Source organism: Terrapene carolina, unplaced genomic scaffold, assembly GCF_002925995.2.
Source record: "Terrapene carolina triunguis isolate 2854851 unplaced genomic scaffold, T_m_triunguis-2.0 Scaffold132, whole genome shotgun sequence".
NCBI classification, from domain to species: domain Eukaryota; kingdom Metazoa; phylum Chordata; order Testudines; family Emydidae; genus Terrapene; species Terrapene triunguis.
Window position 1 is genome coordinate 23,067,221 of NW_020664483.1, and position 71,791 is coordinate 23,139,011.

Below are 71,791 nucleotides of genomic sequence, written 5' to 3' on the forward strand. Positions count from 1 at the left end.
AGTATTGTTTACTACTTCTCATAACACAAGAACTAGGGGTCACCATATGAAATTAATAGGCAGCAGGTTTAAAACAAATAAAAGGAAGCATTTCTTCACATAATGCATAGTCAACCTGTGGAACTCCTTGCCAGAGGATGTTGTGAAGGCCAAGACCATAACAGGGTTCAAAAAAGAACTAGATAAATTCTAGAGGATAGGTCCATCAATGGCTATTAGCCAGGGTTGGCAGGAATGGTGTCCCTATTCTCTGTTTGCCAGAAGCTGGGAATGAGCGACAGGAGATGGATCACTTGAGGATTACCTGTTCTGTTCATTCACTCTGGGGCATCTGCCACTGGTCACTGTTGGAAGACAGGATACTGGGCTAGATGGACCTTTGGTCTGACCCAGTAGGGCCATTCTTATGTTCTTATGTTCATATTTAGCCAATGATAACTTTTGTACTGATACCTTCCATGGCATATCTTGTAAGATTCATTGCAGTTTTGCAATATTGGTTTCAATAATATCATAAATGATCACCCGTATTCCATACAGCCTCATATGTTGATCTGTTATTACAGCAGAGTTTCTCATGAAAGTGTTGCATGAGTGTGAGTTGGATGAAGTTGGGGTATGTATTGCTTTTCAGTGGCTGTTGGTGTGACACTACACTCCATATGTTTTATGGAAATATGCTTATGAGTGGGAATATGATGTAACTGGAATATGCTTTATGCAAAAGGTCTCTTGTAAGGTATCATAACAAAGGTTATAACCTACTGAATATATTCCTCCTATTTGTATGCATGTATAATTCTTGTTTCTGAAGCTAGAAATATGAAGTATAACTCTGAGGTCCTATTGTAATTATGCAAAGTGTGGGCCATTAATGGTGGTTTAGAATCTTGATGGCTCCCATTGACTAGGACAATTGGTTGCAAATGGTTTATTTACCTGCAAACCTTCCTGTGTATGTGTGGGCTAAGCCAGGAAGAATGGAGACTAGGGGTCTTACAGTGACATGTGACCATGTCACATGATACTGGAATCCATCTTAATCCTTGTACTTTTCCATTGATGAGGCGGGGGTGGGGACAAGCACAGACAAAAAATTCCCACCTTGTTCCAAAGCTATAGAAGGGAGTGGAGCATGACAAAAGGAGCTGCCAGTCATGAGAAAACCCCTGCTTACCACCCAAGATGTCTGCTGGAACTAACAAGGACTGTACCAGGGGAAAGGATGGGGCCCAGATTAGGAAAGAATCGAGTCTGCGAAAGAAGCTTATTGGAACATCTTTGAGGATGATATATTACCTGTAATCAGTTTCTTAATGTATTAGGCTTAGACTTGCGTGTTTTGTTTTATTTTGCTTTGTGACTTACTTTGTTCTGGCTGTTATTACTTGAAACCACTTAAATCCTGCTTTTTATACTTAATAAAATCACTTTTGTTTATTAATAAACACAGAGTAAGTGATTAATACCTGGTGGAGCACACAGCTGTGCACATCTATCAGTGATATAGAGGGAGAACAATTTACGAATTTACCCTGTGTAAGCTTTATACAAATTAAAACAGATTTATTTGGGGTTTGGATCCCACTGGGAGCTGGGTGTCTGGGTGCTGGAGACAGGTAACCTGCTGAGCTGTTTTTAGTTAAAATCTGCAGCTTTGAGGGCATGGCCCAGACCCTGGGTCTGTGTTGCAGCAGGCTAGTGTGTCTGGCTCCAGGGCTGGCTTTAGGCCGATTCCCCCGAATTGGGCCCTGCATAGGGTGACCAGATCACCCAGGTCAAATATCGGGACACGGGGGGGGGAGGAGCGGCGGGGCAGAGGGGAAAAAAATGGCGGCAGAGCAAAAAACAAACAAACAACCCCCCCGCCCCCCCACACCATTCCTCCTCCGTCCGCAAGCGCTGGAGGGAGGCCCGGGAGACGCAGGGGAGCGCGGGGCCGGGGGGAGTGTGAGTCCGGCCTGGCTCCGAGCAGGCAGGACTCGGGGGCGGTACCTGGAGGGAGAGTAAGGGGGCGGCCCGCAGGGCCAGGCGGCGGCTGTTCTCCCCACCTGGGCAGCGGGACTTGGGAGCAGCCGCTGCTGCAGCTCCCACTGCCACAGGGGGAGGAAGCGGCCGCTGCCAAGCACGTGGCGCTCGGCGGCTGCGGCTCTGGCGCCTGTGAACCCCGCGAGTCCGGGCCTGCTGCGGGGACCCAGCGTGCACGCTGCGCCTAGCCCCTGGCCAGTTGCGTCTGTGCTGGCTGCCCAGCTGGTGCAATCCCACGGGCGGCCCCAGAGTGGGAGCAGCAGGCCCCAGCCCCCCATCCCACTCGGGTCCCGCAGGGGAACGAACGGGGCTGCCGATGCCTCCGCCCCGGGGCCGCCCGCCAGAGCCGGCCCTGCTTTGAAGACCCACAATTTAGCCCCTCTTAAGGATTTCATAAACCCACCCATAGCAGCTGCAAACTGTGGGGAGGGAGAAACAACCACATGACTTGGCTTCTTCTAAATGCAATCACTGTAAAATATTGTTGTAACAGTGTTCAGCTTTAGACAATCTGTTTATAATAGAATCGCCTGCAATGGACTAATGGCTGCTTATTTTAGCAGAGGCTAACAGAGGGAGTTTGCCTGGGAGCTGTCCGAGAGCAGGTACGCTAAGTGCTGCATTAGGGGGGCTGTGTTGGTGAGTATCTGAGTGTCTGTTGCTGGGACAGTTTGTCAGTTTGACCGTGTGCTTGATTGCTTGCTTGTTTGTTTGAAAAGTGTGAATTGGGAGTGCTTTGTTCCAGGTAGGCCTTGAGTGGGCCTGACTGGTATATAAGGGCAGTCAGCAGTGAACCAGCTGAGCGGCGAACAGCAGAGGCTAACAGAGGGAGTTCGCCTGGGGAGAGATCACTGAGGCTTTCATATGCAGGTTTCTCTGAGTAGTTCCTGCAACAGCTGAGGAAGCTCTTAAGAGGAAGGTGATATGGAAGGTGAGCGATCAGCTGTTGTAACCTGCACAGGTTGTGCCATGTTTGTCTTTCTTCCACAGGACAGAAGCGACTTTGTCTGTACAAAGTGCAAGCTGGTCTCCATATTGGAAGAGAAGGTTCGAGGTCTGGAGAAACGAGTATCGACTCTGCGTTGCATAAGGGAAAATGAAGATTTCCTGGACAGACGTCAGGAGATGCTTCTACGGCCACAATGTTCTCAAGATTCAGAGCAGGCGCAGCAGGGACAGGATGGTGAAGAAGTTTGGCAGCATGTGACCTCCAGAAGGAGAAAGAGGAGCGTCCATGAGGGACGATCGATGAGTTATCTTAAGTGCCTATACATAAATGCAAGAAGCCTGGGAAACAAGCAGGGAGAACTGGAAGTCCTGGCACAGTCAGGGAACTATGATGCGATTGGAATAACAGAGACTTGGTGGGATAACTCACATGACTGGAGTACTGTCATGGACGGATATAAACTGTTCAGGAAGGACAGCTATAAGGGTATAAGCTATACCATTATACGCACTTTTAGATTGGTAAAATTGCATTCACGCTAGGAGGTTGTACTGCTTGAACTACACTAGAACCTCAGAGTTACGAACATCAGAGTTACAAACTGACCAGTCAATCACACACCTCATTTGGAACTGGAAGTACGCAATCAGGCAGCAGCAGAGACAAGACCAAAAAAAAAAAAGCAAATACAGTACAGTACTGTGTCAAATGTAAACTACTAAAAAAATAAAGGGAAAGCAGCATTTTTCTTCTGCATAGTAAAGTTTCAAAGCCGTATTAAATCAATGTAAACTTTTGAAAGAACTTTTGAAAGAATAATGTTTTGTTCAGAGTTACAAACATTTCAGAGTTACGAACAACCTCCATTCCCGAGGTGTTCATAACTCTGAGGTTCTACTGTATATTGGTTTCTAAATCAGACAAATTACAGCTATAACTGGCTCTGTGGATGAGGGGAAAGCCGTGGATGTGTTATTCCTTGACTTTTGATACGGTCTCCCACAGTATTCTTGCCGCCAAGTTAAAGAAGTATGGGCTGAATAAATGGACTGTAAGGTGGATAGAAAGCTGGCTAGATCGTCGGGCTCAACGGGTAGTGATCAATGGCTCCATGTCTAGTGGGCAGCCAGTTTCAAGCAGAGTGCCCCAAGGGTCGGTCCTGGGGCCAGTTTTGTTTAATATCTTTCTTAATGATCTGGAGGATGGTGTGGACTGCACTCTTAGCAAGTTTGCAGATGACACTAAACTGGGAGGCGTGGTAGATACACTGGAGGGTAGGGATCGGATACAGAGGGACCTAGACAAATTGGAGGATTGGGCCAAAAAAAACTTGATGAGGTTCAACAAGGACAAGTGCAGAGTCCTGCACTTAGGACGGAAGAATCCTATGCACTGCTACAGACTAGGGACCGAATGGCTAGGTAGCAGTTCTGCAGAAAAGGACCTAGGGGTCACAGTGGACGAGAAGCTGGATATGAGTCAACAGTGTGCTCTTGTTGCCAAGAAGGCTAACGGCATTTTGGGCTGTATAAGTAGGGGCATTGCCAGCAGATCGAGGAACGTGATTGTTCCCCTTTATTCGACATTGGTGAGGCCTCATCTGGAGTACTGTGTCCAGTTTTGGGCCCCGCACTACAAGAAGGATGTGGAAAAATTGGAAAGAGTCCAGCGGAGGGCAACCAAAATGATTAGGGGTCTGGAGCACATGACTTATGAGGAGAGGCTGAGGGAACTGGGATTGTTTAGTCTCCAGAAGAGAAGAATGAGGGGGGATTTGATAGCTGCTTTCAACTACCTGGGGGCGGGTTCCAAAGAGGATGGAGCTCGGCTGTTCTCAGAGGTGGCAGATGACAGAACAAGGAGCAACGGTCTCAAGTTGCAGTGGGGGAGGTCTAGGTTGGATATTAGGAAACACTATTTCACTAGGAGGGTGGTGAAGCACTGGAATGCTTTACCTAGGGAGGTGGTGGAATCTCCTTCCTTGGAGGTTTTTAAGGCCCGGCTTGACAAAGCCCTGGCTGGGATGATTTAGTTGGGAATTGGTCCTGCTTTGAGCAGGGGGTTGGACTAGATGACCTCCTGAGGTCCCTTCCAACCCTGATATTCTATGATTCTATGATTCTATGTTGTTTAATTAGCTGGTGGCAACAGCTGATTTCCTTTGTTTCTTTCTCAACTCTTCTCGGAGGGGGGGAGAGAGAAAGGACTTGAGGGTACCCCACAGGGAGGAATTCCCAAGTGCGCCTTCCTGGGTCAAAAGGGGGTTTTTGCACTTGGGTGGTGGCAGCATCTACCCATCCAAGGTCAGAGAGAAGCTATAACCTTGGGAGTTTAATACCAGCCTGGAGTGGCCAGTACAGTAACTCCTCACTTAAAGTCGTCCCACTTAATGTTGTTTCATTGTTATGTTGCTAACCAATTAGGGAGCATACTCATTTAAAGTTTGGCTGCCTGCTTCCTCCACAGCTGGCAGCCTCCCTACAGCCCCCTCCCCCATAGCACCTCCCGCCCGCCGGCAGACTCTGCGGATCAGTGCCTTCCCTCTCCTCCCCCCGCCTCCTGCCCACGGCAATCAGCTGGCTTGTGGCATTTTGGAGGCAGGAAGGAGGGGGAAGGAGCGAGGACTCGGCATGCAGGCTCCCCCTCCCTCCTGCTGGTGGCAATCAGCTGGCTTGCCGCATTCGGGAGGCAGGGGAGGGAGGGGGAGCCTGCGCGCCGAGTCCTCGCTCCCCCCCCCCTCCCTCCTGCCTCCAAAATGCTGCAAGCCAGCTAACTGCCGCCGGCAGGAGGCAGGGGAGGGAGTGGAGGTGCGCTGAGTCCTCGCTCCTCCCTCCTGCCCAGAGCAATCAGCTGGCTTGTGGCGTTTTGGAAGCAGGAGGGAGGGGGAAGGAGCAAGGACTCGGCACGCAGGCTCCCCCTGCCTCCCAAACGCGGCAAGCCAGCTGACTGCCCCGGGCAGGAGGGAGGGGGGAGGAGCGAGGACTCAGCGCACCTCCACTCCCTCCTGCCGGCGGCAATCAGCTGGCTTGCCACATTTTGGAGGCAGGAGGGAAGGGGGAGGAGCGAGGACTCGGCGCGCAGGCTTCCCCTCCCCTGCAGGGGTGAAACTAATTTACAGGACTTGCCGGTACTGCCGGAGTCCTGGGGGGCGTGGCCTCATCAGGAAAAGGCGTGGCCTCAAACGGAAGAGGCGGGGCCTCTGAGGATTTAAAGGCCTTGGGGCACCGACTGTGGCTGGGAGCCCCAGGGCCTTTAAATCAACCTGGGGCTCCCAGCTGCAGAGGTGGCTGGGAGCCCCCAGGGCTCAAGGGCAAATTAAAGGGCCTGGGCTCTGGCCATCTCGGAGCTCCGGGCCCTTTAAATCCCCACCGCAGCTCCAGCTGGGATTTAAAGGGCTCGGGGCTCCTGCGGCTGCGGGGAGCCCTGAGCCTTGCCGGGCTGGGGCCAGGATTTAAAGGGCCTGGAGCTCCCGTGGCTGTGGGGAGCCCCAAGCCCTTTAAATCCCGGCCTCTGCCCGGCCGCCGAAGCTGCGGGCAGGATTTAAAGGGCTCTGGGTTCCCCCCAGCAGCGGGGAGCTTCGACCCTTTAAATCCCGGCCCCAGCCCGGCCGCCGGAGCTGCGGGTGGGATTCAAAGGGCTCTGGGCTCTCCGCAGCGGCGGGGAGCTCCGAGCCCTTTAAATCCCGGCCTCAGCCCTGCCGCCGGAGCTGCAGGCGGGATTTAAAGGGCTCGGAGCTTCCAACCACTGCAGGGAGCCCAGAGCCCTTTTAATCCCAGCCTCGGAAACCGGTGCGGTCCGGCATGGCATACTGGCTCTTGCTGGTACGCCGTACCGTAGTGGCTTACTTTCACCTCTGCTCCCCTGCCTCCCGAACACAGCAAGCCAGCTGATTGCCCCAGGCAGAAGGGAGGGGAGAGGAGCGAGGACTCGGTGCGCCTCCCCCTTCCCTCCCCTACGCCAGGGCTGGCTTTAGGAAGTGCGGGGCCCGATTCGAAGAGTTTCGACGGGGCCCCGACAGGGATGACTAAAAAAAAACCATGTAAAAAAAACACGTGGGGCTTGTACTCACCGGGCCGCGCTCCTAGTCTTTGGTGGCGGGTCCTTCACTCGCTCCGGGTCTGAAGGACCTGCCACCAAAGTGTTGCCAAAAACCCACAGCGCCGCCGGGTGAGTAAAAATTAAAAAGGTGTCTCTAGCCAGGGAAGGGATTCTCTGCCACTTGCCCCCCACTCTGGGCAGCCCTGCCACTGGGTGCGGGGCCCTCTTAGGCGCGGGGCCCGATTCGGGGGAATTGGTGGAATTGGCCTAAAGCCGGCCCTGCCCTACGCGGCAATCAGCTGGCTTGCGGCGTTTAGAAGGGAGGGGAGGGAAGGGGGAGGAGCCAGGACGCAGCGAGCGAAGTAAAGGGGGAGAAGGTGGGGGGAGAAGAGGTGGGTCAAGGGTGGGGGCTTGGGGGAAGGAGTGGAGTTGGCGGGCTGAAGGTTGAAGCCCCCGCCTCTGGTGCTCGCAGAGTAGGGGAAGCTGCCCTGGAACCTAACCCCCCCATTTACATTAATTCTTATGGGGAAATTGGATTCGCTTAACATCGTTTCACTTAAAGTCGCATTTTTCAGGAACATAACTACAACGTTAAGTGAGGCGTTATTGTATTAATTTTTAGAATCCTTGCTGGCACCCACCTTCTGCACTCGAAGTGCCAGAGTGGGGAATCAGCCTTGACACTTAAAAATCCTGTAACACTTCAGGATGATTAGACAGGAAGGAAAAAGCCTCTTTCACCCCAAATGCTAAATCAGGGAAATAACCTCATTAGTAATAAGTCCCATGTACATATAATTCATCTCACTCCAGTATACCTTTAAAAGAACAGTGAAAGTTAACAGTAGTCTCTATACTGAATGGAGGTGGATGGGTGATTTTTCTGCGGGGTGTCTGTGTTTTGGGCATATAGGGGATTTTCCAGAGGGGTCAGCTCCCTCCCAGAGCCTGCACCCCACAACCCCTCCAGCACCCCTGCCCCAGCCCGGAGCCCCATCCTGCATCCCAAACTCCCTTCTGGAGCTTGCACCCCCAGCCCTGAGCCACTTCCCACACCCCAATCCCCTCATCCCTAGTCCCACCCTGGAGTCCACACTCTCAGCCCAGAGCCCGTACCCCCTCCCACACCCTCACTCCCTGCCCCAGCTCGGAGCCCCCTCCCATACTCCAAATCCCTTGGCTCCACCTCCCAGCTCGGAGCCCCCTCCTGCACCCTCTGCCTCAGGCCAGTGAAAATGAGCAAGTGAGAGTGTTGCCTGCCTAAAAAGGCCTCGAGATGGCAAACGGGTCCATCGCCCGGTGTGCTTAGCACCAATAAAGACACCGAGGGGAGAAAGCAAGCCAAGTTTATTTTAGAGCTCTGAAATGGCACTAGGAGACTAGCATGTCTCAAATCCAGTGCAACAAATACAAACAACTTTTACCTTTTATACTTCAAGCAGTTTCTGTGTAAGCCTTTGTCTGCTAACTCCCTCTTACACCTCCCCACCCCTCCCTTCTCTAGCCGTTACAATTAGAAAAGTTCTCATTCGTCTGCTTATCTTTTGGCCTTGCAAGGCCTGTTTACAGCAGTCTGAGCAAAACAGCAGCTGTATGCTAGAAACGCTGACCAATACATTTCTGCCTCAGCCTGCTACAGAGCCTGTAAGCAGTGAGCCTAGAAGTAGGTGAGAGTTCACAAGATGGAGTTTGAGGGTTCCAGATAGGCCCAGAGCAAAAGAGCTTCATCGACACTTTGGCCTTCCACTCTCCCGAGTTACCTGGTAGCTATGCCTAGTGGCCCCCAACAAGAGTGAGTGGGGTAGAGCGAGTGAGGGAAAATGCAAGATGGAAGGAAGGGGATGGAGTGAACGGAGACCAGGTGGGACAAGGATGTTCAGTTTTTTGTAATTAGAAAGTTGGCAACCCTGACTGGGGAAAGTCAGTGGGGGTCTGTGGTGGGAGGTCAGTGTTTGGCAGTGGGTGTGCGCATAGTACCAGGGATCAGTGACACGCTACGCGATGCCAACAGCCCAGGCCCCAGGTCCGGAGGGGACTGTGGTTGCTGAGCCCGCCCTCAAGGTTGTGTCCCTCGCTGGCCGCCATAGCAAGGTGCTGCCACCAGGGGGCCCTGGAGCCCGGGATTAGCTCAGAGAGCGGACTCGAAGCTCAACCGACTGCGGCTGGCGGCCCCGCGCTCATGGGAGCCAATGGAGCTCGGCTTTGTTCAGAGAGAGCTCAGCCTCTGAGCCAATCGGCTAGGGTTTTGTAGCGCGGCTGCCAGGCTGTGACCCTGGTGTCATGGCCGCCTGCACGGGATGCCAGGCTTGCTGCCGCGCTGGGCTTAGGGAGCTGGCCGCGGCCGGCAGTTTCCGCCCGCTGCCCGGCAGCATGAGGCGTTGGTTGGAGCCGGCCGCTCGGCTGGTGCAGCTGGCCCAGACCCGAGGCTTGCAGGGCGGCGCCGGGGCCTACAAGGCGGCGTCGGTGGACATGGGGAGCAGGTAACGAGGGGGCCGCCGGGAGAAAGCAGCGTCCGCCCGGGGGGACTCAGTTCCCCCCCCCCCTCCACCGGACCGGGGAACGTCTCCCTTCTCCCTGTACCCCATGGCTTGTGTCTGGTCCCCGCGCCTGCCACGTCTTCCCGCTGCCCCAGAGCCCTCTGCTCCCTCCCAGAGCAGCTCCCCTTGCTGCGCTGCGGCCTCCCATCCCGAGCCCCCAGCCCCTTCTCAGAACAGCCCTCCTCGCTGCCTTGTGTCTTCCGCCCTCCCTCCGAAAATTCCTCCTCGCTGCCCTGCGCGCCCCTCCCCCTGTCCTCTTCCAGAACATCTCCCCTTCACTGCCCTCTCCCAGAGCAATTTCTCCTGCCGGTGTTCTCCCCTCAACATTTCTTCCTCTCCCACCCCCCCACCATGGTTTGTTACTTTCGTCTTCCTCTGACCCCAGGGTCGTTTCCCATCTGAGTATGTCTCCTTGATCTCTGCTCCCCACTGCCCATTCATGTCCAGTATCTGCTGAGAAGTGTGTGTTGGGGGGGGGGGGGAGAGTCTGTGTAGCTTTGCTTCAGCCATCCCTTTTCCAATCCACAATCTCCCAATATGTTGCTAGTGGAGCCAGAGCTGGACAATAATTGCTATACACATTGTTTAAAATCCACTGGCCTCCTTTTCTTTTTATGCCTGGTCTTATTGCATACAGTTGATGCACTGCTTTTCAGTAGCCCTTGCAATACCTTGTCATGGTGATAAAGTGATTTGAAATTAAAATCCTCCCATCAGGATGACTAAGGTGGTTTATGTCATGGTGGTATTGGTGCTGAGTTGTGCTGATAGGTTTATAAAGTAGAAAAGTATTAATACACAAGCCATTTAAGGTTAAAGTATCCCAGAAATAACCATCCAGATGTGGACTCTTCCTGCATTTTAAGATCTAGTGGCTGCCTCCCTTTTTGATGGTTTTTATTGATAAATTTCATCAGAGGAGCTGTTTGAAAGTTTTAGAAATAATTAGGGGCCTGATCTAAAGTCCATGGAAGTCAGTGGACAAGCTCCAGTTGACTTCACTGGGTGTTAGATCAGGCCCTAAATCAGTTGAAGTAAATAAGAAAACTGAATGTCATTTGAACTTTTTTTCCACTACACTCTGACATACGTAGCAGCCAAATAATGGGCATAGTCTTGCCTCTAAATGTAAAAGTGTGTGCATCAGATCTTCCACTGCACTTTTTCCATTAAAGTACTATCTACTGTCACTGAGAAAAAGTGTTTGTGTGGGATGTAAATGGTGGTACTTTTTGCCTTGTGTATATACACCATCTCATTTTGTGTTGATTTTTTTAAAACATTTAATACATACACCATTGAGAATAATAGCCATTAATAGGACTTAAAACTCTGAAGTGTAGGGGAGACTTGCTGGTTTCCAAAAGAATATAGAGCCTTTCACCTCTAGGTAACTGGTTCAAATCTAGCCAAATTCTGTACTGATAAAGATGTTACTGTCCGGCTCTTACTTTGCAGATATGAAAACTGGGTGCTGATCTGTCTTGTTCCACATGACTTACTAACTGTTGCAGATGGCAGTCACAGCAGAGAAGTATGGGATGGAATTAGTTTGGAGATTAAGGATTTGTCTACACTCCCCTGTAGTTTGGAGGAGGGTGGGGAGAAAGAAGTGCAGCCCAAAATGTTGTGCTGTAAGTCCCCCATGTGGGTATGTGGCGTGAACTAAAAGGTTCCTAGTTCGTGTTAATGTAGCTTACTTCAAACAGGATTACATTAATGCAGGCTAGGAACCTCTTAGTTCATGCCCACAGCATCGACACAGGACAGTTACAGCACAGCACTTCGGTGCACACTGCTATTCACACCCCACCCCACTGTCCAAACTACAGGACAGTGTAGATGTAGCTTCAATTTTCCTTTCATCTTAGAAGGCGGTCACTTTGGAATTGAGGCAAAATTGCTGAACAGTAGGGAAGCTTGTACTCTTGTTTCCTATTCTGTGAATAGATCTAGGGCTTCAGCATCCAGACTTGTCAAAGCCAGTTTCTATCATGAATAGTAAATATAATCAATGTTTTCTAAAAATATGAAACATAAAATATAAATGTATAGTAGTTGAATAGAGAGGTGTTGATAAACTGATCCTCAGTTGTCACTAATGGCAGATACCCTCTTTTTTTTAAACAGAAAGTTGGAAATTTCCTCAGGGAAACTGGCCAGATTTGCTGATGGATGTGCTGTAGTGCAGGTAAAAAATCTATGCAAACTCAAAATGTGTAAGTCAACTTCAATAAATGTACTGGTTTTTGTTGAGATGTCTCAACCATATATGGTAATTGGACTCCCGATTGGATCCACAGCTAGTTACAGCATAGAAAAAAAACTTTATAAGGTTTCCAGAAGCCTCACCAGTACACTGTGGATTCATGTGTTTTCTCTTCACTTGGAAAATTCTCTACTGAGAAATGAAACTAAATGATACATTTATGAAAATGTATTTTCTAAAAGTAATTTCACTGTTTTTAAATCAAGTTAGGTGATACATCAGTGATGGTCACAGCAGTCAGTAAAACAAAGCCTTCTCCATCTCAGTTCATGCCATTGGTGGTGAGTACTAATTGTAATTACACAAACTGCCCAAATTGATAACACTAAATAATAGTAGAGACGTAGAACTTGAGTCCTCAGACATTTCAGTTGTTTTTTAATATAAATTGTTTTGTCTCTGTGGCTACAGCAAATAGAATATTTAGCTATTAAATTCCGATATATTGTCATCTCTTACCTTTTTTTATAGGTATATTTAAGAAAGAGCAGTAGTTACAGTTTTGTTTACAAATCCCTGTTTTGTTATATAAGGTTGACTATCGCCAGAAAGCTGCTGCAGCAGGAAGGATTCCCACAAACTATCTTAGAAGAGAACTTGGTTCCACTGATAAAGAAATTCTTACAAGCAGAGTAATAGGTATGACAGAAGACTGAGAAAACAGTGTCCAGTACTTTCTTTTTGTTGTTTGTGATATCCTCATTGAAAGATTGAAAAGAGAGGGCTACCTGTAACCATCGTTTTCAGCTAATATTGCCTCTTCAGCAGTTTTGGGAGAAGTGCATGCCTTAAAGTGCTGCAAATTTCAGAACCATTTAGAACCAATGTCCATTGGGGCTGCATACACATTCCCTATATGAAAGCCCAAAATACAGTAAAAGCTGTTTTATCCGGCATGTTGCGGGAATGGGGGGTGCCAGTAAGTGAAAAATGCTGGTTAACTAAGAGGGATGGAGTTTGGGTGCGGGAGGAGGGGTGGGTGCGGGTTCTGGGAGGGAGTTTGGGTGTGGGAAGGGGCTCGGGGCAGGAGGTTGGGGCCCAGGAGTGGACTCAGGGTGGTGGATCCCGGGGGCATTCACCTCCAGCAGCTCTCCGCAAGCGGCGACCTGTCCTGGCTGCTCCTAGGCAGAGGCGCAGCAGGTGGGTCTGTGCACTGCCCCCGCCCTGCCCTGAGTGCTGGCTCTGCAGCTCCCCTTGTCTGGGAACTGTGGCCAATGGGAACTGTGGGGGCGACGCCTGCGAGTGGAGGCAGCGTGCAGAGCCGCCTCTGCCTAGGAGCAGCCGGGCCAAGTCGACACTTGCAGGGACCCACCTGAGGTAAGCGCCCCCCGTATCTGGTACCCCGAGCCCCCTCCCATGCCCCAACCCCCTGCCCCAAGCCCCCTCCTGCACCCAAACTCCCTCCCAGAACCCGCACCCAGCCCCCTGGCCCCAACTCCAGCCCTACACCCTCTCCCACAATCGGAACCCCTCATAGCCATTCCTCCACCTAGGGAGCAGCAGGGACATGTCTCCACTTCTGGGGAGCCAGGTAGGGAGCCTGCAGGTCCCATGCCAACCTGACTATAAACTGGACTTTCTCTGAAGATTAGAAATGCCGGTTTATAGAGCTTTCCAGTTGGTACAGGGCATGATAACACAGCTTTTACTGTATCTAATAGCTTGTGAGATTTCTTCTTTGCTCTTGAAATTGGGATTTCTCGTGCCTCAGCCTAGAGGGACATCATCTCTTGGAGCTAATCATTTGTCAGGAGAGAGGAAAGAAGAGGCAACCAAATTGTTTTCTGGAAAGGTAGGAAAAAAAGGAGACAGACTGTTTGGCCCAAATGTATCCTCCTCGCACCTTCCTCATTGTCTGAAAAATAGTATCCAAGATGCCCAAAACTTGTCTCTTGAATGAGATAATGGCACCTTGAGGCTCAATGTTTGCTAAAACTAGCAGGACTTAATAGACAATCTGAAGAGGGGATAGGGTTCTGAACAGACTAAGCCGGGGTGGGCAAACTTTTTGGCCCAAGGCCACGTCAGGGAATAGAAATTTTATGGCGGGCCATGAATGCTCACAATATTGGGGTGGGGGTGCGGGCTCTGGGGTGGGGCTAGGGATGAGGAGTTTGGGGTGTAGGAGGGTGCTCTTGGCTGGGATCGAGGGGTTCGGAGGGCGTGAGGGGGGATAAGGGCTGGGGTTGGGATGTGGGAAGAGGCTCAGGGGTGCAGGCTCCAAGCGGCGCTTACCTCAAGCAGCTCCTGGAAACAGTGGCATGTCCCTTCTTTGGCTCCTGCGCAGCCAGGTGCCTCTGCATGCTGCCCCATCTGCAGGCACCACCCCTGCAGCTCCCTTTGGAGCGTGTAGGAGCCGGACCGGGGCCGTGCCACGGCTTCCGGGAGCCGCGGTCCCCGATCCAGCACCCCGGCTGGAACGGGGCTGAGCCGCTCGTGCAGCCCCCGCCTGGAGTGTCTGAGAGGGGCCGAGCCGCATGGTGCAGCTTGTGGGCTGGCTTAAAGCGGCCCGCGGGCCATAGTTTGCCCACCCCTGGACTAAGCCCTAGTCAGTGTGCAGAGGTGTATTAATAAATCAGGTTGAAAATCAAAAATTTTTTAAAAAATGCAACATTTGCTTAACTTCATCATTCAGTTGCATTGCTTTTCATTACATGTCATCTTATTACAAGCTCTCTGGAGCTAGCACTTTGTCTTTGTTTATGTCTGTATCCGACACATTTATGCTGCTACTAATAAATACTCAAATTTTCAAAACGTGTTCTTTTCAGCAGCAGGAAAAGAACCATGAGAGCATTACTGAGCTCCTTATACTTCCATCCTTTAAAAGTCAGTTTGGACATGTGCATGGTTACTGATTTTTTTTGTTTTCAAGGCCCATGGTACTGAGGTTCATGCTCTTAAATAGAAATCCACAGAGGCAGTTCTAACTGGATAAAAATGGCAATTTTTCATATTGATGTTGTTTTAGTGGCTTGTTTTTCATTATTGTTCCCTGGGTCCTTGATGCAGTTTCTGGAATAAGATTTACTTTATGCTGACCCTAAAGTGGCAGAGCAAGGATATTGTAGGGTTATTTCTTTATAAACAGTTTATTTTTCTTGGTTAGTTTTTAAAAAACAAAAAGGTAATCTAGGGAGACTTCCAAGTATAACAATTTTTAGGCAGGTCAATTTGGTTCTAATCTGAAGTGTTATAATTTAAACCATTGACATGTATTTATTATTTTATATAAGGGGAAGCTTAGCTATGTACAAAGTTTATTACTAACTGTGACTTGGCGCGCAGGAATAGCATAGTAGATCAGACCACTGGTACATTGTCAGGTATCCTGCCCTTGTTAGTGGCAGTTGATATATGCTTCGGAGGAAGACACTAGAATTCCCTATACTGGACAACTGTGAAATAACCTGCTCACAAAGGAAGCTTCTTCCTAATTCCCATTGCTTAGTGGCTGGCGTGTATCTTGAAGCATGAAGGATTATGTCCCTTACATTTTATTTTATCTGATATGACAGTGAATATTCTCACTATCCATGTACATGTCTAATCCTTTTTTGAATGCTACTCAGGTCTTAGACTCAATATCTTTTGGCAAAGAGTTCCACAAGTTAATTAGCCTTTGTGTTTCTAAAAATTTTAAATGTGTTCGTTGTCAGTTTCTTTAGATAACTCTTTTGTTTTTTATTATGAGAGGAAAATAAGGATTACCTAAATTTATTTTAGACACATATGCAATAATAAATGACAATCATTTACTTCCTTCATCCACTCTCTCCTATAAACAGCCATAATCTTAATCTCTCCATGTATGAAAGTTCTGAAATGTTTTTTACAGATCGATCAATTAGGCCGCTCTTCCCAGCAGGCTACTATTACGATACACAGGTGGGTTCATTATTTTTAGTGATAGTCATAGTTCTGTGGGAGCCAAAAGAATACTGTTTTGGGCAAGCTTCCAAATTGGGTTAATGTTTTGCAAAATAGTGTTAACTGTTGGTGCAGTTGAAGGCTTAACAGCAGCCTTCTTTAATTGTTCAGTAAATAATATTGCTTAACACAGACCAACTACTCATTGCTACAAAGAAAGCTATTCGTTGGAACTGGTCTGAATTCAGACTCTCTATCACAAAGAAAGGAGTGGGATTTATTCTCTGGGAGTAAGTAATTTAACTAGCTAGGAGCTGTCATTCCTGCTCAGTAATTTTAGATGAAACTATGATCAATGTTTATGTTGCATGTCAAGTAGACTAGGCTAGTCAACAACCTTAAGTCAGTGTCCCAAAAGATTTTCATTGCAAGTCCATGCTCCATTTTCTCTTGTAGAAGGTGGGGAAAAAAGCTCAAACTGCATATTTGTGCAACAGAATAAAAATAATCTTTAAAACCCAAGAACTTCTCAATCTATTTCCTGTGAATATATTAAGGTTGTTTCACTGTGGAATTTTCTTTCTCACATTTGTTAGCTCATAGATTATCTCATTATTAATATTTCTGAAGTATGCAAAGTATAGATAAAGATAACTTTGTCACATTTTAAGGGCCTGTGTTTGCCCCTAATTTGGAGGTACTTGGTGTTAAATATCATTTTTCTCCATCAGTTTATTGATTTAGGTACGTGAACATTTTTTTTCTCTTCATATGAATTCATATAATTTTTAGGTCATTGTATTTATTGTTCCTTGCAGGTGTTTTGATTAAAAAAAACAAACACATATAGCTCAAAATTCTTCCATTGTCTTTTATATTATACCAGATCCTTTGTAATCTTTTAGCAGTAGATGGTATTAATGATCCCGATGTCCTGGCAATTAATGGAGGTAAAAGAAACTTTAAATATTTTTTAACTTTTTTTAATGTTTGTATTTATGTAATCATTTAAAAAATATGTCTTACAATTTTAGCATCTGCAGCACTTGCGTTATCGGATATCCCATGGAATGGTCCCATTGGTAAGTAAATATTTTAGCTTGAAAGCTTGTCTCTCTTACCAGCAGAAGTTGGTCCAATAAAATCTGTTACCCACCTTGTCTAATATCATGGGACCAACACAATACAACAATACTGCATATAACTTGAAATTTAGTCATTTTAAAATTAAAGGCAGTTTCAGGTACTACATCTGTCCCAGATTCCACTGCCAATTTGTATGGTTTTACCGTCATGTTTTGTTTTTCTCTTCTCTCATGCTGTGTTAAGCTCCACACAAACAAGGAAAACTGATTATATAGAGCAAACAGTGAAACTACACAAAAAGTTGCAAATGTACAAAGTAAAACTGAAAAATAGAATAGATTTTTTTCTGATCTTCTGTGTACTTTTAACAATAGTAGCTACAGAACTACAGACAGATGTATGATCAGTAAAATGGCTTCCCTTAACATCCAGTAATTGTTACAGAAGTTTAAACAAAATTGTAAGAATACATGATAGCATTGCAACAATTGTCTAAAAACAAGGCGTAGTGCTCAGGTCAGATACTTTTTTTTTTAAATAGACTTTATCTGCAGACAAAGTGAAATTAGTTATCAGGAAAATACCTTCTAATTTTCATATTCTGAGGAAATATCCCCATGACTATGAAGTATATGGAAAAAATACTTTTAAAAAGTGTCTTCATTTAATTTTATTTAGCAAGTTAATACACTTCTGTGAAAGTTTCTTCTCCTGTATCACTACTTCAGATTACCTCTAAAGTGTTTCTTTCATTTACTGGAGATATTAAAACCATTTTCTTCAAGGTTTTGGTGGGGAGGGCACACGTGCTACAATCATTTATTTTCTTATTCCAAGGCAGGGGTCGGCAACTTTCAGCACGTGGCCCATCAGGGTAATCTGCTGGCGGACAAGAGACGTTTTGTTTGTGTTGACTGTTCGCAGACACAGCCCCCCCACAGCTCCCAGTGGCAGCGGTTCGCCTTTCCCCGCCAATGGGATCTGCGGGAAGCGGTGGCCAGCAAGCTTACAACCTTAGGGGCATAACATTACTATCAGTGACACTGCAATAACAGCACTACCCCAATAAGCCAGAATTTTTCAAGTATAATTAACTTGACTTGCAAATTATCTGCATTGTTTGAATAAACAAGTTTATTTTAATTTTATAATTGTCGAAAGATCATCTGGCACAAACACACACACATCCCACTATTTAAATAGAATTAGTAATTTTAATAATTACCTCTGAAAGCAAACCAAGTAAAAATGATCCTTTGAATGAACTCCTACTTAGATGCAAAAATGAACTTCTGGAGTTTCTTCTTAGGTGCAGTAAGGGTAGGAATGGTTAATGGAGAAGTTGTTATTAACCCAACTCGAAAAGAAATGTCTTCTAGTACCTTGAACTTATTGGTCACTGGAGCTCCTCATAGTCAAATTGGTAAGTGGTTAAAATTATTCAACTTTGATGTTTAGTTAAAAATCGAGCATTTTCTCATATGAGCCACCTTTAATCATAATTCTCTTGAAGTACTACCTTTGTAATCAAGACTAGATAGAAACAAATAGTAAGGAAGTATTTTTTTCTAGTTTGATTTCTTTCGAAGTCATTAAAATATATATATATATTGGAATTTCTTTACTGTTTTAATGAGATTCAATATCATTTAGATAAAACTTATGTTGTGCTCCCTGAAACTTTGCAATACAGTATCAATAAATAAAATCTAAATGTTTTATTGTAATACATTGAAACTTGAGTTAATTGTCATGTGTCCTAACAGCCAGTAAAATTTTAGTCCCCACAGGATCCAGCTTTGTGATGCAGAGTTGTTTTGAGAGAATTTAGCTCCTATTTAAAAGCACTGGAAACCTTAAGTTATAAAGCTGCTTAAAAGAGAGAGACTTTTTCTTAAACCAGTTAAATTAATTTCCAGAGCCCTGGCAGGAGCCATGGGATGGAAGCCCTGAACTCCGGCAGGAGCCACAGGGGCAGAAGCCCCGAGCCCAGGCGCCCCAAGCCTGGTCAGGAGCCGCGGGGTTGGAAGCCCTCAACCTAGGTGGCCGAAGCCTAGGCAGGAGCTGCGAGCGTGTGTGTGTGTGTGTGTGTGTGCGTGTGCGAGCCTCGAGCCCAGGCAGAACCGGGGTGGGTGGGAGGGGAGCTACGGGGCACTTCTGCACTGCCTGTGGAGGTGGGGGTCTGATCTCCCCCCATAACAGCCATGCAGGGGAAGGACAATCCTGTCCCTCCCCAACCCGGCTGAACTAGCAAATTTTGGGGACATTAGATTTCATGGGAAAGGACTTATGTCACGGTCTGTGACGTATTTTTCATGGCTGTAGAATTGATAGGGACCAATTCATGGGTGGCCACAAGATTCATCGTATACTTGTTTATAAGTTGAATTTCCTATTCCATATTAATATAATCTTACTGGTTGAGGAAGTATATAACGTATTGTATTCAGTCTGTGGCACATCTGTATTTAAATGCATATTCTAACCATTAACCTATTTTGAAGGCATTCGTTTGACTTTCAGTTGCATCTTGTGAAATTTCTCCTTACTAACTTATATTTGAAAAATTATTCTGAAATCCTCACAATTAATTTTTCTTCCATAAGTCCAGCTCTTCAGTTTGCATTTTGAAACTGTTTCTGTGACTCTATGACCTTTGAAATAATAAAATCAGCCTGGCAGAGATCTTAATTTTACCAAAACTACACGGGTCTTCAGGTTTCCTTTGTGATAGATATATTTTAACAACTTGTTCTATATCAGTTGAAAACCATGATGGTAACTGACTTACTATTTGACTCTGAATTAATAGTCATGTTGGAAGCAGCAGCCGAGAATATATTGCAGCAAGATTTCTGCCATGCCATCAAAGTGGGAGTGAAGCATACCCAACAAATAATTCAGTGTATACAACAACTGGTAAAAGAACAAGGTGCTGCCAAGAGAACTGTTCAGAAGTTATTTAGTGCTCCAGCAGAGATTGTTGAATGTGCAAAGCAGTAAGTACAAAAATAAATGGTTCTACTAAACTGCATTAGTGTGACCAACTTCTGTCACTAACTCACTTCTGGGCTTTTTTCATACAAAATATTGTTTGTTTTTAAACATTTGAGTCCCTGACTTATCCTCTGCTTTTTCTTCCTTTTGATAGTCAGAAGCCCTGACACTGTACCCCTCCTTTGCTTAGTCACAAGGGCAATGCTACTGTAGCAGCCTGAAGACATGAGGATGGGAAAGGAGGAGTCAGAGAACCCATCTCAGGCCCTCCTCTCCCACAAAAAATAAGAAGCGAGAAAGGTTCTTATCTCCTCCAGATAGAGGAAGCATCTTGAGGCTGAAGCACCTGTGGTCCCCCCTTTTTAGAAAAGAAAATTGGGGGAAAATGGAGCAATCTTGAGTGAGGGAAACTCTAACGGGAGGTAGCAGAGAGAATTCAAGGTGAGGATGAGACAGATCAATACTGGGGAAATGCTGCATGGCTTCCCACTCTCCTTCTGGTGTTTAGAGAGCAGTTACCCTATGCATCTGTACAACCCTCCTAGCAATTCTTTCATCTGTCCCTGCTGGGAGAGAAAGCCAGCAAGTGGGGGCAAATGCCTCCCCATGAAAGAGGGCTGGGGTGGGAAATGCACAAGGCCATGTCTCTCTTCTGCCTAACAGCAGCACATCAGAACTACTGAGGAGGGGAATACCAGTGGGCCCACTGGCTGCTTTGTAAGGGAATAGGGAACTTGGTGCTCAAGACTAGCTTAAATGTAATTGACCCACTGAGCTTCCTTGTAGTGCTCTCCCAGCATGCATTCTCCTCTTCCTCTCCCCAGTTTAGAATGTTATTGTCTCTCAGTTCTCTCTGCCGTCTGGGTGAGGTTCCCCAAAGATTGACCCATACATAGTGGGAGACATAAGTTTTCTTGTCCGTTCAGCACTCTCACATATCTTTGATGGGAAGGAAAAGGAGTCATCTTACCCCCTAACTACTGTGTATTCAGGGAGGAGGGCACATGGTTCTTTTCTCTAGCCCCATCTCTGAGGACTTTGGGATTGCTGCTCTTTTGAAGAAGCAACTGTAACTTCTCTCCATGTAATCTGTACTGTTCTACCCCATGTTGATGTACAAATTTTCCCCCCAGTTACAGGCAGGGGGGACAGGGCTTCTGTCTGTAAAAGAGAAAAATGAAGGAGAGCATCAGTCTGGGGCCACTAAACATCCAAAACCATAGAAATATATATCTTTAGAGAGATCCAAATTGACCGCTTGCTGGCATCCCCTCATTTTTTTTTTATAAAGGTGACGTCTTTGTGTAGAATTGCTTTGTAAGTTTTAAGCAGACAGGCTTATGGATCTGTCAATGAGGCCCAACTTCCAATAATATAAACGAATGCTATGTGTGTGATTGCTGGGGAGAGGATAATTTCTTGGGCACTAATTTCATTTTTAGACAATCTATTGCAGCAAGCAACCTAAGTATTAACAATGGTATACTTAATGTAAGACTAATTAACTGAAACCTCCCCCTTTTCTTCCCATTCACCCTCAATGCATGCTTTGAAGGGAGCTCTCATAAGCATTATAACTGAGAACTAATGGAATGCAGCCAACAAACTCTGAGTGTTTCAACAATTAAGAGAGAGAAAAATCAGAAAATGATTGTACACATGAGAGAGCAGAATTCAAAAAACTACATTGATAGTGATAGCACAAGTATATGAAATAAAACCATTAAATTGGGCGATCAAGGATGAAAGATAATTTAATAATGCTTTTTAGTGTATCAAGATGTATAATTCTTTCTTTGGCATGAGCTGAAGACTGTGTTTGCTTAAATCTAAATGTCTTGAGTCCTGTTGGCTTTCAGTCAGGTGCTTATTAATTTTTTGTACATTTCCTTTATAGCAGAAAATTCTAAATATCTTTAAAAAATGTCAATAACAAAAGCTCTCCCCATTTTATGCTTGCAGTGTCTGGCTCAGTATACATTGCACCATAAAAGTTCTTTTATAGTAATACTGTGTGAAGGTTCCTTAATTGCTTGATGCATCAGGCAGTCTATGTGGGTTTTGTGGATTGATAATATGTTATAACTGTCAGTGCAGATAAATTGTCACTTAAAATTAATCTTAGTGAAACTTAAAATGTGCAGTTCATGGCTAAATAAGAATTCTACCAGTTTTGTGTTTGCTCCAATCTTTATAGATGAATCCCCTTGAAAATGTCATTAAAAGCCATTTAATGAAATACAAGGTGGATCTGAACATTACTGCTTTTAAATTTTATTTCAACAAAATGTCAAACCATTTTCTAAAGAATAGACTTTATGTACTAAGTTTCAACATGGAACAGTATTTTTCTGGCCATAGTAAACTCTTGAATATAGGGTTTTGTATCAGAACAAGTTAAACTTTTTATTCTATATAATGCTGCTTATGAGTATTGCTATAATACTAATATGAATTTGCGATGTATTTAAATCTTAAATAATCTAGCAACCTTTTTAAAGTCACCATTTTCTTTAGAACACTAAATGCATTTATGATGTTGACTTGTTCAAACTTTGTACAGGTAAACAAATACTAATCAGGTTAATTACTTTTTTCTCTTCAAAAAGGCTTGCCTCTGATAAGGTCTGTGCAGTATTTGCCGATTTTAGCCATGACAAAGTAAGTGTTGCCATCAAAATCTGTGTTGTTGTTTTTTATGTCATATTTGAGTCAGTTCTCTGAAATTGTTTTAGTTCTCTGAATTAGTCCATGTTTAGATTTAGTTGTACTGCTATCCCCATGACATTTCTTTAAAGAGCCACTAACACTTGACTGTATTTCCTCCCATTCTGCAAGTGTAAGAGAGACAAGGTGGGTGAGGTAATTCCTTTTATTGGTGAGAGAGATGGGCTTCCGAGCCACAGAGAGCTCTTCTTCAGGCTTGAAAGCTTCTCTCTCTCACCAACAGAAGTTGGTCCAATAAAAGATATTACATCGCCCACCTTGTCTCTGTAATATCCTGGGACCGACATGGCTACAGTTACAGTGCAGTAATATAAATAAGTTATCAGAGGCTCTTCTCTTGGAGATTCTTGTTTCAGTATGTAATGATTCCTTGTGCTTAGATTCATTGCTCTGATTATCATGTCTATCTGCTAGACAGCTGTGCAGAACTTCAAGATTGTTGCTTTATTGTTAGTCTGCACTATCAGTGGTAATAGATGTAAATCTTATCTAGATTTCTAGAGATGAAGCAGTTAACAAGATAAGACTTGAAACAGAAGAACAGTTGAAAGGTATTGTACTACTTTGTGTAATATTTGTACAATTTTAATAAAATTGGGCACTGAACTTGAGGCCAATATTCACTACCATAATATATATATACAGTCCTGTAACATTATTTTGAAAAGAAACAGTGCTGTTTATGGAGACCTGCAAAGGATGTAACTTTTTTAGATTGGTCTTGTGCCCTTTTTTATGATGTATAAAGTGGGCCTGAACATTTTTTGCTTACCAGAAATTTCTGCTTTGGTGTTCCTTGGTTTTGCTGGAATGCCTGTTTGAGATCTCGGATGTTTATTGTAAGCCCTTACATCTTCATTGAAGGGACATAAGGGTGCTGAATCTTGAACAAAGGCTTCCTTTATCCAAAATGTTAATTAGTCATAAGTTAAATAAGTTTTAAGAAAACCTGTTTTAAATTGTCTTTGGACCCCAGGTTAAAAACCACTGGTATAGCGCACAGATGAGCATAGTATTTTGTTACGGAAGTTCTAATTTAAAATAACTTGATACAAAATACTGAATTATAAGAACTAACACTGAAATAATACTGCATTGCATGAAATGGTCATGTGTAGTATATAACACAGCATGGGGCCTAGTACTTTGTGTGTATGCTTTGGCTTAGCTCTGGCCCGTTTACCTGAAAATATGTGTTCTTAGCATGTAGGGGAAAGAAGGGGATTGCCATTCACCTATTCAACAGGTCTATTATAGTGTCTTTATACCTCCAGTCTACCACATGAATGCACAGTCCCATTTGAGTTTATTAGGGTGCTTCTGCTCACTTTTGCATAAATAGTTGAGAAAGGAAAGACTCTTATCAAGTCTGCTCCCTTTGCCTGGGAGATAGCAGTTATTGCTGAGGTAGTTGGAAGTAATCACTGCAGTAATCAGCCTGTGTCTACCTCCTCAAACTCCTAATGGTCAGGAGGAAAGATATTGCCACTGAACACTCCTTTTCCGCATGCTGGGAGGGGGATGTGATAGAAAAAAGGCTTACTCCTCCTCCTGGCCTACCTTCACGTTGTAAAGGAGCACGAGAAAAAACTAATGTATGTGAAGGGAGTTGAGGATGCACCTCAGGTTCTCGCTTCCCCCTCCCCACTTTCCCCTGGGAAAAAAAAAATAAAGCTATGTGTCTCTGTAAGCGGTCCAGCAAACTGTGAAATCCTCCAAACCCCAGGGTGCACGGGGTATGGAAGTCTAAGGTTGTATCTTGCACATCTTACTGACTTAGGCCCCGCACAGTTCAGGATTGGCACCATTTCAGTCCATTAGTTTTTACTCTTTTGAAATGTTTGTTTCAGCAGCAATAGAAAACAAGTCTTCTTATTCCTTTTGGTCCTACCAGTCTGAGAGTAGTGGAGCACTGACTTCTGTAGCTGCCAGTATTACTGTTTTATGTGTTAATTAGAAGAATTTCTAACAGTTTGGAGAGTGCTCCCAATTGTAAATAACATGTATAGCAATACAACGGGCTTCTGTTGTACTCTAATGCTGGCCACAGTGCTTGTTAGTTGATAACTGTTATGAAGCTTGTTTTCCAACTTTAGAAGCTTAGAGTTCTAATTTGTGTTTGGTATCTCTAGAGAAATTTCCAGAGGCTGAGTCTTATGAAATTATGGAATCCTTTAATGTTGTTTCAAAGGACATTTTTAGAAGCTTTATTCTGAATGAATACAGAAGGTAAATGCATAGAATCCTTTTTGAATAAACTCTTCGCAAATATTTCCCCATAATTATGGTTTTCTTGACTTTATAGTTCATATTTTATTACTATAGGTGTGATGGCAGAGACTTGACTGCTCTCAGAAATATCAGTTGTGAAGTGGACATGTTTAAAACACTTCATGGATCAGCATTGTTTCAGAGAGGTCAAACACAGGTAATACTTTCAAAGATCAGAGTTGTAGTTGTCATAAGCTGAAAGTTTCCATTAACCATGACATTTGTTATTTCTCAATCAAGTAATTATTGAAAACACCTTGCGTACCTTCCAGTGTAAGAAAGTATAAATACATTGCGTGCTATTCAGGTTCAGTTTAATATTGCCTGGCTCCCATTAGAAGAAACAATGTACAGAACTAAACTGTTTGCTGTTCCAGTGGAAACTTCAAAATAACATTGCAAAACATAGTTGCCTAGAAGTATTCCGTTAAACAGAATCACATGTCCACTTTCAGCCTTTTTAAAATTCCTGAAGAAGGCCCAGTAACCAAAACTTGGGCCTACAAACATGCTTTTCTGTAATTTCATTTAATAAGTTGTAATTTCCTTTCAGAGTGGTTCACAATAATACTGCTTATTACTTGCCTAAATACATAAGTATTTATTTTAGTCCCCTCTATGCATTACTTATAAAAAAGAAAGTATGTGAGTTTTACATTAAAACTATTGTTTGCCGAAAAACAGCACTGTTTATGCATTGTTTAGTTCAATGACCAGGTTCACTTACAATAAAATTGTCTAATTTATCTGAACTACTACTATATAGAAGATTGCCAAGCAGTTTTTCTGTAAATCTTTTTAAAAGAAAGTTATGTATTCAGATACATTTTATATCAAAGTTCAGAGTGATGTGGAGGGGAGAGGGAATCCTTTCTAAAACAGGCTAGAGCATCTGCCTGTTGAGTTTCTGATCTAAGACCTCTTATTAGACCTCAGTTTCACCGCCATCTTTCTTCTGGGGATGGATTGATTATCATCTGTCTAGCTCTTTAACTGGTTAATAGGGGAGTCATTAACTGAGATAATTCCTATCTCTTAAGGTGAAGATGCTACCTTTGTAGTACTCCATACTTTTGCCAGGCCAGGGAGAGAGAACCAGGAATCAGTCCGTTTCCTTACGGACTGGTGGACATTTACAAGACCAAATTGTGATTCTGTCAACATCTTTATTGCAAAGAAACTTATTGAGAATTGATGTTTGACAAAAATCATGATAGAAACTTTCTGAATCAACTCTCCTTAAATCTTTGTGCCCAATATAAATCACTTTAAATGATCATAAACTGTGTGAGGTTTTCATTGTCCCTTTTTTAATTCTAGGTTCTCTGTACAGTTACATTTGATTCACTAGAATCAAGTGTAAAATCTGATCTTATCACAACAGCTGTGAGGTATGTGCCCTCTTATCTTCTATTGCTTCGTTACCTTTATAATAAAGAAGCATGGGTAATTTAAACTGTTAATAAATGGTACTTGAATTGAATATATATATATATATATATATATATATATATTTTTTTTTTTTTCATCAAAATTTTCAAAAATGGATGTCTAAAATTAGGCTTCTAAATAAGTGGCCTGATTTTCAAAAGTGCCAAATGCCCAGCAGCTCTTTGGAATTGCCTTTAGTGTTGGTTATGGTTATAGTGGCTCAGTAGTTACAAACAATAAATCAGAAAATATTGCAAGAAAATATTCACTCTTTTAAATAATGAGACCATGTAAAAAGATTCCTAAATGACTAAAAACTCTATATAAATGTGCCAAATTATAGCATTTTAAAAAACAGACTTATAATTTTTTCTAAGTATTAATATTATAATGAAAACAGTGTACACATTTTACACTTTCAATGTATGTTCTCCACAGATTTGTGCAGTAATGTGCTGTTGTGTAGATTCAGTACATGCAACACATGGAGTAACAGATTTGTACCATGTTAGCAACTACCTCTCCAGTGACTTTAGGTGGCGCTAGCCAAGCATAATGTAGTTTTGACTCACCCAGAATAAGTAAAATTGTCAGATGAGTGATAGTTTTTCCAACTTCAAGTAATCTATTCCAAAGACCCTAATTTGTCAGAAGAAAAATCTTTTTAGCTGGTTGAGAAGTTGGTCATACTTCAATTTTAATTACCTCACTGATAGGGTTGCTAGTTTTGGTTGGAGGTTTCATCACAACATGATCTTTAATTAAAGATTAATCTTTAATTACTTGAGATTCCAGGACAATCTTGGAGGGTTGGAAACCCCACTCACTGAAATGAACTGAGAGTTAGTCTACACAGTGGGGAAATGTGTACTACAGGGGTGTGATTTCTAAAATGCACTAACTTGCTGTATATTAATTGGTCCATGTAAATCTTGCTTATCCACACTAAATGTTCCCTAGTACACTTTAACACAGGGCCTGCAAGTGCAAACAAAGCAATGCGCTTTAGAAATCATACCCCTTTAGTGTGCATTACCCCACCATGTGGACCAGCACTGAGTCTCTTTAAAACTAGTAATTATTCTATCAAGCCAAGTCCTCTTGCTGATTTACTAATCTTTATTGGTAACAATTGTCTTATTAGGTGATAAATATTCTTCCCTTCAGGCTTGCATGCAGTCATCTCCTCTTCATGCATTTTGCTCTCTCAACTTTGCTTCAGCCCAGAGATATTTAACAACCTCATTTCATTCATCTTGCAAATTAATTCGTGCATTCACCCACAGTTCTCACATTAGTGTGCAGTAGGCCACTGCAAAAGTGAAGAGAGGGTCCATGTGTGGAATTACATGTGAGATTGATTGAAAGGTTGTCACTTATAGGTTAGCTCCTCCTACTAGTCTCTACTATTGCACTGGATTTAAATCTTTAAGACTTTGATTATACACAGTTTGATTATTTTAACAGAAAAGTTGCGTCCCTAACTGAAAGTTAAACCGGTATACAAATTGGTATAACCCTTAGTGTGGATACAGTTATATTGGTATAGTGGTGCCTTATACTGAGAGAGTTTATTCCCCTTCCCCATGGTAGAGCTTACTCCTCGGGGAATTCTGCGCCACTGCGTGCACACAGAATTCACATCCCTCACAGATTCCTTCCTTCCAACCCCACTCTCCTCCCCCCCCCGCCCCCGCAGGGGCTTGTACTGTTTTAACTATAGCAGTGTAGTTTAAATGATACAATTTTTGTTGTAGACAAGGTCTTGAATTCATGTACTACAGGGAAATAGCAATAGAAAATGGTCTTGCTGTCCAGCTGGTTCATTGAAACACTTCTCCTGCTTTATAGACACCTGTATTTAGTGATAATGGAGCTTTGTAACCTTTTAATCCTACTCTAAATGGAAACTGATGTTCAGTTGCTCCTGTATGATGATGTCTTATTTTTACTCTCTAGTGGAATAAAAGATAAAAACTTTATGCTGCATTATGAGGTAAGATAGCTTTTCTGTGTTCCACATGTTTTGTTGCATCTTTCACAAATATGAATATGCCTAAGAGTTTATTAATAAAATTTTAAGCAAGCTCTCTTATACCATAAGCATTTCTCATTCTTTGGGATTTGCTCAAAATGTTTCACAAAGCAGATATAATTTCCAAATCTGTTATATTACAAGTACCTTTGGTGATTTTTGCTTTATGAACAAGTTTGTGATTGTATGATAGAGAAATGAAGATATAGTTCCACAAGTTTACTTGTGGTTAGCTTGCGTCCCCTGGTCCTCTGTTATCTTGCAACTGCATTACAGTAGAACTTCAGAGTTATGAACACCTTGGGAATGGAGGTTGTTTGTAACTCTGAAATGTTGGTAACTCTGAACAAAATGTTATGGTTGTTCTTTCAAAAGTTTACAACTGAACATTGACTTAATACAGCTTTGAAACTACTATGCAGAAGAAAAATGCTGCTTTCCTTAATTTTTAGTAGTTTATGGTTAACACAGTGCTGTACTGTGTTTGCCTTTTTTTTCTCTGTGCTGCTGCTTGATTGTGTACTTTCCATTCCAAATGAGGTGTATGGTTGACTTGTCAGTTCGTAACTCTGAGGTTCTACTATGTTCTCTGACTACAAATGTTGTTTTGCATTTATTAAATGCAAATCCAGGATACAACTGGGGTGGTCAACTATCAGGGAGTAATGGTGCCGGAGAGGAAATGCGTTGGCTGAATTCTCACTGCCTCTTTCTAGCACGTACTATTAAAAGTAGAGAGATTGCAGAAAAGGAAGAAAGAAAGAAAGAAAGAGAAAGAAAAAGAAGGTGCAGGAAGTTTAAAAAAGAAAAACAATCCAAAAAGTCTATAGATGGGAAGAAACAAGACTGGTGTAGAGACAACAAGAAAAGGCAAACACAGGAATGGAGGACATAACAGTTAAGGCATTAAACACTGATGATCATACATAATAAATTAAAGTTTGTGTATTTCAGAAAATTAGTATCACTTGCTTGGTGGAGTGAAATTGACAGCAAACTAGATCACTATGAAGTAAATCAGATTACCCCTGCTAACTAAACCTATGGAACATAAATTGGATAGTTCAGTGGTTTGAGCATTGGCCTGCTAAACCCAGGGTTGTGAGCTCAATCCTTGAGGGGGCCATTTAGGGATCGGGGGGGGGGGACTGTCAGGGACAGTACTTGGTCCTGCTAGTGAAGGCAGGGGACTGGACTCAATGATCTTTCAAGGTCCCTTCCAGTTCTATGAGATAGGTATATCTCCATAGTTTACTTTTTTTTATATTTATTAGTTCATTATTGTGTCTCCAACAATGTCTAGTATCAGACACTTCAGAGGAAAGTGCAAAAATCCCCCAAATAGAAAATGTATAAAATGGAATTTTAGTTGATAAAGAATTTTACGGCTGATGACTTTTAAAGTTGATACAAAAATGAGGAGTCCGGTGGCACCTTAAAGACTAACAGATTTATTTGGGCATAAGCTTTCGTGAGTAAAAATCCCCACTTCTTCAGATGCATGGAGTGAAAATTACAGATGCAGGCATAAATATACTGGCACGTGAAGAGAAGGGAGTTACCTTACAAGTGGAGAACCAGTGTTGACAAGGCTAATTCAGTCAGGGTGGATGTGGTCCTCTCCCAATAATTGATGAGGAGGTGTCAATACCAAGAGAGGGAAAATTGCTTTTGTAGTGAGCCAGCCAGTCCCTATTCAAGCCCAAATTAATGGTGTTAAGTTTGCAAATGAATTGTAGCTCTGCAGTTTCTGTTTGAAGTCTATTTTTGAAGGTTTTTTGTTGAAGGATGGCTACTTTTAAATCTGTTATTGAATGTCCAGGGAGATTAAAGTGTTCTCCTACTGGCTTTTGTATGTCACCATTCCTGATGTCTGATTTGTGTCCATTTATTCTTCTACGTAGAGACTGTCCGGTTTGGCCACTGTACATGGGAGAGGGGCATTGCTGGCACGTGATGGCATATATCACATTAGTAGATGTGCAGGTGAATGAGCCCCTGATGGTGTGGCTGATGTGGTTGGGTCCTCTAATGGTGTTGCTAGAGTAGATATGGGGACAGAGTAGGCAACAGGGTTTGTTACAGGGATTGGTTCCTAGGTTAGTGTTTCTGTGGTTTGGTGTGTAGTTGCTGGTGAGTATTTGCTTCAGGTTGGGGGGTGGGGGGGGCTGTCTGTAATTGAGGACTGGCCTGCCTCCCAAGGTCTGTGAGAGTGAGGGATCGTTTTCCAGGATAGGTTGTAGATCGTTGATGATGAGCTGGAAAGGTTTTAGCTGGGGGCTGTATGTGATGGCCAGGGGTGTTCTGTTTTCCTTGTTGGACCCCTCCTGTAGTAGGTGACTTCTGGGTACCCGTCTCACTCTGTCAATCTGTTTGCTCACTTCCCCAGGTGGTTACTGTAGTTTTAAGAACACTTGATAAAGATCTTGTAGGTGTTTATCTCTGTCTGAGGGATTGGAGCAAATGCTGTTGCACAAGTGTACGTTTGGTTTATACAAGTGACTAATGTATTTTTTTTTCTTGATACTCGTGCTTTTGGGAGGGTATTGATGCTTGTTTGCTTCAAAACAAGCAATCAAAGAAGGAAAGGGTACCACATGCTGCTTTACTTGCTATATGAAAATTGCATTTTTCTAGTTTCCTCCTTATGCAACTAATGAGATTGGCAAAGTTACTGGTGTCAACAGAAGAGAACTTGGACATGGTGAGTGATACCTAGAGAAGTTAAACATTATTATTCTAGTACTTCATTTAATCACTTTTTGTATTGATAGAGTATTTTGCACCTTTAAATGCAGGTGCGCTTGCAGAGAAAGCTTTGAAGCCAGTTATTCCCCAAGATTTCCCTTTCACAATAAGGGTTACTTCAGAAGTCTTGGAGTCAAATGGTATTAAAATTTCATTTTCATTTTTTTACCTAATGGCAAAGACCAAATATGCTTCTTTAAATTCCTTGTATTAGATAAACTATGCTAGCAGTACTAGCTAATTAATTTGGTTTGCTATTTAATGGTGCTAGTTGAAATTCTGAAAATGACAAGGATGTGCATGTTTCTGAACCTCAGTTATGGTTGTTAGAGAATTGCTTTAACTTGCAAAGCAGTAGACGTGAAATAAAAGGGGAAGACATAAACTGAAGATTAATAAATGGCATATTTCCCACAAATTTTTCTGATGAAGTTCACTATTCTAAACCCTTTGTGATAGCAAGTGTAGTCCATTGAATTTCTGGGGAACCCTGTTACCTGGCCAGTAAGGGGTTTAATTTTAGAATTACTGAAGAACTTTTCTAGCTAGTTTTGCTTGTTACTTTTGATTGATACATCTCCATTCTCTGACTCTCTGTAGGATCTTCTTCAATGGCTTCAGTATGTGGTGGAAGTTTGGCATTAATGGATGCAGGTACAATATGTAAAATGCATACAAAGGATAAATTCATTTATTCATTAAATGGCTATACATTTGGGCATGACAGGATAATACAAATATTTTAATTTATTTCTATTAGGAGTTCCAATATCAGCTGCTGTGGCAGGTGTTGCAGTAGGACTGGTTACCAGATGTCATCCTGAGAAAAATGGAGAAATTGAGGATTATCGTTTGCTGACAGACATCCTAGTGAGTGTTTATAGTAGGTTCCCCCCCTCAATTTGTTTCCTCTTGTCAGATAAGGCTTCCAATTTCTCTCTTGCAATATTTCTCCAGAATACTTTGGGAACATGTAATACCGAATTACTGAATAGTTATGGATATATTTTCTGATTTTGGGGTTTCCCCTGCCCTTTTGGGGAAAGATCTCCTTAAGCATATCTATTAACCATATTTTAATTGTATGTGTTTCCTTTAAGCTCAATTAACTTCTTCACTTCTAGTGAGTTTGCCTCTTCTATTTGGGGGAAGAAGAGGCACAACTTAGGCCATGCCTACACTAGCACTTACGTCAACAAAACTTCTGTCACTCAGGGGTGTAAGAAAACACACCCCTGAGTGACATAAGTTTTGCTGACATAAGTGCTCATGTGTACAGTGCTATGTCAGCAGGAGATGCTCTCCCGTGACATAGCTACTCCCGTTCATTGAGCTGGTTTTATTATGTTGACAAGAGAGCTCTCTTCTGTCGGCATAACGCAGCTACATGAGCAATCTTGCAGTGGCACAGCTGTATTGGTACAGCTGTGCCATTATAAGCTTGTAAGTGTAGACATGGCTTTAGGGTGGCACTGAAAGTAGGTATCTGTTTGTTGACTGATAAGCAATGTATTTTGAGTAAGGCTTCTACCTTTTCTTCTCCCCAAATAGCTGGTTATTCAGTGAGTCTGCAATAGCTCATAGAATCCAAGGGGGAAACGTTCAGAGTTAATAAAGAACAGTGAAATAGTACTAAAGAAAGGCATTGAAGTCTTACGAGAAGCAACTTTGAATCTAGCAAACAAAAAAACTCTGTGGCTTATAGGTATAAGGGTGTGACCTAGGAAATGTTTAGCATGGCCCTTTACTGCAGTATCAAATGTGGATTTAATTTGGCTTGTTTAAAATACTTTCTTTCATGTACCCCTATAGGGAATTGAAGATTACAATGGTGATATGGACTTCAAAATGTCTGGTACTAATAAAGGAATAACTGCTCTGCAGGTATCTTAATTTATTAAATCCCCTTAAAATGAAATATAGAAAATATCACTGGACAGCAGCCCTTCCTTACATATTGATGTCACTTAACTCTTTTCCCACATTAGGCTGATATAAAACTACCAGGGATACCACTAAAAATTGTAATGGACGCCATCCAACAAGCCACAGGTAAGTCCATATTTATATGTTGTACCAATTTTAACAGACTAATTCCTAACTTTTTAATATTTTGTTGCATACAAAGCTCCCATCCTATCTGAACGATCAGTGTGCTGTGGATTGCTAAGACTTAACTTCTGTACATGCTCCTGTATAAAAAGAGTTAAATATTTGAACTCCCATACTATCTCAAGAAAGTCTGGCAGTTCCCAGCACTGTTATAAATTCCAAATCCTGTCAAGAGCTAGGGAAAATGTTTGTTACTCACTCCCATAGGCTGCAATTAATAAAGCGGAATGTAAAAGTGTACTGCATGCAGACAATGGGATACTAATGGTTACCAATCCATCACAATATAAATCATATATTGTGGCAGAAATTCAATGATATATCAGACTATTAAACTAATACTAAATTTGAAATATTAAATATTTGACTGGAAGATCTATAATTAAACAGTTGCAGCCTACATTTGAGTTTGGCTGGTCTAAACAAAGGATTTAGGAATCAATATTTCTCCTACTCTCAATTGGCTATATGAAATTAACTTTCCTCCCTTTATTTCAAAACTGAAAAATGACTTGTTGGATCAGAAAAAACTAAATTTGTCTTGAGTTGGCCATATATCATTGGGAAAAATGAAATTTTTGGCAGCCAATCCCATTTTACACCCTATCACCCAGATACCAAAAGGAACTCTAAAGGAATTTCAAATAAAAATTGTGTGAAAATAGGTTCCCAAGAGTAAATAAGAAAACTCTGTGGACCCACTCTGAAAGGTGGAATATTGATATTCCAGTTTTAGCTTATTTGCAACTAAATCATTATATCAACTCCCAGAGCATTATATCAAATCACATGTATTAAACCCAAGTTTCAGGAGACAATTAAGAAGGATAGAAATGCTAATTACAGGAAAGGCTAACTCAGAGGTCCTGGTCACTAAATGATGCAACAAATTCTTCCTGATTGACCTAGAAGGTTACCATTGGGGCAATGGGCAAAGGATCTGAAAACAGATACCACTTTGGAGCAATGGAAGATATCTGAAGAAAGGACAAAACTTCATCTATTTCTGTAAATGTTAAGGAAATTTGTTACAAAATACCTTATTCCATTTAAGCTAAGGAAAATTGGACTAATAAATGCTGAAGAGAATGTGGATGAATAGAGACCTTTATGATGGGAATGCTCTAAGATAATATTTTGGAGGAAAATAAATAAAATTTTCAAGGTAACTAAAATTAGGCTACATGTAGAACCCATAGTGATTCTGTTAGGTTACAGTCTGAAGGAGATTATTTATTTTGGGAAGGACCTATTGATGACACAGTTACTATGAACAACCAGGTGTGTGATGGCTTAGTTTTTGGAAAAAGACAGATCCCCACTCCAAACATTAGTGGTGTTCAAAACAAGGTATGGAAAATCCTTTTAATGGACAGACAGCTTTATATCAGGATCAAGTAGATTTCATAATGTATAGTTATCATTTTTGGAATTTGAACAAATAAATATATAGTAAAAGGTGACCAAACACACATGGATCTTTTGAAGGTGACACATACAGTACATGGAAAGTATGTGTATGGAAAGTATGGGCATGTCTACACTTACCTCCGGAGCGATTGATCCAGCTGGGGTCGATTTATCGCGTCTAGTGAAGACGCGATAAGTCGACCGCTGAGCGCTCTCCCGTCGACTCCTGTACTCCACTGGAGTGAGAAGCGTAGGCGGAGCCGACGGGGGAGCGGCAGCAGTCGACCTATGACAGTGAAGACACCGCGGTAAGTAGCCCTAAGTACGTCGACTTCAGCTATGCTATTTTCATAGCTGAAGTTGCGTAACTTAGACCAACTAGCTCGCGCCACTCCCCCAGTGTAGACCAGGCCTTACAGTATGTAAGCTTGTATGGAAAGTTCATGTACACTACTGAAAAAAAAAGTTTTATTTTTAGAAGGTCTCAGTTGATTGCACCCATTGGGAGAGAAAAGGAAGGAGTGGCAATTTGCTGCCCCCCCGTGCGTGACCCCCCCCGCCCCCCGCTGCCTCTGTCCTTCATCTAGTTACACAGCAACACGTGTGCTCCACTTGGCCACTAAGCAGCCAGCCTCTCAGCCCCTTGAAGCCGCATTGCCCCTACCCTGGAGTAGAGCATTGGTCAGACAGAGCCACAAGGAGAGGAAAGGGAGTAACCTCATCTGTCTCAGCAGCACCTAGGCAATTCCCTTGTGGGAGCACCAGGCTCTCCCACCCCAGCAGTACTAGCACCCTCATTTCACCAGCTCCCCAGTTCTTCTTTGAGTGCTGTCCCTGTGGGTGCTCCACTTCAGGTGACGGTGCGTCCCGGCGCTGTTGATCAGAGGCTTTTCCATAGCAGTGCTCGGTTGGGCTGTGCGCATGCTTAGCTGTCTTGCGGCATCTGTCCTGTTGAGCACGCGTGCACAGCCCACCCCCCTCAGTTCCTTCTTAACCGTCCTCAGCTGAAGATGGAGCTCTCCGCAGTTCAATAGCCCTCTAGAGTTTAAAAAAATTTATTCTTAGCTTTGTTAGTTCTCTCTAGTTCATAGTTCCCCCTCAGGCCACGCAAACTCATGTTAACGACTATGCCAGGTTCAATGTGTGAGGTGCCTTGGAGAGATGCACATTCCTTCTAAGTGCATTCATTGCAGCAACTTGAAGACATAAGCCCGCTGAGACCAGGACCTCCACCTGAAGATGATCCTAATGGAGAAATCGCTTCTCCCAGGATCAGACAAGGACGACCACAGCTCCTCAGGAAAGTGCTCACCAACGCGGTCTAAATCATCAATGAGCACGGCTCCATCCTCCTCAGAAAAGAGGAAGAGAGCCTCGATCTCTCTTGCAGCAGGAACCACAGAAAAAGAAACGGTCCCCTGGGTGGTCTCTCCCTCCGGTGCTGATGGCTAAGAGAGTGAGTACATATGACTCTCCCGGCACTAGCCATGCCGCGGAACCAAAAGACAAAAAGGAGGAGTTGAGACCTAAACCACCACGTCTCCTTCATGGCACCGACGCATATGGCACCGACAACTGAGCCAGCACGGACCATGCCGCCGCCCCCGGTACTGTCCACGTTGTTACTATTGACATTTACCTTGGCACTGACATCCATGGCTGGCACTGCCCAAATCGAACCACAAGCCTCCCAGTCGACAAAGCAATATGACAGTGCCGACACCATCAGTACCGCAGTACTTCCTCATGCACACTGACATCACCATACCATCGCTACCACAGAAAACCCTTGGCACCGAGGGATCGCCAGTTTTAACGCAGCTAACCTCTCCAACGGCCCTTACGGATAGTGAGTCAGATGAGCAAGAGGAAGGAGTCTTCTTGCTACACCTCTCGCCCATATCCCAAGGGAAAGAGGTGCGGAGCTCACTGAAGACCAAAACACAAGTGAAACCACCCTTTCCATGGTATGTGCCCCCCATGCCTTTCCCCTTTCAGTGGCCTATGTGGAACCCATGGGCAGCATATAAGGCCCAATACACCGCACCCTCCTCACCACAAAGGGGAGAGTTACGGTCCCCACCAGGATCACCAGTTCCTGCTGCATTACTGGGACCAGACGACACAACACAAGAACCCGAGGGGAACATGGGCAATGAAGACACCTCACCTGCACATAACTCATCCTCCTCTCCGGATGAAGCCATCATGCCATCTCCACCAATGATGGCAGATGACTTCAAACAATTCAAAGAATTGTTTAAAAGGGTAGCAGCCAGTCAGGACATCCCCCTGGAGGAAGTCCAGGAAAACCAGCACAAACTACTGCAAATCATAAAGCCATCAGCCACCTCTAAGATAAATTTCCCTATAAACGATGCGATTCTCGAACCTGCTGACACAGAATGGCAAACACCGGCATCTACCCCTCCAACATGCAAACGTGCAGAAAGGAAGTACTATGTACTAGCCAAGGGCATGGACTTCCTATACACCCACCCACAACCTAACTCATTGGTAGTGGACGCCGCAACCCACAGGGCGAAACACACACATGACAGAATTTACTGGGCAAGAAGATATACACCTCAGCCATGCTACAGTTCCGCATTGCGAACTATAGTGCCCTTCTCACTAAATATGATCATGATAATTATAATAAGCTCTTTGAATTTGCCTCGGAACTTCCTGAGGACAAGAGAGTGGAACTAAAGACCGTACTTGCAGAGGGTCAGTTAGTTTCCAGGACGGCATTACAAGCTACCCTGGACATGGCCGATACCGCTGCACGTACGACTGCGATGGCCATCACAATGTGGAGAGCATCATGGCTCCAAGCATCCGGCATACCTAAAGAGATGCAATTAAAAGTGGAGGACTTACCATTCGAGAAAGACAGACAAACTTTTCTTGGTGAAAACGGAAAAAGTTCTTCACACAATGAAAGACTCTCGTGCCACACTATGCACGTTAGGCATTTATACTCCTCCCCATAAAAAGAGGAGGTACCAGTCATACCAACACCCAATTTAATCGCCTGCAATCCAGACCTTCTGAGGCGAACAGACAGTAAAACAGACCGCCACGCTGGAGACAGACGCAGCCACAACCTTCATGCAGCAAGCCGCAATTTTGAAGGTTTGGTCGAGGGCCTGAACGACCTCCCCACAACTCCAGCGCATACCACCGTATTTGGCCATCATCTACAGCATTTCCAACAAGCCTGGGAGCTCATTACCCAAGACCGTTATGTTTTGGAGATAATAAAATCGGGCTATTCCATCCCCTTTACTTCTTGTCCCCATACCCTCCCCATCCCTCTTCAGGGACCTCTGTCACGAGCTCCTTCTCAGACTGGAAGAAGAGCACCTACTACAGTTAGGAGCCGTGGAACCCGTACAAATGGAATACAGGGGAAAGGAGTTTTACTCTCATTATTTTTTGACAGAGAAGAAAAGTGGGGGATGGCGCCCAGTTCTAGACCTCCGAAAACTCAACAAATTCGTTCACTCTGAAAAGTTCAAGATGATCACTCTAGGCACGATAATTCCTACGCTGGAACAGGAGGACTGGTTTTCATTCTTCGACCTACAAGACGCATGTTTCCACATCACAATTCATCCAGCCCACAGACGAGTCCTCTGATTTACAGTCGGACACGAACATTTCCAATACCGTGTACTCCCATTTGGCCTTTCCACGGCACCGAGGGTGTTCAAGACCCTAGCGGTTGTCACAGCAGACTTACACAAATGTGTGATCATAATCTTCCCCTACCTCGACGACTGCCTTCTCAAAGGACGCACGTACGCAGAGACAGAGACATTCACTCGCTCACCTTTGATCTTTTCCAGAACCAGGGACTCCAAATAAACATAAAGTCCACACTAATATTGACGGAACACCTGGAATTCTTCGGGGCACGCCTCGACTCAGTACAAGGCAGAGCGTTTCTTCTGAACACCAGAGTTCTAACTATAAAACATCTGGTGTAGACAATCTCCTTCTGTCCCCAAGTCGAAACAAGAATTTGTCTACAGCTATTAGGACACATGGCTGTTAACACATACATGGTAAAGCACGCCAGGCTACACATGTGGTGCCTTCAAAGCTGGCTGAACTCAATGTACAGACCCACCAAACACAACATACACAGGTTAGTCAAACCACCCCCCAAGATCCTGGATTCTCTCAAGTGGAGGACGACATCGGCAAATCTAACGATGGGTATTCCCTTCCAACAACCCCCAACCTCAGTACTGATCGCAACAGACGCATCTCTGTTGGGCTGGGGAGCACACTTAGACACCACACAGCACAAGGCAAGTGGTCACCAGCCGAAACACACCTACACATAAATTTCCTGGAACTTAGAGCAGTGAGAAATGCCTGCTGTCACTTCCTCCCTCTAATAAGGAACAAATCCATCCGAGTCATGACAGACAACGTAGCATGCATGTTCTACATCAACAGACAAGGGGGGGCCCGATCCCACTCCCTCTGCACCGAAGCCATGATGCTATGGAACTGGTGCATCTGCTATAATATAGACCTCTTAGCCTCTTACCTTTCTGGATGCCAAAACACCACCACAGACACCCTCAGCACAAACTTCTCATGGGAACACAAATGGGAAGTGAACTCCACAACCGTCCACAGAATATTCAGACGTTGGAGGTTCCCTTCTATCAACTTATTTGCCATGTCCCAGAACCGCAAATGTACTGGGTTCTGTTCCAGAGCAGGACTCAGCCCCCGATCTCTAGGGGATGCCTTTCTAATCCAGTGGGACACCTCACTTATGTACACTGTGACGGGGTCTGCTTACCCCGCACTAGCCCAGACAGGGTTATATTATTGATAGTGGAAGTCTCGCCTCCCAGGCGGGACTGGGCATGCTCCAAATGCTCTAGCAGTATAAAGGGGGGAAGCCCAGCTCATTCTGGGCTGGAGGCTGCAGGGGAAGGACCTGTCTGGGAAGCTCCAGCGGAGGAACAGCCACAGCCCCAGTCTGCGCCGGGAACCAGAGCCCTCCCAGGCCCGCTTGAACCCCTGCTACTGGAGGAGCCACAGGAGGCGACCGGCACAACAGACCACAGAGAAGCCGAAGTCTCATGCAAGACCTCAACGCAGAGACTGGTAGGAAGTGACCCAGGGACGGTGACGGAGCAGTACCTCCTGCCCAGGAAACCTCAGCATGTTTCGGTAGAATTCTTCCGCTGAGTCAGTGGCAAATTGCTCCACCACTGTTCGGGCCCTGGGTTGGGGTCTGGTGGAGTCGGGTGGGCCTGGGTCCCCCTACCGGGGCTGCCACACCCCTTGGTGGGCATGCCCCCCCCATTGGCCTCCGGCCGCTAGGCCACGCTGCCCTGCATTCCAAGGGTGGCTCTATTGAACTTTGGTCGCTAGGCCATGCTGCCCCGATCCTAGGGGCCATCACCTGTGTTTTGGACTTCTTTGGCCATATGAGACAGGGCAAAGAAGCTCTCTAAATACTTTGCTGCACAAGACTGTATTGATGTTGGCAGTGGGAATATAAATAACACGAAGATGCCATTCAGTGGAGAGCCTGAGATGTTTCTGGGCATCATAAGACAGGGATGGTTCATGCCCCTTTACAAGGATACTTGCATTTTTGACTGAAACTGCTAACTCAAGGTTTTGAGAATCTGCTTTTAAAGCTGTTAACCAAACACTTCACAGGAAGTGACTAAATCATGTTAACTGTTACACATGGCCTGTCAACTGTGCCACGCAGCCTTCCTTCTTCCTAAAGCATGTAGCCAGGACTCTCCCAACCTCCTTGTGGAAACCTTCACTACTCTGCTTTGGATGGATAGTTTTTTGGAAAATACATTGTCTAAACAGAAATGTTTGCTTTGGCCTAAAGGTGTGACTAATGCTGAGAGAACATCTTTATTAAACTAAATTGCTTTCTGTGAAAGGAATTTTTTTAGAGCATCTTTATGTAGATCATAAAGGTTAAAAGCATGGTACTGCCTCTCCCAAATAGAGTAGCTTATCCTTCCTAACTAGTAGCTTGGATTAAACAAAAAAGTACATTTTAAAAATATCATTGAAACATGTTATTAATAGATAATATAAAGAAAAAATGGCGGGGGAAGTGTTACACAAATAACATGAAGAGAATCAAACAAGAACATTATTTTTGTGGTACACCAGAGCTTCTATAATCTTTGAAGGTTTCTAATTCCTTTGACCTGAGGATCTTTATATAATTTTTAGCACACTGTGCTGTTTTGGACACTTCAGATTTGAAGCTGTGTACCAATAAATTGTGCTGAAGGTGCAGGGCTCTTATAAAGAAGAGGGACTACAGAAAAATCCCTCTAGAATAAGAGGTCATTATGGAGCCTATAATATCTCTATAATTTATGCCACATCAATGGCAAATACTACATTTGTCATGCTAGATGCTCACATTAGGTTAGACGGCCTCCTTGTATCCTACCTCTCAAATTTAAAAGCAAACATAATGTAAGTTTATATTCACTTTAAACATAGTACTGTCTTTTTTTCCACAGTTGCAAAGAGAGAAATCTTGCAAATTATGAACAAAACAATTGCGAAACCCAGACCAAACAGAAAAGAAAATGGACCAGTTGTAGGTAATATTGCATTTACAATAACTCCTCACTTAACGTTGTAGTTATGTTCCTGAAAAATGCCACTTTAAGCGAAACAATGTTAAGTGAATCCAATTTTCCCATAAGAATTACTATAAATGGAAGGCTTAGGTTCCAGGGAATTTTTTTTTTTTTTCAGACAAAAGGCATTTATATACATTTTAAAACAAGCAATTTAATACAGGTATAAGATTTAAACAATTTTAAAGAAACAATACTACAATTATCATTGCTGAGTATGAAGCTTGGTTGAGGTGGTGGAGTCAGAGAGTGGAAGAGGGTGGATTGTCCAGTTGCTCCTCTTGCTGTTCTTGCAAGCACAGGCATCGACTTTGCCAGGGGCGGGGGGCTCAACCCTCGGCCCATCCACTCCACCTCTTCTCTCCCCCCCCCCCCCCCCATACTCTGCGCCGCGTCCTCGCTCCTCCCCTCTCCCCCCAGCTTCCTGCCCGCGGCAATCAGCTGGTTTGCGGCATTCAGGAGGCTGGGGGGAGGAGCGAGGATGCAGCACGCAGCCTTCCCCCTCCCCCCAGACTCCTGAACGCCGCAAACCAGCTGATTGCCGCAGGCAGGAGACAGGGGAGGGAGGGGGGAGGCTGCCTGCCGTGTCCTCGCTCCTCCCTCCAGCCTCCTGAATGCCTCAAGACAGTTGATTGCCGTGGGCAGGAGGTGGGGGGAGCAGGGAAAAGGCGCTGGTCCGCTGGGTCCACTGGCGGGTGGGAGGCGTTGTGTGGGGGGGGGGCCATAAGGGAGCTGATAGCGGGGCTGCCAGCCGTGGACAAAGCAGGCGACCAGACGACGTTATAGGGGAGCATTGCACAACTTTAAACGAGCATGTTCTGTAATGGAGCAGGGACGTAACATCGAAACAACATTAAGTGGAGATTTACTGTACATAATTGTGTATTGCTAACTTTTAAGATGAGATATTTGAAATAAGCTTCTGTTTAAAATATTTTGTTATAATGGTCCTCAGTTATATGTAGGTGGTTTTGTTTTTGTTGGCTCAGTGTTTCCTTCTCTCCCCCCAAGATTTGTGAAACTTGGTTAAATTTAAGGATTTCAAAAGTTGTTTTGAGGGTGGGAACTTTAAACTCCCAGTTCTATCTGTTTGTTAACTTACACAGATTTAGTGAGTGAGATGTACATGTATATGAGTGCTGGCTTTGACCTTTTGTGTGTTTTATATCTGTTAGAATTCCTGATCAAAAACTTATACTGATCCAGGTTCTGATTTTCTTTGTAGTTAAACTTCATTCAGTCATTGAGAGAGAAACATATTTCATTAGCATATTTAGCAAATCTTTACAAACCAGGCCACTAAAATTAAAATATAAATGAGTATCACTTGATTTTAGAAATACCACAAGAATTTATAAACTCTGCATTTCAGACTGTGACTTACATGCTATTTTTCAGAAACTGTTCAGGTACCCCTATCAAAAAGAGTGAGGTTTGTTGGCCCAGGTGGCTATAACTTAAAAAAACTTCAAGCTGAAACTGGTAAGAGAATGTGATTTTTTTTTTTTTAATTGAAATTGTATAGATGTGATATTGGCTCTCTTCAGTGTATGGGAAACCCTTACTCTGTGGGATTTCATTTTATTGACAGTAGTAGCACACTAGATTATTAAATGCCTAAAGACTTTGTTAATGCAGAGTTAACATTGCCCAGTGATGTCTTGTGCCCTTCTGATATCTGGGAGTGGCTAAAGGTAAACCTCAGAAAACCAGGAAATATAGTGAAGGTAAGCTTCTCCCCCACAAGGCAACCTTAACTCTGTCTCTGAAGTTGGCAATAGTCTCTGGGAATGGTTCAGTAAATGGAGTGGGATGTGGGGTGTTTTGTCATTATAAGTAGACATGATGAAGTTCTAAGAGAATGTTCTATAGTGTTATGCTTCCAAGATTTGAATTTCAGCATTTGTCTGTGCACATTCCAACTGCCTTCACTGTTATGTGTAACTGAATTGAATGGTGGAGGGATGAGTTGGAGCAACGTGGCAGAACTCGGACTGTGAGAGGAGAGGTGCATGTGTACTTTGAAGGATCAAGTGTGCCTTATTTGAGTGCTGAGATTTGTATGTTGTGTCTACAGAGGTACACGAGGGTTTCTTTTTGCTATGGGGATTGTCAGCAGTCCAGCAGCATACATGCCAATGGACTCCCAGGCTCACTGGGGGATAATTGAAGGCAGTGTCACAGAAGAATTCTTTGGAACAAGGTTGACGGGAAGATAAAATTTAGCAGGTTTGGGGTGGGGTGTATTTAGTAGGTTCAGGGCATGTATTGACTACAAAATTAAGTCAACCTATGTTCAGTTCAACTTACAGCCACTGCAGTAATTACTGCAGTTTTTCATGTCCACACTACCCTCCTTATATCAGTGGTGTGCTTGTCAGGAGCACTTCCACCAACTTAAATGGAGGCACTGTTGGGGGCTGAGAGCCCGGGCTCCCAACTCTGCGTGGAGCTAGGTGCAGGGAGACTGGCTGCTGCCTGGGCTCTCAGCTCTACTCCCTACACTGACATAAGCCCTACGTTTCTTGTGGAGGTGGAGTTATGTCAGTGTAGTAGGGCACTAACATCGCCTGGAGCAAGGCTGTAGCGTAGACATTGACACAATTAGGTTGACATAAGCTGCCTTACATCTACCTAACTCTAGTGTAGACGAGGCCTCGGTGTTTTACATGTAAGCAGCTCCTGTTTGCTAGACCTGACCTAAGCCCGATTTTGCTGTAGCAAAGAGAATTTGTTACGGTGTCCTTCAGTGGTCATGTGCTCTGTTCCTAAAATGTTCTGTAGCATCTGTAAGGGCAGAATGCTACTATGGATGGTGTTGACATACTAGGTGTTGCTGAAACAGGACAGAATTTAGATTGTGTTGCAGGATAGCATACATCTAGGGCTCAGACTCTCAGTCCTTGGGTACAGCTCGGGTTCTATGACCACAGCATAAAACTTTGAGCCACCCAGTTACTGTGACTACAGCCTGCCTGGAAATCTGTTGCTTCAACAGAGCATTTCTATACAATGTTGTCTAGACACAATATAAACAAATGAGTGTAAGCCCTGATTAGGGTGTTAATATTCTGATGACAGTACATTGACATGATTTACAGTTTTGGTGTAAGTGAAGCCTTCAGGTAAAATTCGCTATAAAACACCAAGCCCCCACACAAGATCACATACTCCCATAAGTCTTAATATGGGTCTGCAGTGGTATGAATTTCCTTTTTATTGGGTTAGCTGTAGAGGAAATTCTAATTTCATGTTTGTCATCAGTGTTTAATTCCATGTGCATTTTTATTTTTAAGGGGTAACAGTGAGTCAGTTGGATGAAGAGACATTTTCTGTGTTTGCCCCAACGCCTAATGCTATGCATGAAGCACGAGAGTTTATTAACGAAATCTGCAAAGATGATGTAAGGACAGACTTCCATTATTTGCTTTGTATTTCTTTATTTTATAAACCTGTGTCTTACACCTTTTCTTTTTTTTCTTCTTTCCCTGCAGCAGGAGCATCAGTTGGAATTTGGAGCAGTTTATACAGCCATAATAACTGAAATTAGGTAAGATATACTTGTCTTCTGAAGTTGAGATGAACTCATACATATGTACATACATTTTATTATATCAGGAAGTCTAATTGATACCTGGAATATTATTTTAAATGGTCACTTACAATATAATTAGAGAGACTTATGTTAACTCATTACATATATATATATATCCCTTTAGAAACCAGAAATCCAGGTTCTAGGGTTATCTTAGGGTATGTCTACACTACGAAATTAGGTCGAATTTATAGAAGCTGGTTTTATAGAAATCGTTTTTATACAGTCGATTGTGTGTGTCCCCACATAAAATGCTTTAAGTGCATTAAGTCGGCGGACCGCGTCCACAGTACCGAGGCTAGTGTCGACTTCCGGAACGTTGCACTGTGGGTAGCTATCCCACAGTTCCCGCAGTCTCCGCCGCCCATTGGAATTCTGGGTTGAGATGAGAAAAAAACAGTGGGGCGGGGGGGTGTGGATATCTGCCGCCCCCCCCCCCCCCCCCCCGAGCAACAGCAGACAATCGTTTCGCGCCTTTTTTCCTGGGTTACCTGTGCAGACGACATACCACAGCAAGCATGGAGCCCGCTCAGCTCAGCTCACCGTCACCATATGTCATCTGGGTGCTGGCAGACGTGGGACTGCATTGCTATACAGCAGCAGCTCCTTGCCTTTTGGCAGCAGATGCTGTATTATGACTGGTATCCATCGTCGTCGTCCTCCTCAGTGAGTTCGGTCAGGCGCCTGGGCAGACATGTTTTGTCTCTTGGAGACTCAGTCTTGCCAGCAGTCCTATTGCACCGTCTTGACGATGATGGCTAGCAATCGTAATGCAGCATCTTCTGCCAAGCACCCAGAAGATGCCGATGGCTATCAGTCATGCTGCACCATCTGCTGCCAGCCTAAGATGTAAAAGATAGATGGACCAGATTTGTTCTGTATTCATTTGCTTCAGCCTCCCTCTGTGAAATCAACGGCCTGCTAAACCCAGGGTTTTGAGTTCAATCTTTGGGGGGGCCATTCTGTGTGACAGTTGTTTGTGTTTCTCCCTGATGCACAGCCACCTTTGTTGATTTTAATTCCCTGTAAGCCATGTCGTCACTCGCCCCTCCCTCCCTCCGTCAGACAATAGTTTCGCGCCTTTTTTCAGCCCAGACGCCATAGCACTGGGATCATGGAGCCCGCTCAGATCACTGCGGCAATTATGAGCACTATGAACACCACACGCATTGTCCTGGAGTATATGCAGAGCCAGAACATGCCAAAGCGAAACCAGGCGAGGAGGCGGTTGCAGCGCGGCGATGAGAGTAATGAAGAAATTGACATGGACATAGACCTCTCACAAAGTACGGGCCCCAGCAATGTGCAAATCATGGTGTTACTGGGGCAGGTTCATGCCGTAGAACGCCGATTCTGGGCCCGGGAAACAAGCACAGACTGGTGGGACCGCATCGTGTTCATAGAATCATAGAAACATAGAATATCAGGGTTGGAAGGGACCTCAGGAGGTCATCTGGTCCAACCCCCTGCTCAAAGCAGGACCAATTCCCAACTAAATCATCCCAGCCAGGGCTTTGTCAAGCCGGGCCTTAAAAACCTCCAAGGAAGGAGACTCCACCACCTCCCTAGGTAACCCATTCCAGTGCTTCACCACCCTCCTAGTGAAAAAGCTTTTCCTAATATCCAACCTAGACCTCCCCCACTGCAACTTGAGACCATTGCTCCTTGTTCTGTCATCTGCCACCACTGAGAACAGCCGAGCTCCATCCTCTTTGGAACCCCCCCTCAGGTAGTTGAAAGCAGCTATCAAATCCCCCCTCATTCTTCTCTTCTGGAGACTAAACAATCCCAGTTCCCTCAGCCTCTCCTCATAAGTCATGTGCTCCAGCCCCCTAATCATTTTTGTTGCCCTCCGCTGGATTCTTTCCAATTTTTCCACATCCTTCTTGTAGTGTGGGGCCCAAAACTGGACACAGTATTCCAGATGAGGCCTCACCAATGTCGAATAAAGGGGAACGATCACGTTCCTCGATCTGCTGGCAATGACCCTACTTATACAGCCCAAAATGCCATTAGCCTTCTTGGCAACAAGAGCACACTGTTGACTCATATCCAGCTTCTCGTCCACTGTGACCCCTAGGTCCTTTTCTGCAGAACTGCTACCCAGCCATTCGGTCCCTAGTCTGTAGCAGTGCATGGGATTCTTCCATCCTAAGTGCAGGACTCTGCACTTGTCCTTGTTGAACCTCATCAGGTTTTTTTTGGCCCAATCCTCTAATTTGTCTAGGTCCCTCTGTATCCGATCCCTACCCTCTAGCGTATCTACCACGCCTCCCAGTTTAGAGTCATCTGCAAACTTGCTGAGAGTGCAGTCCACACCATCCTCCAGATCATTAATAAAGATGTTAAACAAAACCGGCCCCAGGACCGACCCTTGGGGCAGGTCCACACTGGGGCGGGGGATCGATATAGGAAACGCAACTTCAGCTACGAGAATAGCGTAGCTGAAGTCGACGTTTCCTATATCGAACTAAATTTACTTACTTCGGGTCCACGCGGCGCAGGCAGGCTCCCCCATCGACAGCGCTTCCTCCTCTCGGCGAGCAGGAGTTCCGCAGTCGAAGGGGGAGCGCTTCTGGGATCGATCTATCGCGTCCAGATGAGACGCGATAAATCGATCCCAGAAGATCGATCTCTACCCGCCGAATTGGGCGGGTAGTGTGGACCAGCCCTTGGGGCACTCCGCTTGAAACCGGCTGCCAACTAGACATGGAGCCATTGATCACTACCCATTGAGCCCGACGATCTAGCCAGCTTTCTATCCACCTTACAGTCCATTCATCCAGCCCATACTTCTTTAACTTGGCGGCAAGAATACTGTGGGAGACCGTATCAAAAGCTTTGCTAAAGTCAAGAAATAACACATCCACTGCTTTCCCCTCATCCACAGAGCCAGTTATCTCATCATAGAAGGCAATTAGGTTAGTCAGGTATGACTTGCCCTTGGTGAATCCATGCTGACTGTTCCTGATCACTTTCCTCTTCTCTAAGTGTTTCATAATTGATTCCTTGAGGACCTGCTCCATGATTTTTCCAGGGACTGAGGTGAGGCTGACTGGCCTGTAGTTCCCCGGATCCTCCTCCTTCCCTTTTTTAAAGATAGGCAGTACATTAGCCTTTTTCCAGTCATCCAGGACCTCCCCCGGTCGCCATGAGTTTTCTAAAATAATGGCTAGTGGCTCTGCAATCTCATCCGCCAACTCCTTTAGCACCCTCGGATGCAGCGCATCCGGCCCCATGGACTTGTGCACGTCCAGTTTTTCTAAATAGTCCCGAACCACTTCTTTCTCCACAGAGGGCTGGTCACCTTCTCCCCATACTGTGCTGCTCAGTGCAGTAGTCTGGGAGCTGACCTTGTTCGTGAAGACAGAGGCAAAAAAATCATAGAGTACATTAGCTTTTTCCACATCCTCGGTCACTAGGTTGCCTCCCTCATTCAGGAAGGGGCCCACACTTTCCTTGACTTTCTTCTTGTTGCTAACATACCTGAAGAAACCCTTCTTGTTACTCTTAACATCTCTTGCTAGCTGCAACTCCAAATGTGATTTGGCCTTCCTGATTTCACTCCTGCATGCCTGAGCAATATTTTTATACTCCTCCCTGGTCATTTGTCCAATCTTCCACTTCTTGTAAGCTTCTTTTTTCCGTTTAAGATCAGCAAGGATTTCACTGTTTAGCCAAGCTGGTTGCCTGCCATATTTACTATTCTTTCTACACATAGGGATGGTTTGTTCCTGCAACCGCAATAAGGATTCTTTAAAATACAGCCAGCTCTCCTGGACCCCTTTGCCCTTCATGTTATTCTCCCAGGGGATCCTGCCCATCTGTTCCCTGAGGGAGTCAAAGTCTGCTTTTCTAAAGTCCAGGGTCCGTATTGTACTGCTCTCCTTTCTTCCTTGTGTCAGGATCCTGAACTCGACCATCTCATGGTCACTGCCTCCCAGGTTCCCATCCACTTTTGCTTCCCCTACTAATTCTTCCCTGTTTGTGAGCAGCAGGTCAAGAAAAGCTCTGCCCCTAGTTGGTTCCTCCAGCACTTGCACCAGGAAATTGTCCCCTACACTTTCCAAAAACTTCCTGGATTGTCTTTGCACCGCTGTATTGCTCTCCGAGCGGATGTCAGGGTGATTAAAGTTTCCTATGAGAACCAGGGCCTGCGATCTAGCAACTTCTGCTAGTTGCCAGAAGAAAGCCTCATCCCCCTGGTCTGGTGGTCTATAGCAGACTCCGACCACAACATCACCCTTGTTGCTCACACTTCTCAACTTAATCCAGAGACTCTCAGGTTTTTCTGCAGTTTCATACCGGAGCTCTGAGCAGTCATACTCCTCTCTTACATACAACGCAACTCCCCCACCTTTTCTGCCCTGCCTGTCCTCCCTGAACAGTTTATATCCATCCATGACAGTACTCCAGTCATGTGAGTTATCCCACCAAGTCTCTGTTATTCCAGTGACATCATAGTTCCCTGACTGTGCCAGGACTTCCAGTTCTCCCTGCTTGTTTCCCAGGCTTCTTGCATTTGTGTGTAAGCACTTAAGATAACTCATCGATCGTCCCTCTTTCTCAGTATGAGACAGGAGTCCTCCCCTCTTGCTCTCTCCTGCCTGTGCTTCCTCCCGGTATCCCATTTCCCCACTTACCTCAGGGCTTTGGTCTCCTTCCCCCGGTGAACCTAGTTTAAAGCCCTCCTCACTAGGTTAGCCAGCCTGCTGGCAAAGATGCTCTTCCCTCTCTTCGTTAGGTGGAGCCCGTCTCTGCCTAGCACTCCTCCTCCTTGGAACACCATCCCATGGTCGAAGAATCCAAAGCCTTCTCTCCGACACCACCTGCGTAGCCATTCGTTGACTTCCACTATTCGACGGTCTCTACCCAGGCCTTTTCCTTGCACAGGGAGGATGGACGAGAACACCACTTGCGCCTCAAACTCCTTCATCCTTCTTCCCAGAGCCACGTAGTCTGCAGTGATCCGCTCAAGGTCATTCTTGGCAGTATCATTGGTGCCCACATGGAGAAGCAGGAAGGGGTAGCGATCCGAGGGCTTGATGAGTCTCGGCAGTCTCTCCGTCACATCGTGTATCCTAGCTCCTGGCAAGCAGCAGACCTCTCGGTTTTCCCGGTCGGGGCGGCAGATAGATGACTCAGTCCCCCTGAGGAGGGAGTCCCCGACCACCACCACCCTCCTCCTCCTCTTGGGAATGGTGGTCGTGGAACCCCCATCCCTAGGACAATGCATCTTTTGCCTTCCAATCGGTGGAGTCTCCTTCTGCTCCCTTCCCTCAGATGGGTCATCTAGTCCACTCTCCGCATTAGTACCTGTAGAGAGAACATGGAAACAATTGCTCACCTGTATCTACATTGCTGGTACGTGGACGCTCCTCTTTCTCCTTCTGGAGGTCACATGCTGCCAAACTTCTTCACCATCCTTCTGTCCCTGCTGCGCCTGCTCTGAATCTTGAGAACATTGTGGCCGTAGAAGCATCTCCTGACGTCTGTCCAGGAAATCTTCATTTTCCCTTATGCAACGCAGAGTCGATACTCGTTTCTCCAGACCTTGAACCTTCTCTTCCAATATGGAGACCAGCTTGCACTTTGTACAGACAAAGTCGCTTCTGTCCTGTGGAAGAAAGACAAACATGGCACAACCTGTGCAGGTTACAACAGCTGATCGCTCACCTTCCATATCACCTTCCTCTTAAGAGCGTCCTCAGCTGTTGCAGGAACTACTCAGAGAAACCTGCAGATGAAAGCCTCAGTGAGCTCTCCCCAGGCAAACTCCCTCTGTTAGCCTCTGCTGTTCGCCGCTCAGCTTGTTCACTGCTGACTGCCCTTATATACCAGTCAGGCCCACTCAAGGCCCACCTGGAACAAAGCACTCCCAATTCACACTTTTTTCAAACAAGCAAGCAAGCAGTCAAGCACACGGTCAAACTGACAAACTGTCCCAGCAACAGACACTCAGATACTCACCAACACAGCCCCCCTAATGCAGCACTTAGCGTACCTCTTCTCGGACAGCTCCCAGGCAAACTCCCTCTGTTAGCCTCTGTTGTTTGCCGCTCAGCTGGTTCGTTGCAGGTGTGGGACGATTCCCAGTGGCTGCGAAACTTTCGCATGTGTAAGGGCACTTTCATGGAACTTTGTGACTTGCTTTCCCCTGCCCTGAAGCGCCAGAATACCAAGGTGAGAGCAGCCCTCACAGTTGAGAAGCGAGTGGCAATAGCCCTGTGGAAGCTTGCTACGCCAGACAGCTACCGGTCAGTCGGGAATCAATTTGGAGTGGGCAAATCTACTGTGGGGGCTGCTGTGATCCAAGTAGCCAACGCAATCAAAGACCTGCTGATATCAAGGGTAGTGACTCTGCAATGGGATTCCCTAACTGTGGTGGGGCGATAGACGGAACCCATATCCCTATCTTGTCACCGGAGCACCAAGCCACCGAGTACATAAACCGAAAAGGGTACTTTTCAATGCTTCTGCAAGCCCTGGTGGATCACAAGGGACGTTTCACTAACATCAACTTGGGATGGCCGGGAAAGTTACATGATGCTCGCGTCTTCAGGAACTCTGGTCTGTTTCAAAAGCTGGAGGAAGGGACTTTCTTCCCAGACCAGAAAATAACTGTTGGGGATGTTGAAATGCCTATCGTTATCCTTGGGGACCCAACCTACCCCTTAATGCCATGGCTCATGAAGCTGTACACAGGCAGCCTGGACAGTAGTCAGGACCTGTTAAACTATAGGCTGAGCAAGTGCAGAATGGTGGTAGAATGTGCATTTGGACGTTTAAAAGCGCACTGGCGCAGTTTACTGACTCGGATAGACCTCAGCGAAACCAATATCCCCATTGTTATTGCTGCTTGCTGTGCGCTCCACAGTATCTGAGAGAGTAAGGGGGAGACATTCATGGCGGGGTGGGAGGTTGAGGCAAATCGCCTGGCCGCTGATTACGCGCAGCCAGACACCAAGGCGGTTAGAAGAGTACAGCAGGGCGCGGTGCGCATCAGAGAAGCTTTGAAAACCAGTTTTGTGACTGGCCAGGCTACGGTGTGAAACTTCTGTTTGTTTCTCCTTGATGAACCTCCCTTCCCGGTTCACTCTACTTCCCTGTGAGCTAACTACCCTCCCCTCCCCCCTTCGAGCACCGCTTGCAGAGGCAATAAAGTCATTGTTACTTCACATTCATGCATTCTTTATTAATTCATCACACAACTAGGGGGATAACTGCCAAGGTAGCCCGGGAGGGGTGGGGGAGGAGTGAAGGACAAGGACACACTGCAGTTTAAAACTTTAAAACTTTAACTCTTATTGAAGGCCAGCCTTCTGATGCTTGAGCAATCATCTGGGACCGGAGGCCCCCCCCACCACGTTCTTGGGCGTCTGAGTGAGGAGGCTATAGACCTTGGCGAGGAGGGCTGTTGGTTATGCAGGGGCTGTAGCGGCAGTCTCTGCTCCTGCTGCCTTTCCTGCAGCTCAACCATACGCTGGAGCATATCAGTTTGATGCTCCAGCAGCCGGAGCATCGACTCTTGCCGTCTGTCAGCAAGCTGACGCCACCTATCCTCTTCAGCCCGCGATTCAGCCTGCCACCTCTCCTCTCGTTCATATTGTGCTTTTTTGCACTCTGACATTGACTGCCTCCGCGCATTCTGCTGTGCTCTGTCAGTGTGGGAGGACATCTGGAGCTACAAGAACATATCATCCCGAGTCCACCGTTTTCTCCTTCTAATCTTCACTAGCCTCTGCAAAGGAGAAACATTTGCAGCTGGTGGAGGAGAAGGGAGAGGTGGTTAAAAAAAGACACATTTTAGAGAACAATGGGTACACTCTTTCACGTTAAATTTTGCTGTTCACATTACACAGCACATGTGTTTTCGTTACAAGGTCGCATTTTTCCTCTTATATTGAGGGCCTGCCGGTTTGGTGTGAGAGATCACTCACGCAGTGCCAGGCAACAGAATTCGGCTTGCAGGCAGCCATGGTAAGCCACAGTCTTTTGGCTTTTTTAACCTTCCTAACATGTGAGAATGGTTTCAAACAGCAGCGTCCTCATTTCCCATACCAAGCACCCGTTGGGTTGGCCATATAAAATGGGTTTGCAATGTAAAAGGTGGGGCTGCGGTTTCTGGGTTAACATGCAGCACAAACCCAACTAACGCCCCTCCCCCCCACACCCAATTCTCTGGGATGATCACTTCACCCCTCCCCCCCACCGCGTGGCTAACAGCGGGGAATATTTCTGTTCAGCCGAGCAGGAACGGGCACCTCTGTATGTCTCCTTAATAAAATCACCCCATTTCAACCAGGTGACCGTGAATGATATCACTCTCCTGAGGATAACAAAGAGAGATAAGGAATGGATGTTGTCTGCATGCCAGCAAACACCGGGACCATACGCTGCCATGCTTTGTTATGCAATGATTCCAGACTACGTGCTACTGGCCTGGCGTGGTAAAGTGTCCTACCATGGCGAACGGGATAAGGCAGCCCTCCCCAGAAACCTTTTGCAAAGGCTTTGGGAGTACATCAAGGAGAGCTTTCTGGAGATGTCCCTGGAGGATTTCCGCTCCATCCCCATACACGTTAACAGACTTTTCCAGTAGCTGTACTGGCGCGATTGCCAGGGCAAATTAATCATTAAACACGCTTGCTTTTAAATCATGTGTAATATTTACAAAGGTACACTCACCAGAGGTCCCTTGTGCACCCTCAGGGTCTGGGAGCACGCCTTGGGTGAGTTCGGGGGTTACTGGTTCCAGGTCCAGGGTGATAAACATATCCTGGCTGTTGGGGAAACCGGTTTCTCCGCTTCCTTGCTGTGAGCTATCTTCATTGTCTTCATCATCATCTTCGTCGTACCCCGAACCCGCTTCCCTGTTGCGTGATTCTCCATTGATGGAGTGAAAGCACACGGTTGGGGTAGTGGTGGCTGCACCCCCTAGCATAGCATGCAGCTCCGTGTAGAAGCGGCATGTCTGCGGCTCTGCCCCGAACCTTCTGTTTGCCTCTCTGGCTTTGTGGTAGGCTTGCCTTAGCTCCTTAATTTTCACGCGGCACTGCTGTGCGTCCCTGTTATGGCCTCTGTCCTTCATGGCCTTTGAGACATTTTCTAATATTTTGCCATTTCGTTTACTGCTACGGAGTTCAGCTAGCACTGATTCGTCTCCCCATATGGCGAGCAGATCCCGTACTTCCTGTTCGGTCCATGCTGGAGCTCTTTTGCGATCCTGGGACTCCATCACGGTTACCTGTGCTGATGAGCTCTGCGTGGTCACCTGTGCTCTCCACGCTGGGCAAACAGGAAATTAAATTCAAAAGTTCGCGGGGCTTTTCCTGTCTACCTGGTCAGTGCATCTGAGTTGAGAGTGCTGTCCAGAGCGGTCACAATGAAGCACTCTGGGATAGCTCCCGGAGGCCAATACGGTCGAATTCTGTCCACACTACCCGAAATCCGACCCGGAAAGGCCGATTTCAGCGCTAATCCCCTCGTCGGAGGTGGAGTAAAGAAACCGGTTTAAAGGGCCCTTTAAGTCGGAAAAAAGGGCTTTGTCGTGTGGACGTGTCCAGGCTTAATTAGATTTAATGCTGCTAAATTTGACCTAAACTCGTAGTGTAGACCAGGCCTTACAGCTACATGAAACTGAAAGGTTCGGTGAGGCATTGTCCTTGAGAACTCAGGGGTCATGGAAGGATTATTGTTTGGGAAGAGTTTGGACTGTCTACTAATTCTTTAGGAAAGGAGATTTCAAGTCCTACCTTGTATACATCTTCTGGTGATACCACCAGAAGGGGACTCTCTTCCCAAGGAGCAGGCGAGCCAGGCAGACTTGAATGTAGAGTAACTTAGTGCCGGTTCATCTATGTAGACTCATTGCAGAAGATTGTTAGGCAGTATTAAGAATGTAGAGGAGCAGACCCTTTTATAAGTGGGAACCCTTATAAAACTAGATACTGTTTGATAATATATATTTCCTTTCTGACAAAGTTCAAAAAAAAAAAAAAAAGTTGTAAAACCACTGCAGGATAGATGTACTACCCTCCAAGACTTATGTAGAAAATCACTGTGCTGTTGGTGAGATTGCCGTCAGCTCCTCTCCTAGTATTTTTCTATTGAAAAAATTATCCTCTTCTCCTTTTCTTAGCAGAGCTTTTCTGTACACTTCACAGTAGCTGTCTTATGTATTTTTAAGGCCTCTAACACTTGCAAACTCCCACTACATCTGAGTGCCCTTTCGTTTACTACAATGGTATATATCGATTTAAAAGATAAACCTAGAAAAATATGTACTAGTCATTTGTTATTGAAAATGAAGCTTGCATTTCAGGACAGACAGTTTAAATAAATGTGTGCACCTCCTCTGGTAGGTAAACAAGAAAATAAAAGGACCAGTAAAATCTTACTAAGGAAATTCAATTTATATTTCCATTGGAACCATGAGCCAGAATAAATGTACAGCTGTCTAGACATATTATTTTGAAATAACCAAACTCTTTTATGATGCAGAGATATTGGAGTGATGGTAAAACTGTATCCGAATATGTCTCCAGTGCTGCTTCATAATTCACAACTTGATCAAAGAAAGGTAATAAAAGTTGTTCAAATTAATAGGAAAACAAGGAGGCAAAGTACTGCTGGGTTTCCAATCAAGATTTCCTCCTGGTTTTTTTTTAATTAAGTTGTTCAAGTGAGCTGGGAGAGGGGATAGTGTAGCAATCTATCTTCATTGCAGCGCCAGTCTGTAGGGTTAAAGGGAGATTATATTGCCCTTCCTAATAGCAATCAGATATAAGGAAATGTATGTGGAGATGAAGAGGGTAAGGGCTTCAAATTTCAGACACTTACTAGCCGGAAGCTCATCAGAAAGAAAGAGGCACAGCCAAGGTCCAGGGACATCATTCTGGTAAGAATCCCAGCAATCTGACTTTTACCTATGCATGGGTATGTATGGGTGGCGGAGGCTGGCATTGCCCTTGGATAGTAAAGCTCCTTCCCTGTCCTTCATGCTGGTCTTGACCTGTAGGTTTTGTGTATGAGGGAAAAGCGGGTTTAACAAAAACAGACGTAGTAAATAGAATTTTAAAGGATTATATAATATAAAATTAACAATATTAAAAATCAGTATAATATGATAAACTGTACATTATGATTTTATTTCATTTAATTGCATGTGGTGTACCTTGGGGCATAGATGCAAAGTTATTCTCTTCCTAACCAATAAATCTTGGGTACGTGGGTTAGTAGCTGGCAGGTAAAGCTCAGTCCCAGGTCCTATGTGTGATATACTGCTGAAAATCTTATCTCCTGTATTGGCTACCATGAAAAACAGTTTCCTTATTTTTCTGAACTTTCTATGAACTGACTGCATGCTCCAACAGGGATTAGTGGTCCCAACAATGTCCTATCATGCTGCATACTTGTGCTGCATCAACAAGAGACAGTCCCGGTGGAAGAGATGTTTCAATAAACAAATAATTTTATGTATGTACTGAATGCCCTTCTTAGACTGGGTAGTTCACTATTTAGGACCAAGTTCTTACCTTGTATACTGAAGTACAGCTCCATTGAGATCACCTGTTACTGAGAGAAGTGTATTGCCCTCAGAGATACTGAATGTTTGGCATTTAACTTTTTTTTTTCACCACAGCATATTGTAAAACAAACATGATTCTGCCAGGATATCCTGATCAGTTTAAATCCTCCATTCTAGTTGGGAAACTTGACTCCATTTAATTCCTGTTAAGTCACAATGCTATATTCTAAGTAAAACAGAAGGCTTTACAAAAAGCTTTTATGTACCCATTACTCTTAGTAAAGCTAACTAACTCTTTCTATAACTTTCTGACTTTAAGAACATTTTGTTTAATTATGTAAATATTGTGTTCTAGATTAAACATCCTAGTGCCTTGGGATTAGATGTTGGCCAAGAAATTCAGGTATTTATTTAAACCTTGAAAGTGTTGAAAAAAAATCATTGTAGATTTTGGTTCATTATCTGAAGGTGTAATAGTTTGCATATCATCCTTGTTTTGTGTTTGCATAGGAGGAATATGGCTACATCTGCTATGAAAAACTTCAGTCCATCATACTTGATAGCTTTGTGCCCTGGTTAAAAGCCTGATCCTGCTCCCTTGGAATAAATGGGGTTTTAGCCATTGACTTCAGTGGGAGTAGGAATTGATTGTGCAAAATAGATTTAATAAACTATGAAAACTTATTTCAGTTTGATATGGTTAATTCTTACACTGAACCTTAATGTAACTGTGTTACAGTCTGAAAGCAATCTCATTTCTTCTTAGGTGAAATACTTCGGACGTGATCCAACTGATGGCCGAATGAGGCTTTCACGTAAAGTACTTCAGTCACCAGCCACAACTGTGGTTAAAACTCTAAGTGACAAAAACAGTATTGTAATGGGAGGTGCAATTCCAGAGTCATCTAGCTCATCCTGTTGACTAGTAAGATCATAAGAACTGTTATGGTCATATTAGTACTGAACTTTTTAACGACTGAACAAATATTGTACAGATAACAGTTTAATTTTGTATAAATACTGTTTGATGCTGGTTGCTATTGAACTTTTCATCACTATCTCATAGGCTATTTCATTCTGTGTCACAAAAAGCTTAGTTTCGTTGTAGTATTGTTACAAATTATGTAAAATTGCCAAGGAAAAATTGACAATTCCCGACTTTGGGTCGGCTACCGTATGTAAGCTATCAGAAAAGAACTATCTTTATTTTTAAGAAGTCTTACTCATAATGCCAAAGAGCAGATACAAACCCTGTTTAAAGAACTGTAAAGTTTGCTGCTTTCTTGGAAGTTCTGACCTGCACAGTGGAATGCCTGAAGCTGTCACCCTTACACAAAAATGTTTTCATTGTGTCTCCCTAACATGCATTTGATTGTAGTCTTAGTTTAAGATTTTTCAAAAGAATATTACGTGCGTTTTTTCTTCAGAAGCCAATGGGACAGTAGACAAACGTGACTGTTTATAAAGTGGAGGCAAAAGCATGCCATGTCATTGGCAAATCAAATTTTTTTAGTAATAATCACTTAAGATATTGTCACTGGTTTAGAACAATCTTATTCTCTAGATTGGTGGAGCTATATGCTGATTTAGAGGAATGCAAAAATAAACCTAATGCATTTTTAACAAACATTTGTGAATGTGGAACCTTTCTGATTTAACTAATATTTTGTCAGTTGGTCCCTGGAAAAGAATGGTATCTTGCATTTTTTTTGGAACATAACACGGTACCAAATAATCCAACTTTAATAAAAGCATACTATTCTAGAACCTATAGACTGACAATCGTGAATCAAATAAATATGTAGAAACACAAACTATCAAAGCTAAGAGGTGATGTAAAGTGTCATAATTTTAAGATGCTGTTAGAAAATTTGGCTAAAATTCCATCAGTATCTTATGCTGCTATTCAGAGTAAGAATGGTGAGAATCAAGGAACCTCCAGTTGCATAGGTTGGAGAGCAGACCTCTGTAGCTCCTTAAAATAGACACTTTCAGAGTTAATGTTTCAGGAATATCTGATAGCATTCCAACATAAATGGTAAAAGTGAGAAGCCCTTTTTCACTGACTGTCCTTTACATAAGGCAAAACAAACTCCACAACTTTTGATTTTGGGGACGTTCCATTTTTAGTTTAGCACTTAAATTAGCACAATGTACCTCTGTTAGTCAAAGCCCAACTGCAGGACACAACCCTATAATGAATGACATAAGGAAAAAATTTCAGCAATCTGCAAGATATGTGGAATTCCTGATAATTTAGAATTAAATGCTGATGAACCGCCCCCCCCCCACCCCCCAAAAAATAAAATATATAACAAATATAAGAACAAATAGGAGTATTGAGATGATAAAAATTTTTTCCAGCCCTGAGTTAAACCATTATCTGGTACACTTTTCAAAAAATTTGTCTTAATTCAGTGGAGGAGTTTTAACATTTTTAATGTTCAGTTAAGATGATTTCATTAGATTCTCTTAGACTCAAAGGGACACTTTTGAAAGGTTATAAGAATTAACTATTTGTCCGCCGCCATGTGTGGAGGCTTCCAAAACCAGTTAAGAAAGCACCTATTCCCATGCTGCTCTCAAACTTTGTCTAACAGTAGAAAACCAAGCCTTCTGTCAGTGGCAAGTAGGCTCTGAAGCTCCCAGAATAAAAAAAAAAAAAAGTGGAGCAACATACAGGGAAATATTTATCTCTTAGTACAAAATAAACACTTGTGTTTGGGGAGGAGAAATGTGAACACTTGAGTGTGAATATACAGCCACAATTATTTTGCTATTTTTTATTCTTAATAAATATTAAAAGAACATTGACCCAGTTATATTTGTAGTCTTTTGTTCCTCACAGTATAAGCTTGAAATATAATTTTTTCCCTACCAATCTTTTGCTTGTCCACTTGTCTCACTGTTATAGTATTTCCAGTGAGATAGCCTTTCACTTCCTGGTTTTGTTACTACGAATTACCAGCACAGGTAACCAATGAGGTCACACTCAGTGGGTAATATTATTAGAGTATCATATGCTAATGATCGCAGATCAGCCCTAAACAGAATCTGAGCAGAGAAGTGTTTTAGCTTTTCATTGACTTCCTTTAGGAAATATAACCTCGGTCTAAATGTGCCCACAGTTCGTAGTACAGTCTCTGTTCAATGGACACTGAAGTTCTGTTTTACATTTTTCTTTTAACAGTTGGTCAACAAAGTAGTCTGGTTATTAAAGTGAATATATTGATTTTGTTCATAAGGCTCTGAACTGTGTTTCAACATCAGAGGTTTAATAAGGCACTCCACTAGATGTCCAGTGAAGTTGATGGTTTGGAATCTGACCTGAATCCAATTCTTCACCCGGTTGTGAAGGTTAATAATTAGATCATTTGAATGGCTAGGACTAATGTGCTTTAATTTAATATGAAATGTTAGTCTATTGTAGATCATCTAACTCCTCGAAGTGTGGTTATACTCTGAAAAATGACACTGCAAAAATAGCATTCTAGCATTCCAAATTTGCTCACTTCTTATTTTTGTAATTGATAGCCCTGCAAACTCAATCTGTGGGGTGAATCTGAAGTTCTTCTTCGAGTGATTGTTTGTGTGTATTCCACAATAGGTGTGCATGCTCGCCACGTGCACCAGTGCCGGAAGGTTTTCCCCTAGCAGTACCCTTAGGGGAGCGCCCTAGCAACCCCTATAGTGGCGCCTCCATGGTGCAGTATAAGGGGCACTGCACGCTCCCCCCCAACCCTCAGTTCCTTCTTGCCGCCAGTGAAGGTGCTTCGGAACTGCTCTGCTCCAGCTTTGCTGTAACTTGTCCCCAAAACTGCTTGTTCGTTCAGTGTATGATACCTGAAGTTAGTTAGTTAGTTTAGCTAGAGCGCCCGGGGCGGGACATGCCCCATGCCCCAGGTTTTAAGTCGTGCGACACTTGTAGGCAATCTGTGCCAGTGAGTGATCCGCATGCAGACTGTTGACGCTGTTTGTGGGAAATCCACCTCATCGATCACAAGATTTGCAAGTCGTTTAAGCCTCAGACCAAGAGAGAAAGGGACCTCAGGCTCTGGGCTATTCTGATGGAGTCGGCGCTGACCCCGGCTCCAGTGCGCCGCTCCGAGTCGGCACCGGGCACTGCGGTGTCGGTGCGCGGCGACCCTTCGGCGCCATCGACTAGTTGGTACCGCTTCCTGTCCATGGGGCATGCCAAGAAGGCTAGGAAGAGGCCTTCACTGCGGCACCAGAGTAAACCCGGGACAGAGGCTAGACCCATGTTGGGCAGTCCTCGATCCCCACCAGCCTCTAGGCCTCCGACTCAAGCCAGGCCCATTCGGAGCAGGCCTGTCCAGATGCCCTCCACACTTTTGCCCTGCAGGCCACCTGTGATGATATATCCATGCCGGTACCAAGAGCACCGTCGATGTCGGCCCCACGCTCCAGAGGCAAGCCGCTGCTGGAATCGCCGCAGTCACCCCGCCTCGGTACTGGTCTCGGTTGAGGGAATGTTCCCGACGCCGTTCGCCGCCCAGCATGCGTTCAGGGCAAAGTCCACGTGGATCGCCCTTGACGCCCTCCAGGCTGTCTGGTTGGGTCCCATCTGACTGAGACTCTCGGCACCCCTCCGCCTCAAGGAGCGAACACCAACGGGACCGAGGCAGACGACGCCAAAGGTCCTCTTCTCGGAGGGGCTATCGCAGCCGGTCACCGCATGAACGTCGATGTCGTTCCCGTTTGTCGTCCCGCTTGAGGACCCCGCCACGGCACTGCCTCCGCAGCCTCGGGCATCGATCGCCGGCGTCTCGCCATCGTGGGTACGCCTGCCAGAGCCAATCGCAGAATAGCTGTTACCGACGGTACCGGTCCTCCACATCAGGATCGTAGTCCCGTGGTCAGCATTGCTCCTGGTGCCGCCGCTCCTTCTGGTCCAGGGACAGCGGCAGGTCGTATGTCAGCCCGGCCTCCCTTTATAGTCGTCCATTGATGGGCCAGGCTGAACAGCTGGGCCCCATGGCTGGCTCGATGGGGGCTCGCTTGGTGGCCGGAGCCTCAAAAGGACCATCGGCCTCCCTCTCCAGACCTCCGAGGAAGGAGTCGGTGGGACGTACATCCTCGGCACCGTGCCCGGAGACCGACCAGGTGGTGGACCCTCCAGTACCGGTGGACACACAAAGTACCGCACCAGCCTCCTCTCTCTCCCCCTGATGAGGCGATTATGGCCCCACCTCCCTCTGTCCCACAGGAGGACTTTAGGGCCCACCAAGAACTCTTAAAAAGGGTGCCATCAAGCCTCCACCTCCAAGCAGAGGAGATGGAGGCGCCATCAGACTCCCTGTTTAATGTACTGTCCTCCTCAGCACCGGGCAGGGTGGCCTTGCCTCTCCACCAAGGGGTGGCGAAACTTTCAAATGCCCTGTGGCAAACCCCAGCCTCATTGACCCCCATCTCTAAGAGAGTGGAACGCAAGTATTTTGTGCCCGCCAAGGGGCATGAATACTTACACACCCACCCTGCTCCTAACTCCCTGGTGGTCGAGTCGGTCAACCACAGGGAACGGCAGGGCCAACCAGCCCCTACCCCGAAAAATAAAGATTCGCGGAGGCTGGACTCATTTGGAAGAAAAATTCATTCGTCCTTGAGCTTCCAGTTGCAGGTGGCGAACCACCAGGCTCTCCTGGGCCGGTACGAGTTCAATCTGTGGGGCTCCCTGCCCAAGTTCGAGGACTCCCTCCAGGCGCGCGACAGGAAGGAGTACAAAGCACTGGTGGAGGAGGGCACAGCGGCTACCAGGGCAACCCTGCAGGCAGCTTCGGATGCAGGGGACACGGCCGCGCGGTTCATGGCCTCCGCGGTGTCCACGAGAAAGGCGTCATGTCTCTTGCTCTCTGGGCTGTCAGGCAAGGTGCAGACCTCCTTCCAGGACCTCCTGTTTGACGACAAAGCCCTGTTTGCAGAACAAATGGATACAAAGCTGCATGGCCTGGAAGACTCCCGCATGACTCTCCAGACTCTGGGTCTCTATGTTCCGGCTCCGGCTAAACCTAAGTTCAAGCCGCAGCAGACTCCCATTCAGGCCACCCATTCAAAATACGAGATCGCTTATAAGAAGTCGCGGGACTATAAGAGGCACCCACAGAGGCAGTCTTGGCCTGTCCCCAGCCTGGGTCCTCCAAGGGCAAGCAGGCGGGGAAAAGGCAGTTTTGACAGGACGCCTGGGGGTGCCCTGCCAGTTCTCATCAGGGATCCACCCTCATAAAGCTTCCCTTTTCCAATCGGTTATGAGCTTTCCTCCCGGAGTGGTCGCAGCTGATCTCGGACTGATGGGTCCTCAACACCATCTCCCGGGGCTATACCCTCCAGTTTACTTCCTCCCCGCCCAACCATCCCCTGCCCCCATACCTCCTGGGTGACCCCTCGCACGAGGCTCTGCTCGAGCAGGAGGTGGGGTGGCTCCTGGGCCTAGGAGCAGTGGAAGCGGTTCTGGGGGAGTTCAAAGGCAAGGGGTACTACTCCCACTATTTCCTTATCCCGAAGGCCAAAGGGGGCCTCAGTCCCATCTTGGACCTGCGAGGCCTGAACTGGTACATGGTGAAGCTCAAGTTCCGCATGGTCTCCCTGGCCTCCATTATCCCCTCTCTGGATCCCGGGGACTGGTTTGCTGCCCTCAATCTGCAGGATGCGTACTTCCACATTCATATAGTCGAGGGGCACAGACACTTCCTCCGTTTCATGGTGGGGCAGGAACACTACCAATTTACGGTCCTCCCGTTTGGCCTGTCAAGTGTCCCCAGTGTATGTCGGTGGTGGTGGCCTATCTCAGGCGCCGGGGGGTCCAGATCTTTCCCTATTTGGATGACTGGTTGGTCAAGGGCAGCTCCCGGTCACAGATGCGGGATCACGTGGCGCTCCTTCTGTCCACATGCACCACTTTGAGCCTGTTGGTAAACAACACCAAGTCCACGTTAGTCCCGGTACAACGCATAGAGTTTTATGGGGTGGTCCTGGATGCCTTGTCAGCCAGAGCCTCCCTCCCACTGGACAGGTTCGAGACCCTGAAGGGGCTCATCAACATGATCACAAGGTTTCCGGTGACAACAGCCAGAGTGTGCCTCCAGCTCTTGGGTCACATGTCGGCGTACACGTATGTGGTCCTTCACACCAGACTCAGGATGAGACCCCTCCAGCTCTGGTTGGCTTCGGAGTTCTCCCAGGCCAGGAACAGAATGGAAAAAGTACTCACGGTGTCTGAACCAGTGATCACCTCCCTAGGGTGGTGGTCCTCCCCGAGAAACATGCTACAAGGGGTCCCGTTCAGGGGCAGGGCCCCGTCGCTGGAACTGGTGTCCAATGCGTCGGACCTGGGATGGGGGGCCCAGGTGGGGAACATTCAGACCCAAGGTCTGTGGTCGGCTCAGGATCTGACCCTCCACATAAACGTCAAGAAGCTCAGGGTGGTACGGCTGGCGTGCATGCCCTTCCACTCGGACCTGAGGGGCCGGGTGGTCAGGGTCCTCACGGACAACATGGCCTCGATGTTCTTCATCAACAGGCAAGGTGGGGGCCCGATCCTCTGCCGCGAAGCCCTCAGGCTGTGGGACTTTTGTATAGCCCACAACATCTGCCTACAGGCCTTCCATCTGCTGGGCACCCGGAACGCACAGGCGGATCGCTTGAGCAGGGACTTCTCCTTTCAGCACGAGTGCTCTCTCCACCCAGAGGTGGTGCACAGACCTTTCCAAGTGTGGGGAACTCCCCAGGTGGACCTGTTCGCGACTCGGCAGAACCGTCGCTGTCCCCGGTTCTGCTCCTGAGGGGGGCTGGGTCGGGGCGCTATCTCCGATGCCTTCCTCCTGTCCTGGTCAGGCCAGTTTCTCTATGCCTTTCCCCGTTCCCACTGATCGGCAAGGTCCTGGAAAAGATAGACGGACAAGGCCCGGGTCCTTCTGATTGTCCCGGAATGGCCTAGGCAGCATTGGTACGGGACCCTCATAGGCCTGGCGGTCACCCCACCGTGGCCGTTGCCATCCTGCACGGACCTGCTCTCCCAGGACCAGGGTCGCCGCCTCCACCCCAACCTAGCAGCACGCCACCTCACGGCGTCACTGCTCAATGGTTAGGTAGAGAGGAAAGGAGGTGTTCGGAAGGGGTTCAGCGCATCCTCCTAGAAAGCAGGCGGCCCTCCATTCACTGAACCTACTTGGCAAAGTGGTCTCGGTTTTCCAAATGGGCGAAAGAGTGGGGCGTTTTCCCGGTGGCCGCCCCGATCCATCTTATTCTGGACTACCTCCTTCACCTTAGAGCCCAGGGCCTGGTGCCCTCGTCAGTCAAGGTGCACCTGGTGACCATATCGGGCTTCCATCCGCCGGTGCAGGGCCACATGGTATTCTCCCATGCTATGACTGGCCGATTCCTTAAGGGGTTGGATCATCTCTTCCCGTATGTTAGGCCCCCAGTCCCGCAGTGGGACCTAAACCTGGCATTGTCCCGTCTCACAGGGCCCCTGTTTGAGCTGCTAGCCACGTGCTCCTGGTCACACCTTTTGTGGAAGGTGGCCTTCCTGGTTGCGATCACGTCAGCTAGGCAGGTCTCAGAACTCAGGGCCCTGACCTCAGAGTCCCCGTACACGGTGTTCCTCCCAAAGGTGGTCTCCGCCTATCACATGGGTCAGGACATTTTTTCTGCATGCGTCCAGTGAGGAGTACCGCCGCCACCCGCTGGATGTGAGACGGGCTCTGGCTTTTTACCTGGAGCGGACTAAGCCGTTCAGGAAGTCCTTGCAACTGTTCATTGCCTTGGCCGAGCGCATGAAGGGTCGGCTGATCTCCACTCAGCCGCTCTCCAACTGGATCTCCTCGTGCATCCGTACCTGTTATGACCTGGTGGGAATTCTTCCGCCATCAATTGTAAGGGCACACTCGACTAGGGTGCAAGCCTCATCGGCTGCCTTTTTAGCCCACGTCCCCATTCAGGACATTTGCAGGGCTGCCACATGGTCTTCAGTTCACATATTCGCCTCGCATTATGCGATCGTCTCCCAGACCAGGGATGATGCCGGGTTCGGCGGGACTGTGCTCTGTCCCAAGAATTTGTGAACTCCTACCCACTTCCAACAGATATAGCTTGGAATCACCTATTGTGGAATACACATGAGCAATCACTCGAAGAAGAAAAGACAGTTACCTTTTCCGTAACTGGTATTCTTCAAGATATGTTGCTCATGTCTATTCCACCTCATAGAATCATAGAATATCAGGGTTGGAAGGGACCTCAGGAGATCATCTAGTCCAACCCCCTGCTCAAAGCATGACCAAATCCCAACTAAATCATCCCAGCCAGGGCTTTGTCAAGCCTGACCTTAAAATCCTCTAAGGGAGAGTCCACCACCTCCCTAGGTAACCCATTCCAGTGCTTCACCACCTTCCTAGTGAAATTTTTTTTCCTAATATCCAACCTAAACCTCCCCCACTGCAACTTGAGACCATTACTCCTTGTTCTGTCATAAGGTACCACTGAGAACAGTCTAGATCCATCCTCTTTGGAACCCCCTTTCAGGTAGTTGAAAGCAGCTATCAAATCCCCCCTCATTCTTCTCTTCTGCAGACTAAACAATCCCAGTTCCCTCAGCCTCTCCTCATAAGTCATGTGCTCCAGCCCCCTAATCATTTTTGTTGCCCTCTGCGGGACTCTTTCCAATTTTTCCACATCCTTCTTGTAGTGTGGGGCCCAAAACTGGACACAGTACTCCAGATGCCTGAGCAATATTTTTATACTCCTCCCTGGTCATTTGTCCAATCTTCCACTTCTTGTAAGCTTCTTTTTTGTGTTTAAGATCAGCAAGGATTACACTGTTAAGCCAAGCTGGTCGCCTGCCATATTTACTATTCTTTCTACACATCGGGATGTTTTTTTCCTGCAACCTCAATAAGGATTCTTTAAAATACAGCCAGCTCTCCTGGACTCCTTTGCCCCTCATGTTATTCTCCCAGGGGATCCTGCCCATCAGTTCCCTGAGGGAGTCAAAGTCTGCTTTTCTGAAGTCCAGGGTCCGTATTCTGCTGCTTTCCTTTCTTCCTTGTGTCAGGATCCTGAACTTGACCATCTCATGGTCACTGCCTCCCAGGTTCCCATCCACTTTTGCTTCCCCTACTAATTCTTCCCGGTTTGTGAGCAGCAGGTCTAGAAGAGCTCTGCCCCTAATTGGTTCCTCCAGCACCTGCACCAGATAATTGTCCCCTACACTTTCCAAAAACTTCCTGGATTGTCTGTGCACCGCTGTATTGCTCCCCCCTTCAGATATCAGGGTGATTAAAGTCTCCCATGAGAACCAGGGCCTGCGATCTAGTAACTTCTGCTAGTTGCTGGAAGAAAGCCTCGTCCACCTCATCCCCCTCGTCTGGTGGTCTATAGCAGACTCCCACCACGACATCACCCTTGTTGCTTACACTTCTAAACTTAATCCAGAGACTCTCAGGTTTTTCTGCAGTTTAATACCGGAGCTCTGAGCAGTCATACACTCCTCTCTTACATACAATGCAACTCCCCCACTTTATCTGCCTTGCTTGTCCTTCCTGAACAGTTTATATCCATCCATGACAGTACTCCAGTCATGTGAGTTATCCCACCAAGTCTCTGTTATTCCAATGACATCATAGTTCCTTGATTGTGCCAGGACTTCCAGTTCTCCCTGCTTGTTTCCCAGGCTTCTTGCATTTGTGTATAGGCACTTAAGATAACTCGCTGATTGTCCCGCTTTCTCAGTATGAGACAGGAGTCCTCCACTCTTGTGCTCTCCTGCTCGTTCTTCCTCCCGGTATCCCATTTCCCCACTTACCTCAGAGCTTTGGTCTCCTTCCCCAGTGAACCTAGTTTAAAGCCCTTCTCACTAGGTTAGCCAGCCTGCTTGCGAAGATGCTCTTCCCTCTCTTCGTTAGGTGGAGCCCGTCTCTGCCTAGCACTCCTCCTTCTTGGAACACCATCCCATGGTCGAAGAATCCAAAGCCTTCTCTCAGACACCACCTGCGCAGCCATTCGTTGACTTCCACAATTCGACGGTCTCTACCCAGGCCTTTTCCCTGCACAGGGACGATGGACGAGAACACCACTTGCGCCTCAAACTCCTTTATCCTTCTTCCCAGAGCCACGTAGTCTGCAGTGATCCGCTCAAGGTCATTCTTGGCAGTATCATTGGTTCCCATGTGGAGAAGCAGGAAGGGGTAGCGATCCGAGGGCTTGATGAGTCCCATCCTCCTTCCCCTCTGTCGGAGTTGTCTGGCAAGAAGGAACTGAGGGTGGGGGGAGTGTGCAGCACCCTTTTTACCGTGCCATGGAGGCGCCACTCATGGGGTCACTAGGGCGCTCCCCTACGGGTACTGCTAGGGGAACAACTTCCGGCACCGGTGCACATGGCAAGCACGCACACCTATTGTGGAATAGACACATCTCGAAGAACACCAGTTACAGAAAAGGTAACTCTCTTTTCTTTCTGGCTTGAACACCACCCCCAATAAGGAATTTGCATTTGGAGCATAGTTAACAATTGATGATCCATAAGCTAAAAAGAACCCAAGTCCTTCCATAGCTGAATTGGCTCTTCTGGGCTAATAAGAGAAAAAACATATTTATGTTAAAGCAAGCAGGTATAAAACTAAATATCAGTATGAACCTGATCTTTTGAGTATGGATATGGTGAGATTTTTTTTTTAACATAGTCACTTTTGTGACCATAACCCTACTTCAGAGAAATAACATAGATACGGAAAGTGCCTAATGTTTTAGGCATCTGATCCTGTATGTCTGAAAGCTCTAACCTTTTATCATTTATTTGTATTATTGTAGCACCTAGGACTCTACTACTAGTCATACACCATAAACCCATTATGCTACGTGCAGCACACACAATAGAAAAGATGGTCCCTGCCTCAAAGAGCTTACAGTCTAAGTATAAAACGAGGCAGTGGATGGGTATGGAAGGGAGTACAAAGAAACAGTGAGACAGTATTGGTCAGAATAATAGGCAGTGGTCTCAGTATACCAGCAGCCTAACAGTTGTCCGTTTTTTTTGTAGGTGTCACAGGAAAGGAGAGTTTTGTATGTGTTGCAGACAACTCTTGGTATCTTACAGATTCCAGTATGAGGCTATGTATATATTTTGTTACTGTAACAGAGGTTGTTAGGTGTGGGTCTCAACTTCCTAATGTTAAAATCGTGAAAGGAGAAATTTCTTTTTTGTGAATTATTGCTTTTTATGCTAGTGGACAGCATTGTGGTCTCTCTTTATAGCAGAGGCTTAGGAGCCAGGACTCCTGGATTCTTTTCCTCTGTCAACCATTTGCTGTGACCTTGGGGAAGTCACTCAACTTTCTGTGGTTCAGTTTATTCGCTTGTAAAATTATCATTACCTATCTCTCAAGAGTGTTGTGCCTGAGAATTAGTTAGCATTTATAAAGTGCTTTCAGATGCATGGATGCATATATAAGTGCAAAAAAAAAATGTAATTTAAGAGTTCAACCAGCTAGGTGTGCAAAGACTTCAAATCTAGATGCTGCACTAGGCGCACACACAGATTCAGAAGATGGTGTGCAAGCTGAAATGTTAAAAATAAATTAAATGAAATATAAAAATCAAAACTAGTACTGAAAACTTGAACCTAATCCTCAGAAGCATGTGAAACCACTGTTCTTGCCTGAATAAAGGGTAGCATAATTATGTGAAATACTGAAGATTAAACAATTTAAATTTTGGTTGGATTGTAAACAGGTGATGACTGACCAATGAAGGTCCAAATTCCCTTGGTCAAGTCCTCAAAAGGGAAAAGCTACCATGTCCCATCCCAGGTTCTTCAGCACTTAATAGTGATTGAGCAAGGAATCAGATTTCCTTTCTGACTGTACTTCCCAATAGGAATATCTGGACTCTTAGGGATGTTTCTCTCTGTGATGGAGCATCTGCCCACAAGGGGTTAATAGATCCCTAGGGAGGCTGCGCAGGAGTCAGCCAATTAGAGAGGGGCTGTGAAGAGCAGCCAATCAGGGCCAGGCAGGCCCATATAAGAAAAGCTGCAGGGCAGAGCAGCTTCAGTAGCTGCCTAGAGCTTGAGGAGGGAAGATCAGGCTTCTAACAGGAGTGCACAGAGCAGTGCTGCTAGCAGCACTGGGTGGTAGAGGGGGAAGCTAAACATGGCTCCTAATTGGCTGCAGGGATTTGCAGGCTGGGGGCCTAATGCAAGGGCAAAGAGGGTGCTGGGGTGCCACAGGGAAGTGGCCCAGGGAAATGAATTGAGGAGTCGGAGGGGATGCAGAAAGTAGTGGCCATCTATAGGGTCCCTGGGCCAGGACCCAGAGTAATGGACAGGCCCGGATCCCAAGCCACTGAGGAAGTGACCAGGCAATGGGCTGCAGTTGCCACTGAGGGAAGTGGCTGGACAGCAGACTGCAGTCCCCCTGGCAAGGGAAGTACAGACTGTGGCATAGCTGGAGGGCTTTGTCCTGAAGAGGACTCTGTGGTCCTTGGAATGACACTGGTTTGGAGCACAAGTGATGGCAGCAAGATATCACCAGAAGAAGGCGCACTGGCTAGTAGAGCTAATCCCTGGGACAGCCAGCAGGAGGCACTGTAGTGGTGAGTGAACCCTATCACACTCTCCAGTTCTATCTGTGAAAGAGAGCATGAGACCCATCTCCACCTTAACTGCAGGCTAAAATCCAAAAGTGAACAAGACAAGAAAAAAAAACAGTCCTCTGGGGATGACCATCCTCTGCTTCTTGAAAAGGCAGAGAAAAAAACCACTAGAAAACAGGAAAGAGCTCCAGAAGTAGGCCAGGAGGCAGAATATTCTAGTTATCACATGGATGGTTTCAAATGGATGGTTCAGGCAAGGGGATTTGGAGGACAGTGAAGCATAGATATTCTCTAACTTTTCAAGCTCCTCCACATCCCTTCGGAGATTGCTCTGACAGGCCAGGAGCCATTCCCAGCAAGAGATGCAAAGAAAATTCAGAGTGCTTTCTGCCAACAGCGGAACAGGTTCAAACTCCCTGTGGTAGTCCATGCTGATAGGATTTTCCCATCACAATCCAAACTCCCGTAGTCATGATTGCAGATGTCATCCTCTCACAATTGAGAGATCAGCTATGGCACCCAAAATATGCAGGGCATATGTTCAAGGTCAGAGTGGGCTCACAGCATCCACTTTCCAGAGTCAAGAGCAGTCAGGTTGGCTCTGCAGACCAGGGTCCATGAATGTACTTCGTGTGCCCTGCTTAATTTAATTCTAAATATTGAAGAGGTGCAGATCACCACCTGAGCAAGAGGTCATATTGGCACAATTGATATACAAGGGATACCAAACGCAAACAGATTGGCTAAGCCATGAGCAGATACAAAACCCAGAACCAGAAAATATTCCAGCTGTTATCCAAGGAATTAAGTCAGCTTCAGGTGGAACCATTCACATCGAGCTGCAAAACAAAGGTGAACCTTTTCTTCCCCATGGAAACAGACTAAAAATTACTGAAGAAATGCTCTGGCTCAAAAATGGCTGAATCAACTTCTGTATGCCTTTCCCCACTCCCCTAATGGATCTGTCAAAGACGTCTTCACTCATCTTCTCAGTAGGCAAGACCTTTATTTTAAGTGTATTATGACTTGGCTAACTGATAAAACTCAATGATGATAGTCATAAATGGGAAATCATCATCCAATAGGAGGTGTTTCTAATGGTGTGTTCCAGTGATCTATTTTTGACCTAATGCTATTCAATATCTTGGTCAATGATCCCTGAAAAAAATAAAATCCATGCTGGTAAATAATTGCAAATAAGTCAGTATGATAGAGCGATCTGGATCACTTAGTAAAGTGGGCTCATTTGAACAATATGCATTTTAATACAGCCAAATGTATGAACTCAGGATCATCTGAGTCTCTGGTTGATCACCCATGGTGTTGAGGCTCCTAAGGGCGGTATATCTATCCGGACCAACAATTTAATCCGGTCTTCTCTATGTGTGGTCAGCACTTAGTGCTGCAAGCTGTCACAACTCATCTGTTCCAAACAATGACATCTATTTCTCTTTATTTACATACTTCCTTGTTGCAATACACTGGCAAGAAGTCTCCCCAAAAGCTCTGCTCTCAAAAGTTGCCAGCTTTTTATTGCACGTTTGACGGGGTAAGATTTTTTTTCGTACACTACAGCCATTTATAACAAAAGTTAACTCTCATTTTCATACTTCACAGGAAATAATTCTCCCATGAATTTGCTCAAAGGCTCAACACCCAAAAGAGAATCTGAGGCACATTCTGGATGTGAGAAGAGCTGTTAAAATATAGGTTAATAGGATCACTTCAGGAAAACAGTTTTCCTTCTTTCATGTCTGAACCTGAAAACACCCAAATCCTCCATTGCTAAGTGTCATTGTAACATTTTCCCTTGCAGAGAAACCTATTCCAGGAGGGATCAGAGGCCCCTCAACACTTTGCCATTGGGGAATCTCCTGGGCAGAAAGGG

At 45.4% G+C, this 71,791-nt stretch overlaps 1 protein-coding gene across 2 annotated transcripts; it reads left to right on the forward strand.

The window, feature by feature from the left end:
• The first annotated feature begins 9,281 nt into the window (after nt 1-9,281).
• On the forward strand, nt 9,282-58,973 carry PNPT1 (polyribonucleotide nucleotidyltransferase 1). 2 transcript variants are annotated; one of them, XM_024194902.2, is made up of 28 exons: nt 9,282-9,495; nt 11,683-11,743; nt 12,028-12,102; nt 12,355-12,460; nt 15,660-15,709; nt 16,578-16,641; nt 16,726-16,773; nt 18,087-18,200; nt 19,590-19,776; nt 22,384-22,435; nt 22,995-23,052; nt 24,634-24,730; nt 24,827-24,929; nt 26,093-26,163; nt 28,163-28,199; nt 30,876-30,942; nt 31,037-31,126; nt 31,587-31,640; nt 31,747-31,856; nt 32,799-32,870; nt 32,975-33,038; nt 41,054-41,137; nt 42,575-42,658; nt 44,473-44,579; nt 44,671-44,726; nt 55,275-55,353; nt 56,657-56,704; nt 57,068-58,973. In XM_024194902.2, exons 1-28 carry the CDS (start codon nt 9,296-9,298, stop codon nt 57,221-57,223), a joined length of 2,394 nt encoding a protein of 797 aa, XP_024050670.1. In that variant the 5' UTR covers nt 9,282-9,295; the 3' UTR covers nt 57,224-58,973. The 2 variants fall into 2 exon arrangements, with proteins under 2 accessions (XP_024050670.1, XP_024050671.1); XM_024194903.2 differs by having other exon boundaries at nt 9,411-9,495; nt 12,032-12,102.
• The last annotated feature ends 12,818 nt before the right edge of the window (nt 58,974-71,791 follow it).

Bases quoted from the DNA above. Each gene is read 5' to 3' on its own strand.
- PNPT1 (XM_024194902.2), top strand. From the start codon at position 9,296: ATGGCCGCCTGCACGGGATGCCAGGCTTGCTGCCGCGCTGGGCTTAGG. The intron at 18,201-19,589 runs GTAAGTGGTTAA...CTGAATTAATAG, and splicing joins AGCTCCTCATAGTCAAATTG to TCATGTTGGAAGCAGCAGCC. The intron at 31,641-31,746 runs GTACAATATGTA...TATTTCTATTAG, and splicing joins TTTGGCATTAATGGATGCAG to GAGTTCCAATATCAGCTGCT.